Source organism: Anopheles ziemanni, chromosome 3 (assembly GCF_943734765.1).
Source record: "Anopheles ziemanni chromosome 3, idAnoZiCoDA_A2_x.2, whole genome shotgun sequence".
Lineage (NCBI taxonomy): Eukaryota > Metazoa > Arthropoda > Insecta > Diptera > Culicidae > Anopheles > Anopheles ziemanni.
This window is the reverse complement of record NC_080706.1, coordinates 58,276,707-58,348,795: the sequence shown is the minus strand read 5'-3', so window position 1 is coordinate 58,348,795 and position 72,089 is coordinate 58,276,707. Positions and strand designations below refer to the sequence as shown.

The 72,089-nt window shown below is 37.3% G+C and overlaps 4 protein-coding genes across 4 annotated transcripts; 2 read left to right on the top strand and 2 right to left on the bottom strand.

The window, feature by feature from the left end:
- The first annotated feature begins 12,690 nt into the window (after positions 1-12,690).
- Positions 12,691-60,640, top strand: LOC131285101 (protein kinase C-binding protein NELL1-like). The gene is made up of 14 exons (XM_058313959.1): positions 12,691-12,781; positions 39,789-39,902; positions 47,089-47,239; positions 47,737-48,028; positions 48,135-48,290; positions 48,371-48,593; positions 49,677-49,853; positions 53,207-53,377; positions 53,853-54,116; positions 54,178-54,343; positions 54,420-54,855; positions 54,922-55,173; positions 57,083-57,103; positions 59,771-60,640. The coding sequence occupies exons 1-14, from the start codon at positions 12,691-12,693 to the stop codon at positions 60,638-60,640; spliced, it is 3,384 nt and encodes a 1,127-aa protein (XP_058169942.1).
- Positions 60,641-65,654: 5,014 nt separating this feature from the next.
- On the bottom strand, positions 65,655-67,674 carry LOC131288322 (polyglutamylase complex subunit TTLL1). The gene is made up of 5 exons (XM_058317445.1): positions 67,622-67,674; positions 66,569-67,141; positions 66,294-66,495; positions 65,882-66,222; positions 65,655-65,796 (listed from the first exon to the last, which is right to left on the bottom strand). Exons 1-5 carry the CDS (start codon positions 67,672-67,674, stop codon positions 65,655-65,657), a joined length of 1,311 nt encoding a protein of 436 aa, XP_058173428.1.
- Positions 67,675-68,470: 796 nt separating this feature from the next.
- Positions 68,471-69,144, bottom strand: LOC131287779 (cytochrome b-c1 complex subunit 8). Its single transcript, XM_058316863.1, has 3 exons — positions 69,077-69,144; positions 68,701-68,888; positions 68,471-68,623 (listed from the first exon to the last, which is right to left on the bottom strand). The coding sequence occupies exons 2-3, from the start codon at positions 68,852-68,854 to the stop codon at positions 68,529-68,531; spliced, it is 249 nt and encodes an 82-aa protein (XP_058172846.1). The 5' UTR covers positions 68,855-68,888; positions 69,077-69,144; the 3' UTR covers positions 68,471-68,528.
- A 1,275-nt stretch (positions 69,145-70,419) lies between these two features.
- LOC131287553 (large ribosomal subunit protein uL23m) lies at positions 70,420-71,108 on the top strand. The gene is made up of 2 exons (XM_058316611.1): positions 70,420-70,775; positions 70,838-71,108. The coding sequence occupies exons 1-2, from the start codon at positions 70,482-70,484 to the stop codon at positions 70,997-70,999; spliced, it is 456 nt and encodes a 151-aa protein (XP_058172594.1). The 5' UTR covers positions 70,420-70,481; the 3' UTR covers positions 71,000-71,108.
- Positions 71,109-72,089: the final 981 nt, after the last annotated feature.

Here is a 72,089-nt window from a genome sequence, read left to right as displayed (position 1 = left end):
AAATTACTTAAAATTTTCATATTGGTTCCAACATCAACCTGTTGGTATATCTTAAATTGAACATAGAAGGAATGGAGCAAAACCCCGTTGTCAGAAAAATCAATATCAAGCGTTTGTCCTCTATACTATCTGGTATATTTTATTTTTTTAATAAAACACGTTTTACCAGGCATTGGATCCATTTTTCGGCTGTATGTTTTATTACATTCTCGATCAAACTGACATACTTTAGTTTAATGATTGAAAGTCGTAATCATTTTTTTACATCGTAGAGAATGTGTATGAATCGCCAGATTGGGAACATGTGCGCGCCTTATTTACATTTCTCTCAACGACTCTTTGCTGTTCCCAAACGAAGAGAAATGACACCGCAAAGGATTGTAAATGTAACAATAAAAGCCAGGCTAAAAATTGTGAAAAATGAGTTGATATTATTTATACGACCTTAGCATAAAACGTATGTTTGAAGAAGGTGATTTTACCTAGTTCTTTTTCAGATGTTCATGTTTGAAATATTGATTCGTAGTTTGCAAGTTTTAATGCTACGTAACATTGAAATTTTATGAACGCCGTAACATCTGAAATCTTCTTACAAAATAAATGTTGAAGAGCCCGGTTATTTATAAAATAATTACATTTAAATAAAACTGTTGCGTTAAAAAAAACTATGTGCATATTAGATATTCATCCCATAAACGAACCTCATATTTAATTTAAGTTTGTGTAGGATGGTGAGTTGCTGATTTTAAGTCCTTTGAATCGAATCTGCCATCAATGATTGTTTGATGTTTTAAATAACGTTTCATATACCGTCCGTGGAATACGGAGCTTTAAACAATCAAATGCAGCAATGGAAAAGTAGCAATGTAAGCAATCAACACCATTCAGCTGGCTTTCCACCCGACTTGAAAACAGCTCATTTGGAAAAAGGGACGAGCTGAGCCGTACATTTTCCGTCCCGTATTGCTGCTAAAGCAGGGGTTGGGAAAGTCCGGCCCGGGGGCCAAATCTGGAACGCCAACTGATTTCATCCGGCCCGTAAGAAAATTTTAGTGCTTCATACAAAACATCCAACTAAAAATTCATCCAACTTTAATTTCTTCACAAAACTGAAGGTTAAAATTGTTGAACGAGGTATTCCTGTAAAAAAATCAAAATTTAACGAAAATATATTGTCTTTTATCACTTTTTATATAACTTTACTATTTAAAATGTTAACACTCCAATCAAAAGGGTACTACTTTGAAAACATTGAATCATCGTTTAAGGCATCCGGCCCGCGCTTTCAGTTTCGTTTTAATCATCTGGTCCTTTTAGGAAATGTATGCCGACCCCTGTGCTAGAGCATAAGGATCGTTATGCTTCACTTCCCATGTTCTCACCCGCACGTCCAAACTGGCTCTGGCAGCCGCCCTTGTCGCCCGCGCCGGTTATCGGAAGTGCTACCAGAAGGCATCTGTGCGTAACGCTGCTTTGGCACAACATTAACGCTAGGATGATAAACGAATCCTTGGGTAATTTGCACCCCGATATATGAGAAAAGGCGCAGTTTGGAAAACAAATAACGACAAGACACGTATCATCTCTATCTTCATTACAATCATTACACAGTATAGGCTACTTAGGCTCGAAAAAGGGACCTTGAGGAGCTTCACTTTCACTTTGTTTCTACTGCCAAACATGTGTTGTTCACACACAGTTCATAAAAGGATACAATTACATTGGCAAAGCATTTGTCAGCATAGCAGCCTAGGACGGTCGGTAGCACGGATGGCTTTTCTCGAGGGATTTTCCCGGAGATGAAACCTCCGGCTGGTTTGTTAACAATTTATAAATCATGAAATCGTCTGGTGGCAAGGTGTATATTGAATGCTAACGTTGACGAAAGAAACTAAATGAAACAGCAGACGAACGAAGCAAAGAATATTTTATTACTAAGGTTTTCGTTTGTAACACAGTGCACACTAGCCACAAGGGAGATCTATCTGCTATGTTCCCGTGCAGCTGTCTCATGTGTTTTCCTATGTACATGTGCTCCCAATAATTTACAATTGAAACTGAACACAATTAATTCAATTGCTTTGCATGAGGTGCAATTGATTTTGTGAAATTAATCAATAATTATACGACCTTCAATGCGTTTTTTTGGAATCAGCTATGCAGCACGAACATTTTACTTTGAACATTTTAACTCCAGAAGCTATTTATGTCCTGGAAATCGACGTCCTCTCCAACTTGATCTTTTTTGCTCTTGCCCAAACTAGGTCCGAAATGCCTCATTTCAACTGTATAAAATGATGTATTATACATTATTTGATATATGTAGTTTAAATGAGGCTTTCAAATACCTCTTGAACAATAGATTATCTTCTTTAGATAATCAGTTAGAAAGAGTCAAATCAACTTGTACCAAATCTACGAAATGCAGTGCTCTGTGTCTATGATAAATTATCGTTCATAAGACGTTTTGCAGAATGATAAAAGTAAAATAACCAACCGACGTGGTTGTGGTAAGGTAAAAGTGTAGTTGTAGTTTGGGTTTGTAAATTAACATTTTATCAACTCGTAAACTTTACTTGGTCCTACGAAAATATTTTTGTCGTATGTCACAGAAACCAACCAAGTGCTTAGGTCTCTAACTGCTTCGTGAACTGCAAACGGTGCCAAAAAGGAATGATGAAAGGCAATGTTTCCCTTGAAGAGTAAGAATATTTAAAACAAACAGATTGTATGTGTGAGACATAAGATGCAGCGGTGTCCTATGTCCTGCCTTTCGGGGAAGAAATGTTGGGAAAAGTGCGTATCTTTCGATACAACGGGTTGAAACCGGACCGCGTACAAAGTCATTGCAACCGGTAAGTTCCGGTAGGAAGGAAGGGAATAGAAAATTGATCCTTTTTCGGCACGTGGCCAACACTGCAATGATCGTACCATTCAGTGCAAGACAGATGTTGCGCAAAGGGCTTCCTTCTTCGGTAAACTGCTGCTAGATTAATTTATTATATGGGAAAGAAACTTCAATTCTTTTCTATTAATAATATTGTTCTGCTTCTGCCATTCACTTTTGACATTGAGACTACTGAAGTCCACCATTAAAGATCGAATTTCACCACACGTTGATAAGGCATCCTTTTATTTCTATTATTAACTTCATCAGCTCGTAACATGTGTGTAGTTAGTACGTATTCCAACGAAGTTTTTAACGATTCATGAATATTATCGTTTAATTAGCTATACGCACAAACGATAAATGGGGATTGAAAAACTGCCTTATACATTTTCAAACTATTTCCCCTCCAAAAATTGATTAGGAGCAGTTTTGAGCATAGCTGTTATGGTACAGTTCTGTAGGCGAAAACCGTCTCCACATTCATTAACACTTACACTGAACGTTGCACAATTTGAAAACGTGCTGAACCTTTGACCGAAACGGTAACTCTATCCATCACAGGCGCACATACGTCCGGTCATCGCTTTCGAGGATTAATTTTATTTTTGTCTCCGGATATTTAGTCGTGCGAATCGGCTGTTTGCTGAATGGCTGAAATTGGTACCTGATCGTACTTAGTTTGCTCAATGATGTGTGAAATCGTCCAAATAAAAAAAAATACCGCAGTTGGCGCTTCGATATCGAGTATCGGCGGAAGGCCAAGCGAATGAGGATTCTTCAAAATTGCAAAAGTATGCACCATTTGGTATCGGAGTAGTTTCTTGCATAATAATATTTATTTGGTTGGCTGACCTGTTAAAAGCTGATTCCGGTTTTGCGGTTTCCAATTGCAATTTGAATTAACTTCGAAAGAATCAAAATTGCGAGGGTTGTAGATTTTTTGGGTTGCCGTCCATGTTTGGTATACGCGATCGTGCAGCATATATGGGCAGAAATGATTTAAGTATTGGAGAGGTTTCTCTGGGATTGTAGTGTATAACAAGTATCGCAAGATATATCTCCATGTTTCTCTCAGTTAAATTAAATATAAAAAGCTCCATAATTCTTAGTTTCAATTATCTACGATTCAATTATCATAAAAATTAAAATAACAGACCAACACAATTTATCACCTCATTTACACTACCGCAACTAAACCGAGTTGGAGAATAAAGCGATAGTAACCGGAAAACTTGTGTACATTCAGGATGGGTTACAACGATCGAGTAAATTGGGGATAGAATATGCTCGATTTTCTAGTGAAACACTATTGTCTAGGGAGCGTTTTACGGGGAAAACGCCTGGAAACTGTCTTGTTGATTAGTCATAGTATAAGCTACCGTCCCAAGGGAAAATATACAGACGCCAAGGGGAAAGTCATACAAAGTTTCCATCAAATACTTTGATACAACATACGGCACATGCAGAGCCACTCACTTGACAACGTAGTTCATCATCAATGCGAGTAATACGAGAACTATTCAATTCCCAGTCTTAACAGTGAAATTTGATAATACATTGAGACATTTTACTTCCCTTGACTACGAGGGCGTATACGCTAGCATCTTATTCAGTTACCAATGATTTCATCGTAACTGTGATCGCAATAAAAACGAGAGACCGGCCTCCGTTTCCCTCAAATTATTTTAAGTGGATGGAAACGAGTCGACAGTTGTCCTGAGTAAATGTGAGAAAGCAATTGCATAAAGATTGCCCTTGAACGTGTTTTCATTTCTTATTGGGGACAGACAGGGCAAGTGAATCGGAAATGATTTGGATACGTATTTTACAATATTCTAGTTATCATCAATGATACTTGGTAGCGTCGACGATGTTTTCCTCACTGTGAGTTTAGATACGCACTAGGAATGGTCATATTATAAAAAGTTAGCTTATGGTCAAGTGTTGGAATATCGATCTGATCTAAACACAATTTTAAAAAGAAAGCTAAGCTGATGAGAAAAACGCATTTATTCACACATTGATTTGTCTTTATAAGTTTGTGAAACGAAGTATCATTGTTTAAATAGAAAAAAGAAATTACTGAATACAGAATCAACAAAAAACTAGCATAATCATGCAAACTGTGCATTGTGCGATGTGTTCATATTCATTTGGTCTTACATCCACTCATATTGTGGAAAATGATCAAATGTAACAGACAGCGTGATACCGATTGTTATAATATGCATAAAATATCGCATGGAGGACATACTTTAATTGCACAAATATTACAAAAAAACTTTCTTCGTAGACAAAAGTTTAGCCCATTGATGGTACAAACCGATTCGCCGCGCATAAAACATATTGAATTTTTATTTGTCCAGGACGAAATGAACGATATATGATAATAAATTAGTCTTTGCTAGTATAATGTTATTATTTGGTTCTGCTATGGAAAATTTGCCAACGAACACAACATTAACACAATAAACAAAAACTCTAGTATACACTACCATACACTCCGCTAGGAGAAAAACCTAACATTAAAAAAAGTCATTGAACCCCCGAAACTCACAAATATATCATTTACATAGACCGATATGGATATTTTACGTACTAGACCTAGTGACCCCGTATGAAGCCAATTGATGATGAATAAGTTAAAGTTGATAGCATTTAGTGTTCTATCATATTCATTTGGCCGCGTCGGGCATTACCAGCGAACTTGCTCTGAACACCCCAACATGATGAAGCGAGAAATAATATTCTAAGTTGCAGGCAGGTGTGATCTCACTTCTTTTTCAGCTACATTTACTGCTTCACGAAGGCTTTTTTGTGGATTTCACCGGTACCTGTTGGGGTGGTAAGCGGTATGTAAATTCACGAATACAGGGAAAAACGATTACAGCCATCTAACCATCTTCAAGTCCGTTAACTGGTTACATCAAACTGCCCGTTCGTCGGCCTGTATTCGTTTACACAAGTGCACTCGATGGTCACCTGGAGCGACCACGCACCCTTTTGAAAGCATCGCCACATAGAACGTGCAGACCGACATTCAGTTTAGCCGGCGAAAGACAACCAATACATTATGTATCCCTTTTTATGAAAAACTATATATGTATGTGGATTGCTCATGCTCAAACACAGTAGAATTGGATTTAGAAATCCATGAATTGCTGGTGCTGCTACCAACAATTTGCTCAAATAACCATCTGGACCTCAGACCGCAACCTTGCGACATTGCAACCCCAGAATGTAACCAACGGCAACGAATGACTTACAAACAAAACAAGTGAACGGTTCGCAGCGTATGTTTGAAGCCTTGCACACACAATAATCAACTAAAAATTCTTTTCACATACCCAAAAGTTATATGAATATCAAAACCATAATTAAACGATGAATTCAAAAGAGATCCAATTTTTTGATAGAAAAGAATTGAAGATATATGTATATTTTTTTTTAACATAGTGTTTGTTTATTCCACCTATTGTGTCTTTTGCATTCGTTTCTATCTGCATGACAAATCACCATTTTTCTTTACTTGAAGCAGCACAACGTGATTGAAATAAGAAATTAAAATCATGTACGTATTCAACAATTACTTGAATATGTTAATTGAGAAATGCTGGAAAATTGCTTGCACAATCTTTGTATTCTTGCTTTGGCATTCTTTCTTTGCCTTCCCTGTTCAAACAGCAATCGGAAAAGGAAATGGAAGACATGACCAAAGACAATTCTTTACGCGTATAAAAGATTTTACGCTAAATTTGAAAGTCTTTAGCCAGAATCCTATATAGAACAATTATTGTACCTACACTCACATAATGCAATATAGTTAATATTGACTTGTTTAGGCGATAACTGTAATGCATGCTGTAATGCTTATAAGTTGTCAAGTCCGTGTAAACTATATACATACATATAAGTATTTTATGCTTGTCCTGTGCTAATTGTAAAAATGATTTATCTCTATAATAATAAGTGAAATTTTGAGACATAACAAAAAATAATGAGCTCTATTGGTTGAACATTGTGTTCTACTGTTGGTTTTAAATTTTCAGAATAAAAATAATCACACTTTATGAAAAAAATGCTCAAAAACATAGCTTATTTAACAAAAACAGGAAATTGTTTTGAAATTTAATTCATACAAAGAAGTTTATATTTGAATACAGTTGTTCTGAGCCATTTTCCGATCATGCATTTATTTGTTATTTGTTTGATTCTCTCACAAAAGTCATTATATAAAACGCCGAACTCAGAGTTAATAAATGATGTGCAAATTGTTGAAAAAGCCACTTCGGCTAATGCAGTGGTGTTAACTCTTTTTGGCTCGAGGGACGGAACGAAAAATGACACCCGTTTTCGGGTAATTTTCCTTTCGACTCTGTTTACTACTGGACAATATGTAAATGCACGCTATTCGGAATTTATCAACATTTATCTCGCATCGTTAATATTTTTAATTTCTTTACAGAGGTTACGAGTCAGAGATTTACGAATCGTCGATCATTCTGTGATTACAAGATCACAAGTATGTTTGGCATTCCTGGTCTAGTGTTTCTGCTCGTATCATCTACTCGATGAATTCTCGTTTCTAGAACGTCAATCCAATGAACAGATTCATTTCAAGTTCATTTAGGACTTTGGATTCACGAACAATAGGTTTAAATACCCGGGGCCCGGTTGATTTGCCTCAGTACGGATCACAAGTGTACTAGAAAGAAACAGTTTTAGGCTCCGGCTAAGTTCTTGTTTCTTTCATACAACGACAAACCGCGGGTTGCTTCATCGTGATGCATGAGCCTCATCTTCTTAGCTAGTGCTATTCCGTTTGACTACACCGCTGTCCACACTGTGATCGAATTTTTATCGAAACTCGTTCAGAGTTGTACGAATGTTACGTGAGTTCACTGCGTGTCCGTTCCTATAGTAGTCCAGCTAACTTTTGGTGAATAGAGCGGCCGTGTATGTGAAAAATGTGTAAATCATGCGGCTTATGTTATGCCCCATGCATCAGATGCTCTATTCAACTGTGAATTGTGATGAAATCGTGTGTTAAAAGTATGCTAACCGTAGTGAGATGAATCACCACAAGTCATCATATTTTTCATTATCTGCACCTCTTCCGTATGAAACACATGAAAACTGAAGCTTTCAGAGATAAGGTACTAGGTCAATCTCGTGTTTTAAGTTTTGTGGCAGTGACCAGTGGGGGAAAACTAGTTGAAAAAACATCGGAATCTAGCAAGCAACATCGTACGATGGGGTTGCTTACGGCAATCCGATCTGTTCGGTTCCTTCGTAAAATGCTGATTGCAGATGCATGTGAGAATGTTGGTGTGAATTGTTGGGGAAAATGAGCCCCATCGTATTTTTCATGAGTCCTTTGAAAGAGATACAAACTTTGAAACAGATAGATAGATCGATACAAAAGGTATGAAAAGGGAAAAACAAATAAATAATTTTCCGAGAGAGAGAGTATTTGCGAGAGATAGGCAAGTCAAAAGAACAACGGAGAAACGAAAATAGGGAGAGAAAGAGATAAGGAAAGAGATAAAGAGATAGAGGGCGATAGAGAGAGAAAGAGAGAGAGAGAGAGAAAGAGAGCGAGAGAACAAGAGATAGAAAGAGAAATATAAAGTGACAGAAGAACAAAGATTAAAAACAGTGAAATAAGAGGTAATGTTGCAGTTGCGGTGCAGTGTATGGTGTGCAAAATGCTTACTGACCGGAAATGAAATGTTTAGAATTTGCTAAAAAATTGGAAAGAATTCTGTTGGGTATAAGCTCGAAGCACCAGTTGAAACGCTGTGTTATAATATAATATATAATTAATAAGTGAGCACTGAGAATGAGCCGATCGAATACAAGCCTTGTAGCAGCTGATATTGTACACCATCTAACGTGCATATAGAATCTAGTTTCTTACAGTAGCAATATATAAAGAAAACAAGTGAACCGTAGTGAGTGAAGAAGAACCAAATGGAGTGTACGTTAAAGAGCGAGTGGTCCACTAGGCCACGCGGAATAAAAGTTGTAAGAGAAACATGGGCTACCGTGTATATATGATGTTGTATGTACACATGTACACGTTGTGTTTGTTCCAAGTGATGAGAGGTAACGTCCTAGGTAGACTTTTTGTAGTTATGTAAAAATACGGGACATTCAAGTGTAGTATTTCGAGTCCGTGAATTCATTACTCAACATTCAGTTCACGGGTTCGTGACCTGGACCGACATGGACAAGTGAATTGAAAATGAAAACTTTAATAAAGTAAAACGATCATACCGATGTTTACAAGAATATTCAAATGGTAATTTACAGAATGAAATTTGAGCAGACCTGCACAATGATTGAATGTATAAAAAGCCGATTGCTGAATTTATTGAGTATTGTTTGTCTCGAAATTGGAAGATTTGGCAATAGGTAAGTTCTTTGGAAACATACCACTTTAGGGTTTGTTGATATCGATCCTGAACGGTGGGTTAGATCATTTATTCATTTGTTGGATTGAAAATAACGTGTGTGAGTCCGGTTGAAGCAGTATGCGGATAGTCCTCGTTCAATTTCTGTGGAACACTCAGCTAGGTATACCTAGCTTATAAGCACCCCATGTGATGATGGTGCTGGAGAAGGAAGGATTGCAATATATGGCATAATTGATTTTTGGGTGCCCGACTCGAATTGTGGCCTTCCAATTTTTGCCCTCCGAAACTAGTTTAAAACTATCCTAGGTGGAAGTTTCAGGTGGCAACAGCTATGCACTAACCGATGTGTTATCAAAGTCAATATCAAAACAGGTGGTGAAATATAAAAGGGATAAGCGTGAATTCGTTAATTGAATTATAGCTAAACGATTGTGATACAATAGGTGTTTCATGTATATGTGAAGGATACCCTTCAACAGGAAGTAGTGTTAAAAATGAGTTTTAGTAGTGTTTTGATGTCATAAGTAGGTCACCATAGTGCACGGCTGATGAGTGGAGCGGGTTTCTTGACCATTTGCAGTTTCATATAGTTGCTCAAAGTATTGATAAACGTCAAACGCTTGAACAAGCGGTTCGATAAACTGACAGGCCTCCGGATGCCGACAACGTGGTAAAATCTACTAAACACGACAAAAGAAAAAAGTTTCCATCGGTGTGGAAAACCTCACAACAGCAGTGGTTCGAGAGAACTGTTCGAGAGAAAATTCCATAGAAAATGCATGTTGCGAGCATAAGAATTTTGAGAGTGACAATGAGTTCCTGAAAAAGGATAATTAAGTATATTTTGTCCATTTAATCATTTTCTTTTGCATAGGCATTGGAAAATAATTGTAAATCATGACAAATAGTTAAGATATTTAATAATCAATAATGCATGGGGAAGAATGACGACAAGCATGCTTTTTTAAATGTTCTTAAGTTGCCGGTTTGCGAAACGGTCAAATGACCGCCGCCTGTTCCTGGGTTTGTTCGAGCAGAGGTCATCGAAACGGCAAAACTCCCACGAAGCTCCGTGAGTGTCTACCGGTACGATGAGTGTCCAGGCTTTCGGTCACTCGAACGGACTACACATCGCTCAGTTGTCGCCGGAACGTGGTCTGTGGTGGTTGTGCCGTTCTAGCAACTTAGCGCGATTATCGTTGCCCGTTTGGGAGAAAAATTTAATTGCAAAACGGATTACCGAGGCGTTTCAAACTAGTTCATTGTGGTTTATCAACGCTCAGTTGTCATCAAAACTCTGGAAGTTGAACCGTTGCATCAGTGTATTGTACCTACCGTTCTATGCAAATCGGAAAAGGCAAGCAGGTTACTTCTACGAAACTTCCAGTATGATATTCGGTATTGATTTCCGGTTTTCCGACGTCCAAACCGACAACTATTGATCATCGTTCAGTGAAAGTGAAAATTGGGTGTTAGAATCAATTCGAAAACGTGCTACCCGTAGGAACCTACATAAATAAGTGGTTGCCAAATTTTCAACTTCGCCGATGATATCGAAGTGTGAATAAGAAAAATCAATTGTTAGCGGTGTTCGATTAAACAGTGTGCCCACTAGAACATGCGGATAGGTCCCTTTTTTGCGCACGGGTTAATGTTTTTGTAAATGGATCCAAAAATAATCGCGATCGTGGAATCCTTGCTTTAGCCATTATATAAGGAAATAGTTTTAGTGCTTATCCGTCACTCGCCACATTAACTAGTTTTTGATTTTTAAAAAACATTCAAAATAGTGCAGGAGTTTAGTGAAAACCCTTAACCGGAACATATAAGAGTTAAAGCAGTACATGAAGCACAGATGATTGATATAAATGTTTTTCATGTCATAAGTTCATGGACGTTTTCCCTTTGCACTTACTAGTTAAATTACGATTTTTGTGGAATTCGGTTTCAAATAAATAGAAATTTTGCATCTAAATTGTACTAGAAAATTTAGAAGCTATTTTCTAAGTTGCATATTTTTAGTGAGAAACAAATGGAAAAGCTCACTGTAGTCTAGATAAAATATTTCTGGATATATCACGCACTTGTGAGACATTTTGCGTCATTGAAGATACAAACAGTTGTATTTGTGCATAATAAAAAAAACCCTGCACCTGTTATAATTGTCTCATCAGTGGTCAGAATATTTTACACTAATACCAACCAAATATGCAAAACTAAAAACATAAAAATCCAACGAAGAAGGCTAATCTTGTGCTTTAACTTTGAGCAAGAACTGGTTTAACTGGATGCGATCTTGCTTAACAGAGTGGTCTGAAAGAGTGTTTCGCACAAATTATCAAGCTATAGTTTTACACCAGAATGTAAGTCACAGTACCTGTCACCCAAAGAATTTCAAAATAAAACGGAGCTGCTCATGCTCCACAGGACTGATGAAACGAACGGCGATTTTTCGAGTCGCATCTTTGCTCGGAACTCGAACTTGATGTTAGCAAAGAACACAGCTGTAAGAAGAACGAAGATGCATGCAACATATACAAAACATATTTTTGCAAGTGTCATTCCGATTGGATCGAAGTTGGTCACGATTGAATTCAGGATCTGCGATAGCCGCATCGTTTTGAGTAAGAAAAGGATGGGGCGTGTGAACGAGGAAAAGCAAGAAGCAAGAGTTGTCCCCCGATCCGCGAGAAAAAGGATCGCAAAATTCGGCAACCTACTTTGAATGTGATTTTTTGTGTAAAATTTGTGTGGCAATGCTGCGTGCCATCGTATTAGGTATACAGTTTTAGTTTTACTCTGTTTCGCGTGTGCAAAGGTGGTACACGGGTTGAAGGATGCGTTTGCTCATTGCGTTCCATTGATGAGTGTAAATAGTGATACAACTTAGTCTGAATTTTTCAGAACGAAATTTCTAGCCGTCACTCGAAGCTGGAAGCATGCTTATTACAGTGTGATGTTTTTGAGTGTCTATTAATGAATCAATGAATAAATAATCAAAAAGACAAAATTGGTATTTGGATTAATTTGCTAGTTGAAGTTGTCAAGCGAAAGTACCAGTGTATGTATTTCGCCGATCGGTTGGGCCATAATTGGGTCGTGAAAGCACACATATAGATCCAATTCATTATTGCCCGAGAATCAGATTCCTTTGGTGTAGCCTCTGTTGGACCCGTCTACTGTTTCGAATGATTGGTACTACCGGTTCAGTAGGAAACGATAGTGGCTCGAACGAAACGCAACCAAAGCAAAAGCGCGACACGACCGCAGGTCGACAGTAACTTACAACGCACCGTTGAACTGTGATGGTGCTCGACGTGCAGAATTTTTATCGTAAGGAGCCCGACCGGCTGAGGCAGCCGCGACTCGTGTAGCTCTGCCATGACCAAGCATCTCTGGAATTGCGATACATCCTGGCGATGTGTCCAGGCATTGGCGGTGATCCTGACCATCCTGCTGTTGCCCGGTTCAGGTAAGTTTCCGGTTGTCTGTTGCTTCCATTTCCACGAACGCCAATTTGGCGGTGATTTAATTTGTGGTAGCGTTTCGGCTATAAATCACCGTTGGTCCGCCAACAAAATCTGCAATTCAAACAGCGAACCGACCGTGCGCTTTGGCGCTATTTCGAAATGCGAATTTAACAAAGGGAGAAAATAAAAAAGATGTATGGTGCGTTGATAGACGTTAGCGATTTTCGAAACATTTAAAGTTTATTTTTTTTTGTTTTTTTTTGAGATCGTGTTGATACATCCGCTCCCAAGGGTGATCCATCCAACAGGTGGCAACCTTATGTATAACTCCCAGTTTTCGTTCATGAAATGGATTTAGCATTTTTGAACTTATTTGTAAAAGCCGTATAGTAGAATCTGAATTATGTTGGAATCAAACAAAAGGCAAACTTTCATAGAATCAATTTTTGACATTGTATTAGTTATTTCGTATACAAGTATTCAAACGCAGACCGCCGGTCTTCGTAAGCCCGTAAGGGTTTAAATTAATGCTTTTTGGACGTTTCGGCGTGTCTGTACCGGAATTGTATATGCATACAACATAGCATCAGCCTTCGTTCGTTTGCTCGCGTCGCAGACAAGGATTTATATGTGTGGCACAGGATATGTGTTGGTGCTTGAAATGTGACCACGTGTTTATGAAAATCGCGATTCGCGATTGTCGCACAGAACTCTGCCTGCCCATGCGATCGTCCAGAATATCAAGAACACTTTGGACAGAAACGAAGCGAATCATAAATAAGAAAGAGCGAAGAACGCCGGTTAGGATTTTCTTTACTTTCAACTTTCGCGGTAAAACCGTCAGATTCTTTCGCAGTCGGTACGTTTAACGAAACGAAACAGCATCCAGGAGCCAGTCATTGGTACGTCATACGCTCAATAAACCAGAAGCCTAGAAAGAAGTGAGCGAAGGACAAAACATAGGCATTTTTGTGCTGTGGATCCGTGAGGGCACGCGCGATAGGGAGGGGTAAAGGGGCAGACAGAAGGGGCCGCGAAGAAACCCAACTCGTGGAAACCAGAACACGTGATGTGATGCGCTTGTTTCCTTCTTCGCTTTCGTATCTTTTCGGCTTTGGTCGGGTTTCTGCAGCGTTGATAGCACGCGAAAAGAATTTGCCAAAGGGCGCGACGACAAAGGGAAGACTACGACAAAATAAAAAAACTCATAAGGAAACACAGCCTAACAAAAAAAAATTTAAAAAGAGTTGAATATAAAATCGCGGTGGTCATTGGTAAAGAAAAGTGACTGCATGTGAAAGTGAGAAAGAATCGTGCAATACGAGAGAAGATCAAAGTGAGAGAGGCAATCAACGAAAGAGTGTGAGAGGTTGAAAGAAAGAGAGAGCAACAGAGATGCAAGCTGTAAGAAAGGAAGAGCGAATGGAAGACAGAGCTGGGAAGAAAAAGATAGAGAATGCAATATATAATGAAAGAAATTGCGATAGAGATGGAAAGCGAAATTAAGAGTAGGATAAAAAAATCCGCACACGCGAAAGCCAATGTAAAATAAAAGTCGGTAAAGGACTGTTGCGAAAAAACTTAGGTCTCCAGAAGGCGTCTACTTACTTCCTATGTTATCGCAGGCTAACGGGCCTTATACAGATGAATCCTGAATATAATACTCAGCGGTTGCAAAGTAGACCAGCTTAAAAGAAGTGATGAAAAGTAAATGGTAAAAGAAAATTGGATCGATTTTTGAAGTAGATTTCAGGGCCGCATACTCATAAATTCAGGGCTGCATGAGGCAACCCCTATCATAAAAACCCATCTCTAAGCCTTACTTGGGTTTGAAAAAGAAATTGAATGGATAAAAATAGAGAAAAGCATGGGGAAAGCAAGGAAAATTATGCTGACACGCAGCGAAACTGCTTCCGCCAATGCCGCAACATTGCTCCAACCCCAAGAAGAAGGCAACCCTATCCGGAAGCACTCGACAAACCGGGACTAACACGCACACTTCGAGGGCATGGTGCCCGTGTGCCCTACGATACATTTCGGCTGCTTCCTCACCTGTCAGAATCACCCGTTGACATTAAAGTCGAGTGATTTGGTGTCTGGTGATTCGAACTCTAAGAATCAGACGTTGTCTGCCGATCGTCCGACACAATATGCTCCCCACTACCCTGAGGAAATTCTATTCGATTCCTGTAGTGCTTGTAGAACCCGGTTGTCCTTTTACACATTTACGTACCATCCGTATTGGCATAATTGATCATAGTTTGCGAATGTTTCTTCTTTGCTCATTACCGCAGTTGTTCAGTAGTGACATGTTTTAGCAATGGGCGCAATGCTTGTAGGAGTCCGTTGTGTTACGGAAGCTTCTGCACCAGAGGATCAAATATCCATTGGCAGCGGTCGTTTGTTTTCTGTGACTTTGTCAATACACTTGTTCCAATGTACGTTCGAATGTATGCATTCGGTTGAGAGCACTGCATTTTGTGTGCAAAACTCCGCCGGTATAAAAATCAGTTGAAAAAAAGGTTTGCTTAAGCAAGTTTATGGTTTTCAGCGCCAAGAGCGATGATAGGGTCTTGTGGTGGTTTTGTTTATCGTTTTCATATTTTTGCATACATCTTTGGGACTGGATGTAGCGTTGCTGACATTTTAACGTCAGCTCAAATTGTAAACAGAATTAATACGTCTCGCTACTTCGAGGCGCGTTTTCATCCTCGCTTTAAAGTATTTTTTGCAATGTGAAGCAAAAAAACCTTCGGTCGATAATATGGCAAAGCAAACGAATCAAACTGTTCGCTGGTGGTAGAGCTAGCATCAAACAAAATGCTAAAAAGAATTGAAGCGTCCAACTGTTAACAAGGCGAGGTCGGCAATGTCATAACAAATTTATGCTCTCATAGCCACACCGCCACACACTTTCACGTCTCCCGGCGCACTCCTAACGCAATGGTAACCAAGTGGCGTGTTCTATAAACGGAAAGACTACAGTGACAAATGAAAGATTGTATCGGACGGATCTGCCTGTATCCCAAATTGTGTATGTGTGTGTCTGTTTGTTTTTTTTTGGCAGGCTGCTGTCTAGCATTGTCTAGCAGCGGAAATGAATTACTTGTCATCGAGTCGAGCACTAGTTGCAAATTCGCGGCCGTGGCGCTTCTTTTCCCTTTCTTTAAAATTTGACGATGTGTGGACGATATAGAATAAGAAAAATTGGCCACAGCAAGCAGATTTATTGGAACGATCCACCAACAAACCAAACCACGCGGTAGTACCGTTGCCACACGATGTCGGGACTCTGTTTTTTCGTTTTCTTCCGCCACAGCTTTATTCGATCGTCTCCAGCGGGAACCTGCGTCGCTGCTAGTGGATCTCGTCCCTGCTCCCATCCTCCCCACCCCACTTGTTCACCCCTCCCCTTTCCCTCGGCGGGCCCATCCTGCTGAGGAACGTCAAGATTTACTGTCGCGCCGCGATTTAATGTTTCATTTCATTAGGCACGTTGGCGACTCTCCGCCCAAGACGGCGACAGTAACGGCATCTAGAATGATGCCGGGAGTCTGCCGAGCGCCCACCTACGTTTCAGCGGTGGTGCAAAATGATAGCATCGAACGTGGGAAAAATGAACTACGTGTACGGGGCTGATGCGTGGTGCAAAAATTTATGTGTACTCTGCTGAGCGCCGTTCGTGGCTTTATCATTTAAAACGAAATATCCGTTTTGAAAAGAAAAGAATGATGCAAATCGACCACGGTAATAAAGAAAATGTCACAATTGAGAGATAGAGCAGTGAGACACTCAAAAACAAAAGTTCTTACCGTTAACGTTGTATTGAAAAATCTTATGAAAGTACTAATGTCCCCATCAAACCAACGGTATTCGAACCCGTTAGTTTCAAAGCCAACACGTTACTATCTACTTCTTCACAAATTATGTGTCCCATAGAAAGTGCGTGCCAACCATGAATCAACAGCATGAGTAGCAGTGGATAGGTTGGAACTTCACTTCATTTAAGAATGGATACAGCGAAGGAATATATACCACTTTTGCGTATTTTACCATTTCAGGTTCTTCTTTGTAAGTGACAAAAAACAGGCAACCTTAAAATTTATTTCGCTGTGCTGGGAGCTGTCGAATAGATAAAGTGGTCACAATCGCTAAATCTTTTTAACTGGCCGCGCGGGCCAATGGGCTAATGAATATTCGATTGATTTGAATTGATCAACTTAAACCATCGTCTCGGCGCACAATCCTTCGATAGCTGTAAGGTAGCAGAAGCTGTGGCTACGCTGAAGCTCGACAGAGTGCTTTGAGCCAAACGATTGGCCGTTGGCGTCGTACTATGCTAATCGGTCAAATCGTTATCCCCGCCTATTGTTTCGAGTAGACCGCTTACAAATGCTTCTGGCCATAGAGGATTCACCCAAGCAAGATACTATCACTTACGATCGTGTAAAATCTTCTTGATCCGATCTAGCCAATCAGAGGCAGGTATGATTGTTGGTTTTATCGTAGATAGTTGACATACAAAACTAACCAATATTTCAAAAGGATGTATTAAGAAATGGGCTTGAAATGAAAATTAATATTTTTTTGACAACATTTTCAATATGTTTATTTTCCTTTAACAAACTGAAAAATATGTTCATAAGTTTGTAGCATATTATTATAATAAAACGTTGTTTAAGTTATAATTAAACTTGTTACTGTTTTGAAAACCAACCAAACAACAAAAATCTTTTTATATAATGCCTTGGGCTCTGAGGCGGTTCGAAGTTTGATTTTATCAATCTTATATCAATTCTTACTCAATATTTAGAGTAGAACAATTATATAATTTTACTTCAGCCATTCAAATCCGTGTAAAATATAAGTTTAAACACGTACCTCGTTTTACGCAGGATTTTAAAGACTAACTATGTTTATTCAAAATGTTATGCAGCTTTTTCAAATGTATGGCAAAATCTAACAGGATATATCAAAACGCATTGCTTGTATTAAGTTTAAGCTTTGCAACGCATTACTTAAATCCTATGCTTGATATAATCCAAAATTATGTTGTTTTGATGCAAATACAGACTAATTTCCTATTGTTACTCTTCATCTCTGATTATATACGGGGCCATCCTTTCATTATTTCGTTATGGTTCTTAGCAAGAATTGTTATAGGTTGCATTAAAATTATCCAATATTGACCGGCTACTATATGATGTCGATCATTGATGAAAATTGATCAATTCTATAGAATTTTTTTAACTATAAATCTTACAAACTTGGCCCTTGAAGGTTCGGGGCCCCCCGCGGCCTCTCAGTTCGCGCACCGTTAAATTTACCACTGCTTGGGCTACATTTAGTATACCAAAATTTGGCAATTTAATCAATGATGAATGAATTTCGCATATGTTATAGTTTTAATCAAGTATTCACATTTTTCGACCCTTTTGAATCCCTTTGAAATATAACTAAACCGGCCTTTTGTACCCTTCTTTATTTATAAGCTCATGGGTCCCCCAAAGCCAAGCGGCCTCGAATACATCAATTTCATTATTATAATTTTTATATAATCGATTCCGACGATTTGGTGAAGTGAATAGAAATGATGTGCTGGTTAACGTAAACGTAAAATTCGCCTTACTGTTTGCGGATCAAAGGATGATTTGATGATCACTCCTTGGACTGTTTGAATTAATTTGGTAAACCGCTTTTCTACTAGTGTGCCTTGAGAGGTTTTATCAAACTACACCAAACGAAGCGGCTTTTTGTTTGGATCGGAACTGTCTCCTTTCTTTTTTTCAACATCCTATCATTAGTTGCCGAACAGAATGGATTTCATTGTTACAACTTTTCACTGGAACGTTCGTCCCTAGTTCACAGAGAGTACTTTTTGCTTTAGTTTCATCTATTATGTTTCAGATACTTCCGGTTTCTTTGGAATGCCACAAACAAGGATTTTTGTGGGAGTGGCGTAGCTGTCGTGAAAAACGTTTGAGTTGAGTGACGCAATCAAACGCAATCGAACGGTTTCAAACGGTCACTTGATCTAGGGGCTGCCATCGAACACAATCCTGTGTGAAGGGGACCGAATACTCGCGGCACGAAACGTTCGGTGCTACCGCAGCAATTTTTCACCCTCGAACGCTTGCATGCCGGGGGTATCAGGGTAAAACCCTGACGGGATTGATTATTCGGAGGCGTTGATTGGGGGACGAAACTGTTCAACCGCGTCATCAAGTTGCAGCCGCCCATACACTTTAATATTACATGGCAATGTGGGAAATGTAGGGCTTGTGCGATCTGTCGGCGGTATTGATTGGATTTTGTACTAAAGTGTAACCTGCCTTCCATCAACACGTCCATTCTTTGGTTGGTAATTGTTTTCATCACTGATTTTGCGAGATCGATGAGTAGTGTTTAAAATGCTCAACTGTGGAAAACAAATTATTAAACGATTAACTATGGAAAAATAGTTTCATTTTATGGTATTTATGATGTTATGTTATAATGATGTATTTGTATGTACAGTTTGTTCCATATGTTCCATATTGTATCCTCCAAAGTAATTTGCTATTTTTGCAAGCATTTCCCAAAGCACGATGTTTATTAGTCGAATTTCGTTTTAATGGAATACAATCTGCCTTTGCGGTACATATATTAAACGTCATTTTAATCCTTCCTGTTGCCAATACTGGGGGGTCCGCGACAGCCGAGCTGTAGCGCCGGTTAGAAAATCGGCCCATGTGCGCCGGGGTTCACCAACTCGACGGCGTGGGTTCGAATCCCAACCGAGACCGGACCCTCCCCTGTACGAGAGGACTGACTATCCACGTACAGCAGGGAAATAAGTCTCGTAAGCCCTTAACGGGCAGGCATGACCAAAGAGGTCGTTACGCCAAGAAGAAGAAGAAGTTGCCAATACTGCTAATACCGCATTTTTTTTTTCAAATGCATTTGTTCCCAAAAACACCTTCTTATGATGCGAGAATGATTGATAGTATATAGTACAGTCACAGGCAGTGCTCAATTCACTTTTTTTTAACAAACTATTTATTTTAAATAGCAAACGTAATAACAAAAGGACCTTAAAGTTTAGTATCACAAGAAAAGTGTAGATTTATTCGTTTATATATAAAGAACTGTTACTCGTTGCGCAGTGCTCATTCCTCGGGGCACTGAAAAACGGAGACACTGAAATGTGAACTGACAACCTGAAACTTCATTCCTGATGCACTGCTGAAGCAGGTCCCAGGTGGTAATAACGGTGGAACTTGTGTTCCAGAGTATCACATTCAACACAAAATATACACTACGATGAAGTTATACGTCCCATGCGCATCAGCAGCAACCCATGTGGATCCTTGCCATTCGCAACAAGGTATATTGAGGTGTTATCCGATGACAATTTTGTGGAGTGGATGTTTTTCTACACAATTTTCCAATTCAGTTTTGGCGAATGTTCCTGGATTTTCGCGGTTAGCCGTCCCACTAGCGTCTTGACTCCACCACATAGCAGTTGGTCAACAAGGCTATGGTTGTCTCAGCTGGGATGTGGAGGTTGAGTCCCCCACGGTTTCGAGGCACCGCTAGCTGTTGGGCAGGGATCCGTTTCCCGCCGGAGCCGTTCCAGAGAAGGGATCCAATCAGGCTAATAACAAACTACCTATGTTCATTGCGCGCGAAGAAGAACATTGAACAGAATGACCTTCTGCAGTATTTTTAGGTCTCTCACTTGATGGAGACACACCAGTCGTCGAAAGCTTTGTATCACCGCATCCCAGATGTGTCCTATGGCCTCACAAATATAGTTGGAGAACAGAATCTCAAGTAACCGAATCCATGAGATATGGATCTTGTTGGTAACAGTGATGTGACCGATATCCAGAGCAATAGTCTTACTCCCAACGTTCAACCTTGCCCCCAAGCATATGCCAAACGCTTCTATCGCATCTCTAACCCTCCCGATTTTAGAAAGAGTTGTAGTCACGACTATGATGTCGTCAGCATATGTCAGGTCGTCATACACTAGGTCGTCCTGATCGCAGCAAAAACATTGTACAAGGGTTGTTCTATCTGTCGGATTGCTGGAAATAATAGGAGAAAGAGAGCTGACCATTTACCATCAAACGGGATGAGGAAAGCTCTCCAATTGTTCTCAAAAGACTCACCAGCTGCGAATTGAAATCCAGAGATGTCATGGGTTTCCATAGATAATCTCTATCGACGCGATCAAAGGCCTGTGAGAAATCCAAGGAAACGAGCTTCCCACTTAACTTCTTCCTCCTTAAATCCAGAATTCTCTCCTTAATCAAGGGAACAGCTTGAACTATATTTTTCCTTGTTACACACTTTTGACGTGGGCATGCCGTTCAAATTAAAAATTAGCAGCTATTTGAGCCTTACGATCGGGTTGGGTCATGCTTACCGCCTAGCGCCTACTAGACTTTTTTCCTTAGTGTACGTGGATAGCCTGTCCTCTCGTACAGGGGAGGTTTTGGTCTTGGTTGAGATTCCAACACATAATCGGCGCTACCGCTTAGCAGTCGCGGACCCCCTACCTCCTCTAAATTAAAAAGGAATAAAATAAAGGATAGATTAGCACGTACGCCAAGTATAATTTGGGGTATAAGTCGGTCAATACTAGACAAAGCATCTAAAAATGTGTTATGCAATAAACAATTCCGATAATTTACATTCACCGGTTTGCTCGCATATAATTGAAATGTTAATAATTCCATGCTGATTAAATTTATAGACTTCATTGAATTAAATCAGTATGTGTGAGAGAAATGTGTGGTAGTACAATCTCTACAATAATTTGTACCATTTGTGAGCATCGAGGTAAAACAAAAAACGATTCCTACCCATTGATGGAGAAAATTGAATACTCCAATCAATAAATAAGTGCGGAATCGTCGTTTTTCCCCATCGAAAAATTCTGTAACTCTGTTGTAGGCCTTGGCAGTCAGCGAATCAGACGAACTGGCGAGTAAATGGCCACGCAAAACTCAGAGAAAATGAGGCGCATAATATATACATATATAAATAAATGTATATAAAAAATATACCAATACATGTGCATCTTTTCAGGTAAATCGAGGGGAGGGACAGGCTCGAAAAGGCAGAGCAACTCTGCCGTGTCACATCCTGTCACACTTAAAACAATATAAAATCCGGCGAAGTGGCTTCATCTCCATAATGTCTGGTTTTAAAGATGGCTCAGAATATGAAGAGTTGAAACGAAACAGTACCAAAGTATCGGCAGCAGTGTGCAGACCATCGAAAAGGCCACCGGCTGAACGACTCACCCAAGGCTCTACACAACAGCCCACGGCTCACAACAGCTAGCATCAGCTGTTTAGTTAATTGAGAAAAAATCGTAAAACTTGCCCTGGTGAGTTCGTTTCGGTGGCACGATTTTTTACCGATCGCAGTCTTGCTTATATTGGACTCTTTTGAAAGCGGTTATGTTACATAGCGCAGACTTCTTATCTCGTTCACGGGAGATGAGTAGTCTGAAAGACGTGCCGCATTACGGACCGACTAATCCTGCTCGAAGATATTCATTAAATGAGACTTGGAAACGGGCTGGAATATTTGAATAAAGTGTAAGGGGATAAGGTATAATCTTTTGAGAGTATAGACAAAAAACGAAGGAAATAGATATAAAAGCAGAGGAAGAGAAGTATAAACTCAAGAAACCCGAAAATAATTACCTCTCTTTCTGCTTTGATTTTCGGTAATATTTCTTAAATTTGGCGCCAGATTTTTTAGATTGGAGACGATTCATGCAACTAATTAAAAGGTGAACGAAATTAAGCAGTATTTATTTATTATATTTTGTAAAGCGCCAAAAAGATTTCCGGAACAAATCGTGTCTGTGCGCATAGATGAATATCAAAACTTGTTTTTGTTGTAAATTCAAATATTTTTTTACATAGGTCCTTATCTTCACATCTATCGAATGATGCCACTTTGTCTGCATCGCTAAGGAATTTCATTATCAAAAAAAAAAGAGGAAACACAGCCGTACATTTCTCGTGATCTAGATTGAAGATTTTGGATTTCACAAGTATGCTAATGAGCTATCCCACCCAACGTAGTCGAATTCCATTTTGGATCAACAAGAAAGAGGTTTGTTAAGTTATCGGCAGCAAGGAAGAATGTCCCATCATGAATTTCCTGTGCTGCATGTGGTAAACCGCTGCGCGACGGTGGGCGTTTGGATAATGTTGCGAAATTCGTAAAAACTGTTGTGAGAAAATATTTAAACCAAGCATGTTTCATGAGGAAAACAACGCTCTCTTTGCATATCATCTTTTAATAAATCATGTCGCATAATGTTGGTTTTTGAAACTCTTTTGCAAAAATAGTCAAATTAAAACATATGTTACATACATTATACATATGTGGGACATATTTTTTCCTCAGCGATTCCTATTTCTCAATTGTCTGAAATATTATTAAAAACATGCTAGGAAAGAAGAGTGTTTACTTTATTTCTTGGCTGCAGCCTCAATCTGCATTTTCTAGTTTTTGCGCAAATCTGCTCATCTTATGTATGTAGACTGAAAACTTGTAAACGTCCTGTGCGGTGAATTTCACCGACGAACGAAACAAACAGTTAACAATGTTACTGAACCGTATTGGAAATGCAACACACCCATATTAAAACATCTTCTTTGCCATTCAATACTGATTGTTTATCTTCTTCTTGTTGGTGTAAGGACCGTCTTGGCCTTGAGCCCTTGACGGGGGGGCCCGTTAAGGGCTTTTAACTTTGCGTATATGGATAGTCTGTCCTCTCGTACAGGGGAGTGTCCGGTCTCGGTTGGGATTCGAACCCATGCCGTGGAGGGCCAACGCTAATGGGCCACCGGCTCAACCGCAAACCTGTCGCGGACCCCTCCAGTTCACCTAAAAGGTGTTTATTGCTGGTGGGACAACGGCAACGGAACAATCGAAGGCGCATTAATAAGAGCGAAAATAGCGGAAAATTTTCGTCTCCAAAAGTATCGTCATCAGCATTATCGACCTTAAGTCACGCTATAAAATAGCACCATATTGTCGCATTTTTTTTTTAATTTAGCACATACACATAAAAAAGGTCGCAAATTGCACGTGGACAAAGGTCTTTCTTCTTTCACTGCCGCAACGATACGGTACTAGCAAGTGTTATTTCACGCCTGATACGTGTTCTACCTACCAATCCGTAATATCGTATCCGCATCAAAGCCGTCTAGGGTGTAGTGCGGTATTAGCTCCAGTTCTTCGTGGATGTTGTTGTTTATTTTTGTGAAGAAAGGTCTGATTTCTTTTCATCATAATTCTACGCTACTACAAGACCTAAGGACATTCAAGGCTGTAGAATGATTGCGTACATTGCAGTTAAAACAAAGTAGTTCAATAAACGTTCTTTTTGGTTCTGTATTTATTCCTTTCAGTTGTTTTATTCCACTGACTTCATGAATTTATAATAATTGCGTACGATTCCATAATTAGTTATCAGTTTTGTTAATAAAATATCATTGCCATTACAATATACAGTAAGTCCCCGCAGTACGCCGTACTCGATATACGCGAATTCGCAATACGCAATTTGTTTTACAAATGACAGCTCATAGAGTTTACCGTTGTTGCTTAAGTTGTAATTAATCAATTTTGCATTGTTTTGGTAGAATGAACTTTTTAATACGCAGTTTTAAACAGTCGTTTAAAGGTCATGACTGCAACGGCCTGAATTACACACGATCTGACACGCTGGTTCTTGTTTCATTAAGCTGTATAATCTTGAAGCGACAATCTTGAAAGGATAATCTTGAGGCAATTAATATGGCATCAAATGATAAAAGTCGCGTAAAGAAGTGCTATAACAATTACACAAAAGGTAGAAGATGTTCGAACAAGGAAAAAGTTATGGAGCAGTAGCCCGGCAAATAAAACCACCACAGTCAACAGTGCGGACCATCATCCAAAGCCAATATAATCTGGGTGACTTCTGCGAACGGAGTTTCAATGGCTACTCAGAAACATAATAGAAGAAATGGAACACTTATTTGTGATTTGGGAGGGTCCGGTCTCGGTTGGGATTCGAACCCACGCCGTCGAGGTGATGAGCCCCGGCGCTCATGGGCCGATTTTCTAACCGGTGCTACCGCTCGGCTGTCGCGGACCTCCCTATCTATCGACTCCTTCTATCTATCAATCTTAAAACTAGATCATGTAATTGCAACTGGCTGCTTATTCGATCCACACCAGCAAGCTCCAGAACATGATTGGTAGGGGTCCTCCAGTGAAGGTTTACCATCATTTTTAGTATCTTGTTTGTTCTGATTTGCATCTTCTTTTTGTGTGTACTCGCACACTTACGACCACACTGGAGATGCATAAAGTAGCTTTGGAAGTATTATTGTTTTATATATCAGTATTTTGTTTTTAAAGTATAAATCATAGGCTGTTCCTACACTGATCATCTCATTGGGATGACGTGATAATTCCGTTTAATAATGCCGACCAATCATATATCAAAACTTTCAAACTAATGAAATTCACAAAATGTTATTATGAACCCACTTTATCAAAAGTAAACATACGGTAACCATAAATTGAGATTTTATTGGTCTATTTTCAGTCATCCTTCTTTTTGACACGCTCGCGTGATGTGTGATGAATTGAAATTTTTTTTATTGTTCCAATACTAGGATTAGATTGGACAGACAACGCAAGAAAAAAAATCACAGTCTGTCGGTTCTGTCACGATATTTATTGTTAGCCGTGGTCAGTGTGTTGTAAAATAGTAGGTTAAGTCAAATGCGTGTTGTTATACCGAATAAGTTGCTTCTTTTTATTACTCGACATGTTAGTTCAGAATTGTGGTGCTATACTAGAAACTATTTAAAACGGGTTTCAGCCCTAACAGGTCCATTTAATGTTGTTTCAGTAGTGGAGTTCCTACAAAATATAGATCACGAATCATCCGACATTTCTTACGCCACTTCTTCACGACCGTTCTGCTGTTGTTAACATTTACAATAGCCTCGACTTAAAGGATCAAATCCCTTTCCACATGCTGAAGCTATTGGTATGCTAATTAACATACACTGTGTGTGCCAAGCAATAAAATGGTAATGAATCTTTCAAATTCCAGTTCGAGGGGCAACATGGTGTAGAACTATAACTTCTTTTAATTTTTTTACTTTCCTTAGTCACTCAGATGAAAATAATTCTAATGTATATCTATGATACTTATTACAATATTCTGTTAATTTATAAATATATATTACTATATAATAGTGCAGTGTAGTTTAACGGAAAAGATAGTCGTGAGTATAAAACTGTTCGTTTTTTTAAAATAAAACTGAAAGCAAAATGACTGCCATCACAGCTGCATTATTGACAGGATCATTATTAGAAGGATGATAAATTTGCTCATATTTCTTAGTCTTACGATGAAGTGTTTCCTATTGAGAAATGTTTGTTCAGATTATGTATTTCAAAGGAGAGAATTATTGCTAATTCAAACCGTGGGTTCGTTTCCGACGCATCATTCCATACGCACATCATGTGTCCAAGCCCCAGAGGGCTATATTCCAATATGATTGATGTAGTTATTTTGTTGGCCACCTCTTTCACACGTGTTTACGTGTGTTTCGAATGTGTCCATTTGTGTGACGAGTCTCACATTAACGACGGTAAACGAAGGCATATGCCAAGTCCACTCTTCATAAGAAAGCCTGTTGTCGTTGCTTTGGATTTTGCTGCGATACTACAATGCAAGCAACTCTTAAACTATCTCTTCAGTGGCGACTCAACCATAAGTATCTGGTACCATTCGGGTGCGGTTTGAGGCTCCGCACATTTCTCCGACTTTCATTGCAAGAGATGACGGTTAATAATTGTAAAACTATCTCTTGGTTTGAAGAAGTGAACAAACAAAGCGTGTGCAAACACAATGGTCTTGTCTGATTTCGAACGTGATGCTGCCTTATGCAGGTGAATAATTACTGCAGATTTAGATGGAATAAAGTATCTTGAAAATAAACGTTAATGCTATGCAGTAGTCAAGAGTACTGTTGACCGCTCTATGCCTGTCGGAGAAAACAATCCAGACTTTCTCTTACTTATTCGAGAGCATCATTTTATTGCTCTTGAATTGGTGACATTTCGAAACGTAGCCAGACAAATAAAAGACCATACTGCGACAACTTCTAGACGTAAGTGGTTTATTGTAGAAAGTTGTGTAGTAAGACTATCCAATAAGAAAATTTGTTGAACGATTGTATCATTTTAACTTAATTTCCTTTAACTTTAACAGTTTAATCTTCAAAGTGGATTACTTGTTTGCTTACAATCAATTAGCAGATTTAACCATTGAAAGTAAAGAATGAATATACCACCTTTTTAACATACAGTGTCAATAAATATCGTGGTTTTGTGAAAAGGTCAATAAAGTTATGTTAAATAAATCTTTTTGTACCTTTTTATATAATAGATGTTTACCGGTTTTGTAGAGTTCATATTTTGTTATTCTATTGTTTACGTACGCTGAGTTTATTTGGTGGAATTTGTTCGCGCCATTAGCGTGTTTTGCTGGCTGATCAAGCAAAAATACCTCCTTGACCAGTTTTTGAATTGGTCTTCGTTCCAGTGACTGGTCTCTATGGTGCACCCTTTTTTTTGTTACATTTTCATATGCTTCGTTTATTCTTTTCTTCGCAGGACACGTATGTGCATGGGTGCATACTTCTTTTCTATACAGAAATCCTTCGCGCATTGCTTACATACATTTCTCATCAGCTTAACGCGTGCAATCTTGTCGGTGCAATCTGTCATTGTATGACAAGTCGTTCGTTAGTTTCCCTCATTGCAGGTGATCGAGAGGAGTGGTGTGTTTTGGGAATACTCTCTGTCGGATAAATCATTTGAAATGATTGAGCAGTTTATTTGAAGGTGCTCAAAGAATGGTACCACCTCCTTACAGTAACGTAGTGTACACGATATAGATCGTGTTATGATTGGGTGTTGAGTGAATACCGACATTTATTATCATTAATAAAAACGCACCCGTCTGTTTTTTTAGTTTGTGTTGTCGAAGTGTGCAACTGACTAAGTGTTCTAGGGTATCGAGCTATTGAGATCGAAAACTTAGGTACTACCCGTATTGCTGGAAACAAATTTACATAAATGATATTTTCCATAGCGTAGACATGCAAGAGCTCCAACTGTGGGCATGATTTTAATGGATTGCTTCGCAAAACAAGTCTTGAGAGGACAGTCTGGCGCCGGACGTTGAATTTCCTGTTTGAGGTTTAGCAGTTGCATCGTATTCAATGCAGTGGTACTTACACTCATATCGAGTTGGCGTGATCAGATTGACGATTATGAAGTTATCAATAAGCTAATGTCATGCACAATCCTAAGAGGAATTTTGTGTTAGAGGTGAACTTGTATGGAAGGTGTCTCATGAAAAATGAAGTTGTGCACCAATAACAACGTCGGAAAGTCAATGTTTTATACGATTCCTATCGGCATCCACGCGTTATTATCGCAAGTGATTACTTGATAAATCGATCATCGAGTTTAACCATCTGGAAGCTTTGAGTTCCATGACAATGCAGTTATTAGTGATCGTTCTATATAAGTGTAGGCACGTTCCGTTCAGATCTAACTTCCAGATGTTGAGCTTTGGAAATCTGTATTAGTTGAATGTATATGACGAAATAAAGTCATTGTTGCAATCTATACCATTAAACAGATTTAATTGTTCTTCTAATGTACTGTAGATTAAATTTTACTGGCCGAATCAAAGTATAATTAGCATATTGTAGCCTTCATTATTATTTTATCTTATATATGCGAACATACAAACCAACTTTCAACCAATCTGTTCAACATTACCTTTGAATCCATGTTTTTGAATTCTTGTTTACTCAAGACTCGACGAAATATATTTTTAAAGGTTCAAAGAAAACGCAATGCTAACCCATACCGAATTTTCTTGGGCGCTCCTTAATGGGGAATAGTCACGTGATAAATGACCATAAATCTTGCCTAATTTTATTTGTCTACCGATAGCGAAAGAAGCAGCAATATCTCACATCGGAGGTTTTAGCTAATGTTTTCTCAAAGGCAGGTTACATTTAGACTCACAAACTGTGAATGATGAGGTCACTTGGAGTTCATATATATTTGATAAAAAAGAAACTTAGGGGCTAAGGTTAAAGTGAAGTAGAAGCATACATATTCCCAGCTGCGTGTAGGGCTGTACATAATAGCTTATTCAATGTTCTCTGAATTCAATTATCCATACCCTGCAACAGGCAGCATGTGTCATTTCTTCGATACTTCGTTCATCGTAATGGTCACGGTGAGTTGACTAACGCCGCAAAGCCCTATGAGTAGGGAAGGAAAATAAAATTATTGTTAGCAAATAAAAGAGAAATTTATCCATACCATCTGGAACATTTGAAACCGGTCTTTCCGATAAATTTGGTAACGGTATCATTCATTCAAGCAGGTGCTGGTCGCTAAGCGGGAATGGCTATAATGCAGCCCATAATGTAACTGGTACGAACGATGGTCAGTATCAATGATTCTGGAAAACTATTGATGAGTCTCCTGAGACCGAAAGTTTCTACTGAACGAAATCCCACCTCGGTCATTAATGAACATCACCACCGTTTTACTACCCCTAGAGGATTGAGAGAAGAATTTTAATTAACAATATCATTCAATAAGGGTGTCGATAAATTCAACGTTTTATTACCTGACCACAGTGTCTGCTCTTCCGAGTTGTCGTTTCATCTATGTTGTGGGCACGCTTTTTCCCATGGATAGATACAGCAACTGAACAGAAATGTACCGATGTGATGTTGATTGATTCTTTCTTCTATAGGTGTGGCATTTTACGATGTTTGAAGATAGTTTAGCGAGCTAAAATAAAATACAGTTGTAATCCATTTTTCTCCCTCTTCATCGAGATTCATGGGGTTTTATGTTTAACATATTCCTCCACTGGCATTTGACCTTTTTCCATTAAATTTAATATAGTACTGCTTCTAACATCAATAGGCAGACAATAAAATATTTCTTTAAGCCATTCGGGTTTATTTTGATTATGATATTGAAATAATCATGCAAATATCTTCCCTTGGTTCTGACGAGCAGAAAGATACCCAACACGTATTTCAGTTTATCACCTTGTTTTTTATGTCATTCGAGAATAAAAAAGTTTTGGTGCGAATTTATTTCATTTCTCTCAAAATAACATTATCCATACCGAATATATATATGTCTTATGTTCCCGTGCTAAAACAGGTTTTACCAGTTCCATAATAGTTTAATTTTTGCGAAAATTTGTTTTTTATTTCAATTATAGTTTAACTAGTTACCGTTAGTCTATATATTCTTCGTTGAATATATAAAAAATTGAATAATCGTGGTTGATGAAATATGTATTGAGGAACTACGAGGTATTGAGGAATTATTTATTTATTTTTTATAGTTGCTCCATTATCTCACCTTTCCTTTAGTGTTTGAGCCTTTTCAAAGCCCAACTTGGTGAGAACTCCTGCTGTGCAATAAATTTATCGAGGTTTTTCCTGAGAAGATCGGGCGTTAATGAGGGGTTGGCGGTTAAGAATCGAATTCAAATTAGCTACCCACACAGCGAGAGAACCATCTCTTTTAACTGCTCTCTGTAATACCGCCTTAAAGCGTTCGAAGAATGGTTCGAACGTATGAATATATATATTTATGAAATGTATGTATGTAACGGTAAGAACTGCATTTGTAAACAACTTACGTACCGTTCAAATTCTATACATTTCAAATTCATTATGTAAATCACTAGTGTTCATAAAACATGATAGCTACAGTATCCGAAATGTTTTTTTTAAAGCACAGGTGTGCCTTTACACGAGCTGCAAGTATTTTTTTAATACTCTCTAAAAAAAGGAAATATATAAATTACCGACAGTCGCTTCTTCTTTGTCAGTTCTTCGTCAGTTTACCGGAAAAAAACTAAGTGGTGGTGGCTGCGGATAGCTCACACAGAAGATGGTCTTTTCAACCAAATTAATTGGTACAGTGACAAAAAACCAAGCGAAGAATACAGGCGGTCACAGCATCAGCTTTCCCACCATAGCTTCTTCAACAGCATTTTTCTCCATCCTCCTTTGCATAAGTTTACGATGCGTCAGGCTCACCGATGGCATCCGATGGAATTCTTATCTCTACTGCCTTTCGGACGTTATTTTATGGCGCTACACTTTACCGTCGGCAACTTGTGAGGACAACTGTTGGGTTTGACCAGGCAGAAACAGCATATAACTGAGTGATAAAATACTCCAACCGCAACGAAACGGCCCGATTTACCGGAGTCTACGGGGTCCACATTGATACATCGCTGGTTTCTGCTGGCTGCGTAACGGCATAGGATAGAAATCCGAAGGTGTCCACTGTCCACTGGTGACAATCAGGCGAAGAAATACGATACGATCACGAATTAGCACCCTTGTGTGCCTTTTTATTTTCCGCCGAGCTAACAATATGTTCTCGCGCCCTTCTAGGCCATATGGTAAGAAAAAGACTTACACACGACAAACATGCGCGTGGATGTTACCCATTTAATGACGGACACCTGCTGAGGTTGGTGACAACACTATGTAAAAGATTGACTTATGTCGTTTTATAAACTCCTGTTTGCTTTACTATTGAACAGAGAATATAATTGATTAACAACTTAAAAGCTTTATCAACTATGCAGTAAGCGTTCTCAAAACATTTTATAAAAAGATTGATACTTTATGGTGGAACTACCATGTATGTTACGAATCAAAGTGTTCGTTTTTTTTGTTTCAAACTTTTTATAACAACAACCTTTCCTTTTGTTTATTATATTATATGACTTATAATTATTTAACTCCACACTGACCTTTTTCTACCATAGCAATTATTTTAAATAACGCTTTGTTGGGTGACCCTGCATATCATAAACCTGCAAGATATGAATGTTAGATATAATGAAACTTTCTAATAAATTTGCCAACCTTGCCAAGTGTCGTATATTCGACTTTTACCTGGTATTGTTGAAATCTGCTAATTTTATCTAAAAAACTACCAATTTAAATAGGTTTCCTCAGTATAACAAAGAGTACCGATGCATCAAAATTTAAAAAAATCGGGACATAAAATTGCTTTTCATTTCCGTAGTAACTATCCCGTACCTGATATGATAAAAAACACACAGTAACGTAACGTAAACGAACTTACGAACATTTTCTTAAGCAAATTGAACAGTTTTAAGCAATCACATGGACTAACTGTGTATAAATTTGTTTGCTGATTGCTTGACAATCAACTCCAAAACCATGAGAAAGGTTAACACCACGCTAAACTTTTAGACACATATACAAAAACCACTTATATTTTATACAAATGTTGCAGTAAAGTCGTTAAAAAATGAAGGGGTTTTCAAAATACTCAAACACATAACTTTGCTATGTAGATCACGGTAAAACCATCCTTGATCAACCAGATTCCAAATAATCACATTAATAGTGACCATCATTCACGGATTAATATTCTTTTCCTTGGTTACTATGCTTCAATTCGAACCAGTACGATTATATAACATTGAGAAAAGCCTGTTTATTTTTTCCTTGTTATTGAATTGCCGCAATATTTTAAGATTGTTTTTATTATACAATAGTAAATGCTATATGGATTGGCATAATCATACAGGCAGCAAGCACTGCTTAAAATGATGGTTAAAGGGTACAGTCATTTTGTTGATTTGACCTTTTCATTTTCGGTTATGTAATATTAACGGACTATATAGGATTAACGTAAAGTTTTGTAGCTACTGACAACGTGCTGGGTATGTTTTGCGATATAGGCTTTCATTAACATAGTGTATTTTAAGTTGTATTCTCTTTTGTAGAAACAATAAAATTTCAATTTTAATCCTAAATTGACATGTAGAGCTTCACGAAGGGTCTTGAATTTGTAGTTGCTCTTATCGCTATACTTAAACGATATCGGTTTACTTCTTCTTCTTCTTCTTCTTCTTGGCGTAACGACCTCTTGGTCATGCCTGCCCGTTAAGGGTTTACGAGACTTGTTTCCCTGTTGTACATGGATAGTCAGTCCTCTCGTACAGGGGAGGGTCCGGTCTCGGTTGGGATTCGAACCCACGCCGTCGAGGTGGTGAGCCCCGGCGCTCATGGGCCGATTTTCTAACCGGCGCTACCGCTCGGCTGTCGCGGACCCCATTCGGTTTATTTAAAAAAAAAAACAAAAATCAAAACGGCTGCGAAGGTATTGACAATCATCAGCAAAAGTCCATATTTACCTTGATAAACACAATCTTTATGTAGTTTGTTACATTTATTGTAAAATTTTAAAAAATCAAACATGTTTAATACATTAGGTTCAGATAATTTTTTTACGATTCACTCACTTTTGAAAAAAGCTATGCGATTTGAATTGCAACTGATCATTGGATTGACTGTATAAATACTTCAAGGTAAACCCTCACTAAGCCTATTAACTGTAGAAGTTACATTTATGAAATGTTCATTTAAAATGTGGTTCGATTTGTGTATACTTTAAAGATTCAAGTTAGTCTTCTTCTTTTTTTAATCTCACATACACTGAGACTGCTGGAATATCCAACTTCGCTATGGCTGATGTTAATTACCCGAACGTTTAATGAGCGATTCATAATTTCCAACTGCGCTTGTGTACTAGTTTGTTCACAAATGAGAAATTGATAGTTCATGCAATTAGTGCAAAACAAGCATGAGTGACAGGGAGAAATCACAAACCATCTCAGACAAAAAGCTGTTAGCGCAATGACCGCAAATTGAGAAGTACGCACCTGTCTACGTTATAAGGATATCTCTCTGCAAGGCTAATTGAAAAATGATTATCGTTATTTAATCATTCAAAATTACGGGGCGTGTTACTGAATAGTATATGTGGAATATGGTGTATCTCGGTTGTGGCACCATCTTTATTCGTGTGTCTTTTATGCACAATCCAGAATTGACCGCTTTACATCTGTTATGTTAAGTTTTTCCACATTAGTGAAAAACAAATTACATAAGTCATGGTATTTGTTTGCTCTTGAAAAATGGGATGAGGAAGTTTTTCAACAGAGAAATTTTAATCACAATCTTTTTAATCCATCACATCAAGGTAGTGACATAGTCTTTTTGTTGCCAACAGTATCTATTGAAAACATCCAAAGGTCCTGGTATTTTCAACCGGGAATGAAAACAATTTAATTTTGCTGTAGCAGATTTACTTATACAACCAGCGTAGTTATGTTATGCATTGTTATTTTGCGCAAAAATGGCATTATCACTAGCATTCCTTTCCTGTTTGTCTTCTTATTTGACCAAACGACATTATTTGTTCATGCCTACCTATTGAGAACTTTCTAAAATGTTTCCTCTGCGTATGTGGACGGCCAGTCCTCTCGTACAGTAGAGGTTCCCGTCTTGGTTGGGATTTGAACCCACAATGCGTGGTTTTCTCACAAATGTTAAATATCTGCATTAGGATTTAATGCAAACTACAATATCTCGTTTATAACATTTATTTTCTCTCTCTCCCCATACAAGTTGCGGTGCAAATTAATAGTTATATTATGCCCAGTAAAAGATGAGATAATTGCTCAAAAGCGAGAAAAGACACATCGTTGCAAGATAAAGAAAATTAATTTCATCTGAAAATTCCGTTAGCGTTAGCATGTTGTTGAAACTGCTTGGGATGGTTTTTATAACATGGACTTAATTTTCAGTATGTTAAATTCATCCTAAACATATCAAAATAAATATATGAAGTTTGATTTTTAATGAACAACATTATTATGATCCATATAAATTATGCATTTCGTTTTTATGATTAATTGTTATATTATTAGTTTGTTCAAAATAAAAAATATTAGAAAAATGAATATAGTTAATTTGAACTTCCGAATCTTCCAGTTATATGGAAGCTTAAGACGAGGAGGAATTCAAAAACCAATGCAATAAATTATTGCTAATTTTATTGCGTGCTGCTGGGATCCGCTAATCCTAGCAATAATAAAGCTAGTCAGGTTTTTCTATCACGGCTAATTGAGGCACAATCATCCTTGGCGGTCCGTCTCCATCTGAGAGTGAATATAATGAATATTTTATTTTTGTTTATCAATCACACAACGGTTATTATCTCATGCCTCCAACTGTCTCCAAGTGTAGTTTGCAAGAACGCTGTAAAATATAACATGTGCAACAAAGCTCTTCAGCAGAATCAGAGGGTTTGTGGTGGTTATAAAATGGTTTATTTTTCAAAATGGTAAGTTTTCTGAAGACGACGGGGGGAAAGTTAACAGGAGAATCGAACGATAGGTTTCACATAACCTGTTTTCTGGTTTGGTGACTTGCTATCAAAGAAACCGAACGAAAAAGGCATAATGGAGTGACGTAGACTGTGCGGAAGTCGTACCATTTGGAATCATTATTGTACAAAATCATATGGGTATACTTTTTATGTTATTACATCTCTCATCGTAATTAAAGCTTTCACTAAATGTGATTTATAAGGAATCAATTTTGTAATACAATTTTCATTGTATATAAAATGTTACAAAACTTAGAAAATTCTCTCCTTTTCAAATTAAAAAAAAACAATCAATTCAATCGCCGTACGATTAATGTCTTAATGTTACCTTTCCCAGCTAGTTTCAACACTAATTAGAATGGTTTGCCATTACATCTTGGTAGACCTGTTTATTCCGGAAGATCGATGTTCCATCTCATTCCTCTTCTTCTATAGTTTTCTCTTGAAGACACATACCATTACTCAGTCAACACTATGAAACGGAGGCAGCAGGGTTCAAATGTATTAACATGATCAGGACTGCTTCAATGTTACTTAATTACCCAATCAAAACTCAAGTACTTTCTAAACACGTAATCAAGTACCTTGATAGACACGTCGTAAACCTCACGCACAGCGAGACAAAGAACGATCGATAATAAGCCGCAGAACTACACTGTTACTTTAGATTTAAATTGAGTGATGAACTTCGTACTTCATACTTTTTTATATGCACTATATGAACGCAATGTGAAAAGTATATGTTGATATTGTAATCCAAAATATTCAGGATTGTGTCTTTGTGGAAAAAGTATGAGTTTTTTTTAGTGCTATTACAAGTGTTAGTTTTCAATTTCATTAACACTTACTTACTTACAGTAGAAGCGCTCTTAGGAGTACATTTCAAAGTAAGACAAACCAGTTTTCAATCAGAAATCTATTTAAACACTTTGTGACCCAGTAAGCGTCGATTCACGCACGGCTTTTATAATCCGTCAAGAATCGAGTCTTTTATAACCCTCGTCTTTATCGTCATAACCAGTTGGTGTATTGAGGCTACATCAGGCTGCCGGATCATCGAATATAAGCATTCGCTCGTTTCTTGCTCGCTTATGTAACAACCTAGCGTGAGGTCAAGAGAACAAATCTTAAAGCTTAATAGATTCCATAAGCTGATCATATTTTTCATTCCATACCGTGTTCTCCAGTACTTCCTATACCATGTTTGCGTGGTACCCCTTAGGCTAGGTAAGATGATCAATGTCATATCATGAGGTTATAATTGAATGCAATTGCAACATATATCAAGAGAAACATCATACACACCCGTGCATTGGTGTAAAATTTAACATGCATGTGTGCTGAACCTATCTCGCTGAAGTGCGATAAGTGTACTTTCAAAATATTTTTTTTAACAGTATTCCAATTTTGGTGGTTCGAGTTTACAGCAGTGGTTTCAATTACGTCTAGCGACAAAATTGTTCAACAAACAGAAGCTAGCGAATCGGGCACTGCTGGTATTGATATTCTATTTAGTTAGTAAGCCTCTCAGCTGTAAAATTGTTCTTTGCTCTTTACAAAGTACGCCCATTCGAAGAAGGCATGATTAATTTCAATCAGCATATAAACGACTGCAGACGCCATCTAAAATTCGTTCTGAATTCGCTACTATTTTCCATACCACAGCAAAAGAAGACGACGTTCCCCCAGCCAAGTAAACAATTCTAACAGATTCCGATGAGGCTGGATCATGGCCACCGTGCAGTGTCGGGTAGATTGGACGCTGTTGCCAAGCGGAACTAAGTCTTAAACAGCACCATCTTCTATAGCGGAAACTACGAACTAGCTCTATCATCCGGCTCAGTATCGGAAGCTGGCGCCCCCTGGGCGACCATAAACAGATTTATTGTAGTGTTGGAAGTTTTTCCCATTCTTTTATCTTGCTTTCTCTTATAACTTCTTCAAACTGAATGCGGCGCCCTTCTCTGGTTACCGCCTTGCAGTCTGGTCAAGAGATTTGATATCTGGTACATCCAAAAACTGTTGACAAGTTCTAATGTAAGTGTATAAGTGGAGAAAGTTCAGTTTTGGACTATGTTGAAAAGTCGGCAGACTGAAAGTAGGAACTGTGTTTTCAAAGTATTGATGTCTGTTGAGAGTATCGTTTGTAATTTTTTCTCTCTTTCGTTTCAATGCTTTTTTTATGAAAAGTTGAAAAACTCGACCAAAATGGTACTTGTCCAAAATGGTATTTATAAACAGTTTTAGCGAACAGATAAGCGAGCTCTTAACTCGTTTGGAAGAAGAAACTAGAAATAAAACCAACTATCATTACGTAGGGCTTAATTCTAAATTGTCTCTTATGAACAAACAGTTTAAACATGTAAAGAACCTGCGATATCCTGCATAATTAAATGATTCTTAGCAAATCACTGTTTCATGTTCCGTTCTGTGGGTTTCTCAGGGGAAGTGCGATACGACAATCGTAATGTTGCTATGCCGTTTCGGCGTTTGAGTGTTTGTTGGAAACGCAAAGACAGAAAGCTATCAAAAACCACAACTTTAACCTATGAATGTGGCATAAATCAACTAACTAAGGACCTTCCCGAAGTGAAGTGCTGGGATATCATCATAATCATGACCATCATCATCGGTGACTGGAATTAGACCATGGCTGTTTCTCTGCCGCGACTACGGGACCGACCATAACGACGACATGATTTTCGTTTTTTTTTTATGATACTCATAATTCTTTCCATTTTTTCTGCACCGATCTAGTGTCATACAACACCCCTTCAAGCAGAATTTCAAACTATGTGGAAAGATTTGTCTGTGCATGTTGCGCATTTCTGTATCTTTAGAGTGTGTGATACGAAATAACATTGTTTACCACTGAATTTTAATTTAGTATTGTTCTATTAGTTCGAATAAAAAACTAAGCAAAAATAAAATTTATCTGCAAAGCTAATTGAGGGTATATGGCTCAAAATACTTAATAGGTGCAATAAATAAGAAAATATTGTTGTATGTACACCACAGCACATTGCTAAAACACAACAGATTTTGAATGACACAAGGCAAGTAACGCCATATGCTCCAATCATTAGAGCATGTATCGAAAATGTCTATTACTGAAAACAATCTGTTTAGCCTACAGTTCTTTGAGACTGTAGACAGCACATTGAAGGCCAATGAACTGTCGGATTTAACTACACACTCACACATAAAACAGTCTTGAAGGCAGTACATCGCAGGAATGTCTTAAAGAATGTCGCTAAGAAATGATGGTGCACAGTGCCGGCTGCGTGCCCTTGTTTTACCTCGACCGTAAAAATCTCACTAGCTTTGAGGCGCCAGGCAATACGTAAGGCGTGATGTCCTCTATCATGTATGTAGACAAGTTGACAAATTGGTGTGTTTGGTATTTGAATCAAACAATTGACCATTCAGATAGTTAATCAGCATATTTGCAAAAGCTGTATTTGAGGCGCGAATACCAGGAAGAATATTTATCATTTCAATCCGCGTAGAAAGAGCTACATAAAGGAAAAAATAAACAAACAAAATATTCCTCCCTCTGCATACTCTGTGACATCATGATACACATAACTCTTACCGACTGATTTTGTATGGGAAGCATATCAAATGTCATCAATTTTCGACGCCAATAAACCTGTACCAAGCGTAAAAGCTAAAGGTGAGATAGAATAGACATTAACGGCGCGTGGATTTGGCTAAGCGCGTGAGTTTAAACGATTCATTGAGAAAAAACGTACATACAGTGTATTAAGTCCATGGATTGATTAGGTAAACATTTTTTACATCGAATTACAAAGACATTTTTAATCGAATTTATTTTTACTGGCGATAATTTTTATTTCAAACATTTACTTGCCCCATACTTTTCCAGTCATTTGCTTAATTGAAAATTATTACCTACCTAGGAGGTTTCGTTCACAAAACTTATTTCTGATTATAGAAACAATATTTTTCTAATAAAAATAGTTTTGACAAAACACCACAATCCGATTTTTTCAATCTGTATTTCAGAAAGTGCAACGAGTGTTTTTTTGAAAACGAATAAATTGTATCTAGCACAGGTTATGAACAAATTCCGGCTCCATTTTAATGTATATTTTAACTTCACCCATAATAGGTCGTAGCACACAAATACATTACGAGCGTTCGAACTTGCAATCTAGCTCCTTGTGACAGCTTCAATTAAAATAGTGTATACGGAATGGAAGCTAACCCCATTCGCTGTATACAGGCATGCTTTCCTGTTTGGCGTATTCACACACTTCAACATTTCAGCGTACAATTTGCGGCTGTGGAGTGGTTACACCGCCAGTAACTGTAGTCATTGGTGATTGCACCAGTGATTTAAAAAAAGCTATAAATTTACCAATTCTATACAATATTGAAATAGCGCGAGACTGACCTTGCATGAAATTGCCTTGTTAGGTAGTGATATTCATAATTTTAATTAAAGTGGCCCTTCAAAAATCTAACCGTAAATTATTAGCAGCAATAAGATATTTGATTTAAAAACAGCATACTCTTTGCAATTTAGTTTTCATACTAATCACGAATACTTGAAATATAAAACAACTAATCTTGCCTCTCTTTTTTTCTTTTTAACCTTCCTAGATGGTGCACTGGACCCCGGCATCGATCTGCTAGAAGCACTAAATCTACATTCAAACTTATCCCAATACCCAGGAGTAGAGATTTTCCCATCGACAAGAATTTTTCGTTTGACAGGTAAGTTTCAAGCTTATACATATTTCCACTTACTGGATGAATTTAGTAGCAGAAAAGTTTAAAGAAATGAAACTACTTGCTCAGTTCTTTTTTTTTAAACTTATTTTAACAAATATTTTTTCATCCAGTCTATATCTAAAGGTTTATCAGACTTTCATGTTAGGGGGTTCCTATGTCGCAGCTGTAGCGCGTGGAAACCCCACGCCAAAAGTGTAGGATCGAATTTTGAGTCTTAACACCCTCCGGTATTACGAACAACTGACCGACCACTGATCTATAATATACCGTCTATCGGTCACAGTAGAAACTCTCTTCGGAGAGTGGCCATGTCCCACTAGAGATTTCGTGCTACAAAAAATAAAAACAGATCAGTCCTGGATTTTAATTAAAGCAAGCTCTGTTTACTTATAATATATTACGAATTATTGCTACTAATAGTCTCGGTACAATAATAACTAAAAAAATTTAACTTCCTTTTAAAGTCTTCATTCAATTTTTTAACGACAAACTTTTTCGTATATGTACGACATAAACAAGAAGATAAATCACAAACTATCGAAATTAGATAGAACATCTTTATCAACGTATTCCTTCTACTTGGCTACTAAATCAAGTATCATATCGGAGTGTCATTCAATGGATCGCCCGTTTAGGTTCTACGATTAAATAAACAGCCCCCAAACCGTATGAGGCTGGATGGTTTATGTATCCATGTTATATATTGGTTGGAACATTTCTGCTAGCCGAGCTATTGGGGAAGTAGTCTAGACGATAGTGCCGCGTTTGTGCGTTTTTGCGTTATCGTCTAGACTACGTCTAGTTTGCCGTTTGTCGGGAATGGTGGTTGAAGTCAGTATTATTTTTTCCTGGACTACAACCATTTTCCAGGCTCGTAATGTTGACTTAGTATTGTGTTTCCGGCAGCAGACATGATGGTATGTTTGCTGTAGAATATAACAGGTGAATGGAGAGACATGGACGACTCTGAGAACAGGGTATAATAAAATTATCAGAATATTCTGTGAAATTCGCCTGGTTTGACATAATACATAATTATTACACATTGCATATCATTACCTAAGCATCATACACCATTTGGAGTATTGTGCGTAAATGTTTTTAGACGTTTTTGTAAACAACTTCATTATGATTTGGTGACACATTACCACATCACATGAAATATACAATAAAAAACGATGAGAGAAACCTATATGGCTCATACATTTCAGGTGTTACTGAGAATAGACGTACCCGACCCTATAACATTTGTATATTTTTCATTGGATGCTATGTCAGTTCTCGATGTATCTGAAAAATGTTATTGATGAGTTGGGGATGGAATTGATAAATTCAAGGCGCTTAGTACAAAACTTTATTCAGAGATTTTTTTATATTGAAGCTTTCAAGGCTTTGCAATTAGGAGTCGTCATAAGAATGCTATCAACTATAACCTTGACCATTTTTGAGTTGGTTTAACAATTTACCAGTGGTCCTTCGTAGCACTAGTTAGAAGCAGGTAATACTATACCATTAAACTTGCAAAGGTTTTTGTCCCACAGTGAAAAGAAACGGCAGATTATTTTTATTGGTTTTTAACGCACACTTCGACCCATAAATTCCAGCAGGGTTCGTTTTGCACTCTGAACACCGATCTTACGTTCATTTGAACTTCATTTGATTACTGAACTAAGTGAGGTTTTAAAAATATTCAACCTTTTAACACGTTGACTGCCATGGCTATCATTTTTGATAGCCAGCTGTCATTAGTTCTAAAAAGTTTTTGTCCGATAAATACATGAACATGTAATTTAAAAATTATAGTAATATTTAATATCAATTCTCTGGGAAGCTAAGTTTTTGTTTAGCCTTCAAAAACCGTCGGTTTATTGAATGTTATAAACAAATTTGATTAGAAAAGATTGTTCTAAAAAAGTGTGCTAAAAAGGCTTGGCAGTCAACGTGTTAAACCTTTATTATTTTACTATTTTTACACACCACCTTCACTGGTATATGAAAATTTTACATACACCATACACCAACTCTTTATGCATAGGCCTAAATGAAGTACATTCCTATTTCTGACGGCTTTCGATTTCTTTATCTATGATTTTCTATAGTCTTCTATCCCAATCTTCAGTATAAAAATATGTATGAAGTACGCAAGAATATGATTAATTTAAATTCTAACAACACACCATACATCGTTTTCTTCCATGGTATATAATGTAAACTATTTTAATTAGCTGAGAACAGATGTCAAAATGAAGCCTTGAAACTAACTTTTTAGACCAAAACGGTAATAAGTTTGTAAATATAATAATTCTCAAATACCTATTATTCGAACACCAATAAAAAGTTGTTCAAGCAATTTAGTTCATTTGTTTCGCAGTAATGATTACCGTTCCTGGTATAGTTTACTTCTGTGCCTTCTGATGAAACATCGCTGACATCGGTCAGGAGATGCGCGCTGTTGTTGAATTTGTTGTTATTCATATATCAACTTGTTGACAGTTATGACCGATTTCGGTCCATTACCAAAATGAGCGGCATACACATCGCTGTCTATGAAACGAGAATTGAAACATATGGGGGACCGGTGAAATTCCAAAACCGAAAATTTGCTATCAACCAGACAAACATATTTAACACGGAGAGGTGGTTGCTTTTAAAGTAATGGTGTAGATTAGGAAAAAATATGAAAAAAATATTGCAAAAGTGTTGAACAGATGCTAATCAAAATCTTTTTTTTAAGTTTTATAATACAAATGTTTTGGAAACGGTTTTATTAAAAAAAGGATAAAAACGTTCAGTCACGGATCATTGCTGGAGTGGTATAATCTAGTGATGAAAATAACAATTTTTTTTTTAAGAATTTGAATCAGAGTGAACAATCGTCACGAGGTTCACTCTTTTGCGAATTGAAACGTGTAACATGAGTTATTAGTCGTCACAGAGATTCTCTTGACAGGGATTCGAGTCCCAAAAGAATGAATCAGTGAGTAAAAGTTGCGAGTAGTCTCAACTTGGGATTCGAATCTCTATGACGACTAGCTACTCTTTTACTCACACATTCACTCCTTTGGGAATCGAATCCCTTGAAAGATTCAAATCAAAGAGGAGTAAAAAACACTATCCGTTAAGATTTAAATCAATCATTTAATAGTAAGATTCGACTCAATCACTTTTTCTTACTGAGTACGCACATCACTAGTATGATCCACACGGGAATGATGAACTACCAGTCACGCTTATGGTTGGCATTCACAATTGACTCAAATTGGGTAATCTTTTATACATTCTCCCCTTTTTATTGGTCATCCACTTCATTGCACTGGATGAGAACCATCCTTTGTGGAAAGATGTATACACTAACTACCACACTTTTGGTTTTTTTATATTTGTTTTTTTTCTGCTTCGACGCTATGACATAAAAACAGTCTTACTTACTTTGTTCAATAATACGATAAAAAGAAAAAAAGTTATAACGATTATTGCGTTTATTTCGTATACAGCGTTTTACTAGTTTTGTCCACCAAACGTCTGTGAATGACTGTGTTTTGGACAAAGGTGTTTGGTTGGCCTTACGGACACATTACATGTGGTGTCAGTTTGATTGCGGATTTTCAACAAGTGAGACGATGCTTTGGTTTTCTTGAACAATCCATACATAGCACAGCACTAGGAAATGGAGCGTTCGTCGAACAAAGTAGTGGCAGTTGTTGCTATTTTAACAGTATTAACTGTGATAAATGTTCGTGGCTACCAGAGCTATAATATTCTTTACATAAGTTCTGTTGCGTCTCCGAGCCATTTTCTTTGGTGAGTGGTTTTTAAACTACTTTAGACTAGTGTAATAATATTGAAAACTTATTCGCTTTAGGAGTGAGCAGTTATCGAAAATAATAGCCAGAACTGGGCACAACGTAACTCTGTTGAACATCTTTAAAGAAGGAAGACAGGAGAATCTACACTTTATGAAACTCAACGAAGTCGACGAGTTTCTTGCATTGGATGACCCAATTGACTATCTGGAACTGCACCGGTTGTCACTACCCGAGCTGCATGCTTCTTTTGTGGATCTGGAAATTACAGTTTGCCACCTTGCGCTCACATCAAATCAGTTCTTGCGGTTGATGGGCTATCCAGAAAACTTCAAATTCGATTTGATCATCCACGACCATGTAGCCGGCCCGTGCTTGTTGCTTCTAATGGAACGATTTAATCATCCTCCGTTAATAATGGCCTCTGCTTCAGATGTGCTACAGAGCACGGAACACTTCTTTGGCTCTCCAATGTTCCCAGGATTAATTCCTAATCAATTAACCGATTTGTCAATAACTATGGGATATATTGAGCGAGTATACAACTTTATCATTACATTCCTTGAATCGATGTCCAGAAAATACAACATAAATCCTCGGATCGATCAACTCGTCAAAAGCTATTATCCCAGCATGTCATCAGTATCGCATCTGGAGATGAAAACTGCTGTGGTCCTTTTAAATTCGATTGCCATTCTTTCACCTCCAGAACCAAAACTGTGGCGAGTGATCAATGTTGGTGGACTGCATATCGAAACACGAAGGCCTCGTGAAGGCAAAGCTTATCTTATGGGCCTATCACAAAATGCAAGTTTTGAAAAGTATGTATACGTGTCATTCGGCAGCAACATTCAAATTATAAGTGTAGAAACCCCTTTTACCCAGTCCTTAATCACTGTCGCCCGACAATTACCATACGTCATGTTTCTTTGGAAAACCAATCAACTGGATGGCGTTGTTCCGGAAAATGTTTTCACTGCGGATTGGTTCCCTCAAAACGACATTCTCAGCAGTGGAAACATTGATGCTTTTGTGACACATGGTGGACTGCTGAGTGTGCAGGAAGGAGCATGGTACGGAATACCTATGCTGGGAATACCAAACTATGGAGATCAATATCAAAATATACGCCGAATTGTGCGGCTGGGTGCAGGAAAACGATTGAATCTAGAAGATGTAAGCCCGCAAGCATTCAAAGAACTCTTAGTGGAATTAATCCATGAAGAAAGGTTAGTTCATAAATTAAATAAAAATAGAGTTAATACTAACCAAAAAAACAAAACAGACTAACCAAAAAAAGATGAAAGAATAAAAGAGAGTTTCTGTACGTGATCTTTTCTAGGTACCGACGTTCTGCCCGCATCCTGTCACAAATTATTCGTGACGTTCAAGTGCCACCACAAAAAAAAGCTTTATGGACAATCGAGTGGGTAATAAGGAATCAAAAAAACACCGAAAGCGTAATGGGAGGTTTTGCAGAAGTTCCATTTATTGTAAAATATTCGTTTGAAATTGTTTTTACCATACTCTTAGCAATAGGCCTAATTGTCGGTATGTTATATTTGTTTATATGCATTGGCTTCCGATATTGTAGGCGTAGCTTTAAGAAAAAGACAAAACATGAATAAAACCAATTCTTCGTGACAGGATAATTGATATATTGGTTGTTTGTGCAAACGGCACCATCTGTCGCTGCGGTGTTAGTGCACAATTTGTCATTCACAATGTAATGATAAACTGCATATGGTACAGAACAATACTCTTCGTTGAATGTGCTTTGGTGCCGGATGCATTGTTAATAGAAAAGCATAACTCATTGCAGTCCGACAACCTGGGACTAAATAAATCATATTCTGTTTAATTTCCTGAAATTGACATTCCGTAAAGCTGCGTATTTGACTACTGTTGAACGAACCCCGCATATTGACTCTATTGCCTCAGATACCAGTAGATGGAACAGTTTTGTGACCATAAACACAGATTACAGTGGCGCAAGGAAGCCTTTACCTATGCAAGACAGTCGACTTAATCAACGTAACAATAAAAAGCTAAATGTAGGATCACTCCTAATGGGGCAAGCAACCGTAGTGGTGCTTTTCGATTAAGATAATACCGCTTCCACCAAACCATTTATCACTGTCATCTAGTACTGATTTGCATATTGCATGCACTCGGACCGTTTTGTTGACAGTTGGCACCAACTGAATCGCAATGCCTTTGACCAAAGAATGACTCGGACAAGCTAAATCTCCTGCCGATGCCAGGAGGCCACTGGTAATAGTGCTGCAATAATGACTTCGGAAGCGAATGTCCTTACCTATTTTCTGATACGGCCGGGTAACATTCCAATCGTCAATTCTGTATGCTACTTGGAAAAGTTGCGCAACTTACACAGATAATCCAAAGTGGATTCCTACATACCAAAATCGATAGAAAACATAGTAAACCAACATTTAAGTTCCACACACATAATTAAGTGGAAGCATCGTAGAATTAAAAACAAAATATTGATGAAATAATTCGAAATATTCAGAAAAGTAGCGATAATAGATTTTGGAGAATCTATCAAAACTGCTACATTAAACCAATTTTAATCATTCCTTTTGGCAACGGCGTTGCTTGGACAACAGTTAATCTAAATATTTTTTGCTCAAAAAACCTATGCCGGATCTGAATATGATCTGTGATGTACCGTTATTTCCGACTGCAATGTTAGCAATTTTATTGTTACAACATGTCACGTTTCTCAATACCAAAGTAAGAAAATAAATAATTCCAAAAAAACGCCTTCAGCCTAGGGCAATATGAAACAATTTCCCTTGCCTACAGGCAATAGCAATCACAGTTCATGGCGTACAAATCAACACTTTCTCTACTTTGGCTCCAAAAGTTCCAAATGGAATAATTGTAAGCCTCGAAAAATGCGACAAATTGCGACAAAATTAGCTAACGCGGGTTATACGGATGATATCTGTAAGTGTACGATCTACCTACTAATAAATAATATTGCGTGTGTAATGTTATTTTTGGTCGGCTTTTTCGTACACTTATCTTTACATTGACTGACGAGACTAATTTAGTATCTGATGAGGATGTTGACCGACATAAAGTACAATATGTAGGTTGTTTCTTGTGACTCGCACACATATGGTTAATTCGTGACCATTTGTGTACTTTTGCTTATGTTTGTTTACTAACCTCTGATAATTTCACTCTAAATCATACCATATGTCCTTTGGGCGTTATGTGTTCTCCGCACAGCTCCACTGGCTTTACCTTTCAAAGAACAGATAGCTATTTTACACGATTCCAGATAAACTCGTTTGGCAACGCTTAAATATAATATGAAATATTCTTCTTTTCAGGATCCAATCGAAATCTTGTTCTTCCGGCTGCGGCTTTTCACCGGGCAGTGGAAGAGATAAAAAAATCATCAGAATTTACATTTTCTGCTGTAGTAAAGCAAGAAGAATCTAACATTGGGACCATAGTATCCTTTTCCAACGGAAACAATAGGTAGGTTTCAATTTTGTTCATACTTTCCTCTTTCTTTCCTTTTCTTTCACTATTTTTTTTTTGCTATCATTCCATTTCCGACATTCCCAAACTCCTGATCCACAAAGTACATTACCTAGACACAATCCATGGTTTACGTTTACACGTTTATCTTTAATGTTAAATAATTTTCAATTCAATAGAATGCACCCTCTAGCTACTAGCGAACTACATAGTTTTTGGTGTATTTTGATAGACACAATTTGAATTGTTTTTTTCAATTCGGTACTTTTTGTAAAAACAGGCACACTTATCGATGATAAAAAAACTTAAAATCCTTCGGCGTTCTAATCATCCCTTGAATGTCCCTTTTACTACAAATATTCTGTTTCCATCCAATCCTCTCGTATCTTCCGTTTTTTGTCCTTGTTGTTGCTCTATTTTTTTCTGTCTACTATTCTTCTTCTTTTTTCTCTAATCCTAATCGAAACATTGTAATAATTAATATTAATGTTAAGGTATTTAGAATTACAATCAAGTGGAAGACGTGACGAAATACGTTTTCATTACACACACATAACAGCAGCGGGTGAAACGGATATAAAAGTGGAAACGTTTCCGTATCGACTTGCGGACGATACCGAGCACAAGGTGTCACTAACGGTCAGCGGCACCGAAATGCAACTTTTCATCGACTGCCATCCACTGTATAAGCGAGTGACGAAGTTTTTACCAGATAGAAATTTTAGTGCTTCCAATATGCAATTATTCGTCGGACAAAGTAACTCTAATAGTCATTATTTATTTAAGGTAAACATTGAAACACACGCAAATGGATATAACTATATCCAGACACTACATCTCATCCGAACATATACTAATAATTTTTTTCACTCTATATTGTCGCTGCAACTAGGGTGAGCTAAAAGATGTTCGTCTTATCACCAGCTCTTACGGTTATTTATCACAATGTGAGTTAATGGATGCACAATGTCCTACTTGTGGACAATTTTTAGAATTAGAGAACGCTTTATTAGAATTAAAACAAACGATGTCGCTGTTAACAAAAAGGGTAAGTATTGTCGTAGTTGCTGCAAAACCGCATTTAGGAAAGTTGGCATTAAACATTGTTTTTTCGTTTCCAATTTGCAGCTAGTGGAGGCGGAGAAGCGTGTCTCATATATTGAAGAATGTGATTGTAAAAAATCATGTTTAATAAATGGTACAACTAAAAATGACGGAGAAGTCTGGAATGTAGGTTGCAGTCGATGTGAGTGCAAACAAGGCGAAGTTAAGTGTGGTCCAAGACCATGTCCTGCAGTTAAATGTAAACATCCAGTATTAAAAGAGGGCGAGTGTTGCCCCGTATGTTTAAGTAAGTATTTTTTTAAGCAAATAATCTATTTTGAAACTACAAGGAATACCCTCTAAATGTTCTAGTATTCTCTCATAACAGGCATTTGCGATTGATTTTTTTGTGAAAACAGTTTTAGATCGATTGTCGCTCATGACGTGGTAGATATACTGTGTAACATACTGTATACTATCATTTATCCCCTAAGAACCAAAGAACCAGTTTTTGTATATCCAGGCCTTTCAAATATTTTTTTTTTACTTTTTTTTAATTTAATTTAATTTATTTAATTTGTTTGATGGAGTAAGAATAAAACTGTTTCATGACATTTTATGTCTGGATATTTTTATTAAAAACCCTGGCCTGTTCAACGTTCAAACACGTTTATAATAAAATGAATGTTGAAAGTGTTGAAAACAGTTGTTTTACATCTATATGTATGTCGATTGAGAGTATCTACAACTGGTGACCTTTTCACAGTCATTTAAAAGAAGAAAATAAAATCTGTTCTCCGTCAGCCGCTTGTAATACAGCATATACCCCCGGCAGTGCTTTGTGAATGCATATTAGTATGATATCGAACGTTGAATAGATATACGTGTCATCAAGGTTTGCTTTTCAATGAGTTGTTTTTAACGACACATCAATGGTTCACGCCGAGCCTGAACAGCACTGTTTTTCAATAAATTCTGACTAACTTAACGGATTGGTGATAGGCAAGTCATAAATTTGAAACGATCATGTCTCATTCTTGCAAGATCAACGCAATAAAAACTCAGTTGACAAGAAATTTACTTTGTGATTGAGATATATATATATATATATATATATATATATATATATATATATATATATATATATATATATATATAATATATAATATATAGAGTATATATATATAAAAGATCACACACAGACATTTTATAAATCAATTTTCATTTTGTCTGGTTCAATTCAATTTGTTTTTTACATCACTCGGAAGTCTGAACCAGTTTCCTGAACCCTTAAAATTAATTATTTCTTTGGATCTAACAACTGCGTTCATGTATTGGTTGGAAATACACTATATTATTTGTCTTTTATTGCTTATTCCTTTACTTACAGAGAGCTGTTACATAACAAAAAAGGATTTTGAACACGGTGAAATCCAAATATTAGGCTGTAGAAACTGTTCGTGTGTAGACGGTAATATGCACTGTGAATTCCTACAATGTCCAGAGTTGAAGTGTCCACCAGAACAACAGATGTCGGTGACTGATGAATGCTGTAAATTTTGTCAAGGTATTTCATCGTTCCCATTAGGTGAATCGTCCCAGGACGATCAGTCCGAGGGATACTATAAAAATCAGCCAAAACAACAGCAGCAACAAGAGCAATCGATGCAACAGGATGATCAGTACCATGAGAAAAGGCTAGAGCATGCGCAGGAATCATCGCAACTGCGTCAGTACGAGTCGGGCTTGGAAATGAGTTCCACTAAGCCATCCACGCACAATAATAGCACTAAACCCGATAGCAGGAAACATGTTGACGAAACAATTGAAACAAGTTTGAACTCCGACGGAGCTCCATTCGTTGATCATAAACGACATCATGCAAGAAAACATCAACAACATCCAGCTGGAGAAAAAATCGCCAATCGGCGGCATGAAGCAAACAAGAAATTGGAGGAAGATACAAGCAGCATTAATGATCGCACTCTTTCAATGATTATTGTTGCCAAAGATCGCTCTAATTCCCAGATACATTTTGTGGAAGAGCAAGGTGAACAAGTACTACCGAAAGATTTTGTCTTCAACTTGGTTGGTGATGAGAATATCGAAGAATTGGAGAAACAGGATAACATCAAGCGAAACCCAACTTTTTCAAGAGAAACCGACGCTTTTCGATGACCGTAATTGTTGAATACGTTAAAGAACGAATCTTGGTTTACATTTGACTGCCGATATTCTGTTATTCAAGCCAATCTTCGGTGGCACTAATTTTCGTTCACGACATAAATTAATGAAATTTAAATCCATTTTCATCTCTAATGTCACCATCATTGATCATCAGCGAGCTGAGTGATGATTATTTTAAAATGAATTCAATGTGATCGATTGCGAACTCCATGAAAAAGAGGCCTGATACATAGATTAATATAATAATCGCAATCATCAATTTCTATCACTACGATGGGAATCGTTAATCGTACATAATGAGAATGCTTTCATAACCCAACGACAAATCAGGAAGCACAACTGTACTTGGACGGATTGTATCTAACAAGAACATGAAGAGAAATGTTTGAATCTGTTTGAATTTCGATGGAAAACTAACGTACAAATGATCATTTTTTACCTATAACCGTAATTAAAGTGCTCTAATACTCTTCTACTCATCTCTTTCCTGCTTGTCTTAATTTCAACATGCTTTATGATCAAAATTTTACTATATTAACAACTAACTCAACAAGACTTTTTTCTCCTTTCTTTCCATGTCTGGCTTCTTGTCTCCTTCTTTAAAACTATTCTGCCTCTGGATTGCGGGAAAAACATTTAAATTCGGATTTTGATATGACTGGTCAAAAAATGTACTAATATGAACTACTATCAAAATTACGTCCTTCTTTCGTGTCCTCTCCAACACCCTTAAATATGAAAATTATTCAAAATATGGCTTCATTTTGCCTCCTCACCATATGTTTATAATATAAACCATACCATAAAACATCTAAGGCGTGGACTATTGCTCAAAAGGTCATGCATGTCACACTAACGCTACGTGTCTTAATCTTAACACCAAGTACACGTGTACCTGTCGTTCGGGCTTCCACGGAGATGGGTATTTTTGTTCCGGTAAGTAGAGATCTTAACATCTAACATATTATTCGCCATTCATGCAAACGCGCATTCCCATCGTACGTATAACAAAAACATTTTATCCAGGTTCGAGAGGTTCAATGCTTATTTTGAATAAACTTTTTGTCTAGTGATTTACTAAAATCTTTGAAATAGGTACGGCCAATTCGGTCATTTGATTAGATAACTTATGCTAAACCTTTTGTCTTATCTTATAAAATAGGAAACAGCTAGAAAATCTCATGTAAAAATATATATATTTATACACATTCATAAATTTAAAAACGCATTCATATTGTTATTTATAGAATTTAGCTAGATTCACGTTCATTGAACAAACATAACCACATATAACATACAACTGTTTTTTTAATTTTTTCATTGCGCCCGTTCCGGTCAGATGTGATTTATCACATATACATACACAACTATGGAAGTTCCTTTTTAACATGCATATTTTAATTCGCTCATCTCAAACTAGAAAATAATGTATATTGGACATCCTGCTTAACTTGTTGATATTCACTACATTAAGCAATCTTACATTTTTAATTTTATTACTAGCAAAAATACATCGTTACAATTTATCAGCATTTATTAATCGGTTTTTGTTCATGGTTTATTAACACGTAAACAACAGCATTTTCTCATTGAAAAAGTATATGGCGGAGACATTTTCTCATTGAAAAGTATATGCGCCGTAAACTATACATTTGTTTCCATTGAATCAAAATGTACACTCAGCCATTTAGATTTCAATGATCTGTTAGTGCCACCCATTTGTTAAAATTTATCATGTTTTTAACATCACAACACTTGATGAATCGATTTTCATACACAACGCTATCCTTTTCATTTTCGACAGCTCATTACCATTGCAATGCTTTATTTGTATGTACCTTGCATTTATGAAGACTCGCAATTATGAACACGATTGAGATATTGGCAGCTATCCAACAATACGGAAATATCGCTTATAACATCATAATCACGCATTTTATTCACTAAGGGCATGGACGAAAGCAATTGGATTTATTTGATAAATCGTTGCGGCGACGTTATGATTTTGATTGTGATTTTTGATATTGGACATACATAACAAATTAAATTTTAATCATTTTTGAAGCTGTCCATATAAATGATTTGGATTATTTACGAATTCGAAAAAAAAATTTGTCCCATTAGCAACAATTGCGCGATGCAACCATATTTACCAATAATGTCCGCATTCCCTCTCATACACATTAATAAGTTAATCCCGCTACCCCGTTTTCAAGGTTCGTTAGACCTTGATTCAGTGGTGCGGTTCATATGCTAAAATTGGAAACGTTTTGGATTTGTTTTTTTTTTCATGATCTGTCATCAGAACATGAGTGTGTGAAGCATATTTAAAACAGTTGGTTTGTCCCATGATTTTTGCTGTGCCTGTATCGTTCGACACTCTTTCTCACCATCGCCTGATCGAAGAAAAATGAGGAGGAAAACATTTTCTGGCAACGTTGCAGATAATTGAATTAATTTTAATATCACCCAATTGAATTACATTGTAAACGTGGAAAGTAGTAAGAGTATTATGAAATAACATACATTTCATAAAGCGTGATGGTTGATCAAGGGGGTTCTGTGTCTCCTCTGTGGCATTATTGTAATGTTTGAACAGAGCCCTGCAAACAAAAACTGTTCAAAACGAAGCTTGTTGTTGCTACATTGCTGTGTAATGGCCCTTTAAATAACTGCTACCATGAATTACTTTAACTTCATAAGAATCTTCAATAAATAAATTCAATAATTTAGATAATCCACCTAGGCGAAAAGATACTACATCTAGGCGGCCACATAAGCGACCGCATGGTGGTAGTGGCGGCAACGGTGGTAGGAGGCAGCATCACAAGAATTCTACTCACAGAAACAGAAACGGAAAGAAAAAGAAGCACGAACAGGCAGTGCAATTACAAGTTGCAGAAGGTGAAATAATTTGTGTTTTTGTTTGTTTGAATAAGTTTATTTAATTTTTCACATACATTACCACAGCTAGTTTTGACACTTATGAATGCGTTTTTCTTTAACAAATCACAAATTAGCATAAACAACACACATACAATGCTAACGAATTAGATAAGTTACAAAACGTACATTCTATGCTATCATTTAATTTAATGATATTTATACAAATTGTATATTCACTAGCAATACCCACAACACAAAACAAATGATGGCTTATGTAACAGATAGAATTAAGGCTCAAATCAGTTTACCATGGTAATACTCATTTATAAAAGATAAAATAGCAATGAAAAGTACTAACAAAAGGAAGATTGTTGGGCTTGGATCGAAATGGCGTTTGTGTGATTGACTTCATCGAAATTCTAGTTCCCCGTTCTTTTTTTTTAATAATTTTTTTTTCCGTTTCCGGTTTGTGACCTACAAACACTTCTGCTAGACGTGGACGAGTGTGCTCAACAAGGTGGTCTTAATGGTAATCACTGTCATTTGATGAATACGCGTTGTGTGAATACTTTTGGATCATACGTGTGCGAGTGTTTGCCTGGCTATCGCCGACAGAACAAATTTAGTTGCGTTGAGGTGGACGAATGCAAATCGGGAGAGCACAGATGCCACGAGTATGCAGACTGTACCAACACGCTAGGATCTTACAATTGCACGTGCAAGAAAGGATACACTGGCGATGGACATGACTGCAAGCGTAAGTGAAGAGATAATCCCAATTTCTAGAAACAATTTGTAAATTTTATTTCTTTTCTTAGCTATCTGCAATCAAACTTGTTTGAACGGTGGAGAATGCCGAGCTCCAGGGATTTGCTCCTGCCGTCCCGGGTATGTGGGGGACTCGTGTGAACGAGATCTGGATGAGTGTGCGACCGGTCTCCATCGTTGTAAGGAGACAACAGACTGTGTTAACATGCCAGGCTGGTCAGTATGCTAGAATCCCAACAGGAAGGCAATAATGCAAATAAATCTTAATTTTTTTTTGTTCGACCCACCTTAGGTACTTCTGCAAGTGTAAGCCTGGTTTTGAAACCAAAGGCAGAGAGTGTGTAGATATAGATGAGTGCGCTCTGAACACCCACAGCTGTCATCAGTCTGCTTTGTGTGTTAATACAGAAGGTCACTTTGAATGTCAATGTCCGCCCGACAGTGGTCCAGAATGTAGGTTAAGCTGCATGTTTGAGGATCGCGAATTAAAGGACGGCGAGAGGGTTTCTCCAAACAACGCTCCGTGCAAGGAGTGCACTTGCTCCAAAGGAGTAGTCAGTTGTGTCGAACCATCGTGCAATTGTTCTACTTGGCGGCCCGGTGTCATGAGTGAGCTGTGTTGTCCTCAGTGTGACCCGAAGCAATCCTGCCAGCATCAGGAATTAAACCAGGTTACATTTCGCAGTGGAGAACAGTGGATCTACCAATGTCAGACGTGTGAATGTTTGGTAAGTGGGTAAATATTCCAATAAGTCAGCAATCCATTGATATCTGTACCATTGTTTTCTTTTCAGTACGGAGAATTTGACTGCTGGAAACTTGAATGTCCACCACTCTCTTGTGATAATCCTGTGCCGGCCGGACCGGCTGGTTGTTGTCCCCGATGCCCTGATGATATATGTGGGTTCCAGAACGTTACCAATATATCGCCCTCTACCACAGCGCTTGCAGGCGTGGGCAGCTCTTGCTTGTACGAGAAGCATATCTACGCATCTGGACAGACATTCAAGTATCCGTCCAGAGACTGCACCACCTGCTCCTGTAAGGTGAGTATTTTTTTATTTCCAACCTGCGTTCCGCACCTTGCACCTTGAGAAACATAGCAGCAGCAATAAGGGATATTGTGGTTCATATTTATTTTTTTTTTATTTTGTTAAACGGTGAAAGCTCTACTTCGAAGCGTCTTTCAGATTGGCTTTCTATATCATCTCCAAGGGACTTGAATCTTTTTAAATATAAGTATAAAAATTTAAAGATTGGGATTTCATTGGTATTGAAATCAAGGCAAAGGGACAATTTAAGGTTTCTTCACATTACAAAACCTTGCTTTTTTGTAAACTTTCTTGTTTAACAGTTTAAGAATGCAGTTGACATAATATACTTACGATAAATATAAACTAATAATATTTCTTGTACATTATATGATTCATTCTTGTCGTTTTTGCTGCGTGACTTTTTAATTTGAATGTTTTTAATTGTTGGGCATTTTGTTTCATGTCTACATCTATGTCATGTCTATATCAAGAGTGATGTGAAGAGGGTAATGGTTTTTAGATAAACTATTTCACTGTCCGCAATGGTATTTGAAAAAATTGCAAGTTAATGTAAAAGGGTACAACTAAACAGTATTAGCCATGGGAGATTGCATTTGACACTTAGGAAAAAAGTTGCACAAATGTTGCTAACAGCAACACATTATTATTACCAAAATGTGTCTCATTTTTTTTCGAAACCACAACTTACAAGGAGCCCTATGTTACTCTTCTCCAGGCAGCTTGTTTCGCTTAATGTTTTTTTTTTTATGATATGCATTTGTTTTATCTGGATGCATTTCTTGCTTGCATGAATTATAGCGAGCTTTTATATCCAACGCATTCATTAGAAACCATGCGTAACCTTAACTAAAATAAAAATATGGTTAAACATATGTTTTTAACGATCCAATGTACTTTGAACCGCTAGTACAAAGGATCGATTGTAAAATTATAGTTAACAACACGTTTTACATCAATCATTGACACTTCTAAAGAGATGTGAGAGTGAATTACTTTATTTTTCTATCCTCAATATCATGAATATATACACAAACATTATATTACACATTCTCACAGCTATCATAACACAACATTAAACATCACGTCTAGGCAAAATTCAACGACTAAAAATAACTCTACTCAAGAACCTACTTGATTCTGCTAATTTTAATTGAAATGTATCATATTCTCTCAAACGTATTAGCATCTTTGCTACAATACCCCTTAGTACATGCAAGTGTAAGCTAGATACCGTGAAGAAGCCAAAGTATGATCTTTACTCCATTTTTTTCTTTGTTTTAACTTCTTAAACTCTCAGATATTGTTGACTGTTGTGTTTGCTGAACCGGGTTGAGGGTATCTTTCAATTTTAATAATCAAATTACATATAAAGCTGAACTATTTGATTCATCCTTTTTATCTCTTCGAGTATATTGTGTGTTAGTTAGCATGCGTGCCGTTCAAATATAGCATATGAACATGTGCATGTACTGAATAAAAAAATATATGAGTTAAGTGTATCAAAAATTAACTTGTGACCAACCCATAACTTTTTTGTAGGTTAAAATTTGTTTACTAACGACAAACAAGCCTAAGTGCAAATTCCTTATTTTGTTTGAACATAACGTTTGCTCCATTATATTTGGGTAAGGTTAAAATATGTTAAATCATTAAACATTGGCATGATAGCATATGTAACCTAGCGACGGATCAGGTCAAGAAATTGATCAGTGGCTATATCAATCATACCATTGAATTTGTTTTAAAATATACTATGTGTTCGTTTTTTTTATAGCTGCTACATTTACATTTACTACATCTTCACTACCATATGTTTTACTAATTATAAACATTATAATAAAAATAACCTGCATAACTGAACTAATTTAACACTGCAACCTGCGAACAAATTACATTCCAGGTCCCCTACTGTGCCCAACTGGTGAGCAATTCCGCGTGTTGTGTGCATCGGTAAAAATTCACTCTTTAACTACACTAACATTCGAGTTAATTGTATGGTTTTGGTTTTTATCTTGGTTTTAAATTAAAAAAAACATAACTGTCTTCAGTTCTGGTGTTTAAAACATGAGTTTCTAGTTTTTAAGTTTTGCTTTTTTGTTAAACATTTGAATATTCTTTACTTAGTTTTCATTTTGTACGCTTTCTTTCTTTTGCTTCACATTTTCCGTTCCTGTTTCAATGATATCCTTAATAGAGTAAAGTAGTGTTTGTCTTGGAAACATGCAATGCAATAATCTCGTTTACGATAAAAGTAAAAATTGTGCAAATTTTACCATAAAAGACTCGATTATGTTAAAAACTAAGACCCATGTCATAATAAAATCGAAGGGAGAATTCATTATAAATCATGTAAGACAAGCCGAAATGCAGCAAGAGAATACTATCTTATTCAATTTACTATGGAACTTGTTATTTGTGTTAACCATTTAATTATCAATCCATATTTAGAATGTTCATAAAACCTGTGTGTTTTGAATGATACATTTTATTCCATCTCAACAGGTGGCTTAGACTTCGTTAAGTTTACTTATTCATCCCTTCAGTTAGGCACTTTTACATGAGAAATACGGGCAAAATTTTTATTTTGATGATGATGATGATGATTTTGATCATGCAACAGATCATTTGCATTGCTTAAATCATGTCACGAGACAATTCGGGATACAAACACGAATTCTTTGTTGCAATAAACACTTGTTCATCCGTACTCTAATTTAATATCAAAAATCACTTTAATCTTCACAATTGATGGAGTGTACATAAGATTTTGAACTTTCTTTATGTAATACCTTATGGATGAAAAATTATCGGAAAACCTACATCAAAAACTGAAATGTGTTTATATTTTATTTTAAAAATTTTTTAACGTTGTGTTTGTTTATATTAAGTTAAACAAAAACATCACGCACCAATCACGTTTCTTGTTAGAGCAACATAGGCCAGTGAAATTATAAAATACGTTCCATGTTCTAGATTATTTCTTTTCTTTTTTATTCACACAACTGTTTCTGGGCACATTAAAAATCACATTTCTTTAATGTTTGAATCTTTCATACTAGTAAACATTTATTTTAATTCATTGAAGTACATGTCTCATGTCGACAAGAATATCCTCAATTCTTGTCGTAATTTTATGTTATTTTCGAACATCGTTATCACACGTTTTTCTATTTCAACACTTGCATCACTTGGAATTTTTAGTTATAGTGCTAAGTCCTTCCACGCACAACATCAATCTCAAATTATCAATTTGAGCATATATTTTCATCTATAAATTTGTGTTCGTCCGATTAGAATAACTTTTAAAAACAAACTTAAAAAATATCTTTTTAGGCAAATTTTTTTTCACTTCACAACAACAGTTTATTGTTCTACTGTTGATTTCTTCAAATTTGATACCCTCTATGTTTCTATCTTTAAAAATATAGTTAAGGATAAATTTGTAACTTTTCATATATTACTATATTTTGAATTCTGTTCTTTTTTCTTCTTCATTTCAGTTTTGAAAATCGCACCTATATTTGATTTTAAGTATTATAAAGTAGCAATAAAAAAATTCTATTAGTATATTAGAATCGTTATTTCGATAAGATTGCATGCTCTTTTTTATTTCTGTTCCCACGCATGAATAAATCTATTCGCTTTTGTAAAAATAAATCTGTTTAGTACCGATCAGTCGAACCTAGCGCAAGGCAATAAAGGCGTATTTCGAATATAAGTTCACACAATCGATTAGCATCATTATGAAATCATAAATACATTTAAAATGTTGTCAAAACCAGTTTCTATTGCTTTGTTAGTAATGTGGTGAAAAGAGGAAATTACCAAGTTCAGAAAATTATGTAAACTGCATTATTGCGATTGATCTTAAAGGATAGCGTACTCTCAAATGCATTTCATGCAACATATAGTGAAGGTGCACTCATAAAAGACGTTAATCTGTTGCATTGCAAAGTACGTCATTTTGCCAAAGAGATAAAATAATTCTATGCAGCTTTGAAAGTTTTTAAGGAATCTTTTAAGGATTCTACACCCTTACCAATCAAAGCGTAGAACACAATCTAGTTTATAGAAAAATAGATAGTATAAGCATCAACATTGCATCGTAGTTGAATAATATTTTAATTCAATCTCTTATTTTTCCTCCTTTCCATTGTCACACCGATGTGTGTACAACGTTTGCTGTGCGCTCCACTACACAACACAAAATCAACAAAACATGCACGCACCTGCGCTTCAAAACACCACCAATTCCGATAATAACACTCGTACACAACGCTACTTTGAAATAACAATACCGGCAACATTACTACGTATACTACCTGCAAATCAACTATCAACAAACAATCACATACACACCAAAACGAAACAACATGTGCAAAAATGCAAAATATGGCGCTAAACGCACCTTTTTAAATTTTTCTTTGATATTAAATAATCCCAACGATATCAAACATCTCAAACCTGTCCACAATCCTTTGTTCTAAAACAATCCACACAATCTCTTGCAAAACGGATGGCAACGGAAACATCAATGTTCACCAACTTCGCCCCATCAACGATGCCAAAAATGCTACTCTATTATCAGAACGGGAAAATCACCTGTCGTTACAACGATAATTGTACTGATGCTGACAATAGCGGTCCACTTCGAGTGGTGCAAGACTATGATGCGAACGATCAGCTTCAGTTTATCGTTGCTAGTTATAAACCATCGCAAACAACGACCGCAAAGATGGTCGCCCGGCAGCACCAACAACATCACCTTTACCATCTCGATGAAACCGGAGCAGAAGGTTCTGCTACGCAGGCTATCACCAGCGCCAGCAGCACTCGAATTGGCCGGAGTAGTAAATCTATATCATCCGGAATGCAGGAAACAAGTCCTATCGGAACATTTGGCACAAATATTCGTCAAGCTCCAGGATCACCAGCAGCACCAGCAAGAGCAGCGGAGTTTAAGGGTACAATCAGCGGTGCCTCACTTGAGGAAAGCAACAGTAGTCTTCAACAAAATGCTACTTCTACCATGTCTGCAAAATCGGTTGGAGCGGATGAAGCGATGGTCACTCCAACAACACCAACAGTTAACAGTGGCACCACCGATCGAGCTGATTTTATGTTTCCTAGCAGTTTGCCTGCTCTACAAGAATCGGCTTCACTCTCGAGCACAAAAGGTTCCGCAAAGCAGAAACAACAACTCAGTCCCGTTGCGGTTGCCGCTGACCCGGAGGCTCCGGATCATAGCGTGCATGGCAGAACAAATAATTTGCGAGAAGAGAGCTCATTTGCAACACAACGATCTTCAACGCCAATAGCAGTCATGTCGAGAACACTAACTGCAGTTACGAAAACACGACTTAAACGATCACTTTTGCAGGTGTTGCCATCGAGCACCGTAGACTATGCTAGTGTAGCCTCAAGCAAACGCAGAGAAAAACGCAGTGAAAGAGGTTAAATCATAACGACAATGTGTTAATTGAAAAATGTATTTTAATTGTTTACTTAAGAACGTATTATTGCAGTGTGTAGGAAATCAAGCATAACCCGCAACTGTCCCAGAACTCGTTTCTAATTGTCGCTAGAGCCAAAATGGAAAATCAAATAATTACAACGATAAAGCAAAACATCCAGGAAAAACATAATGCAGTCGGCAACTGTAACACCACCACTTTTTAATGTCATTCTATCGAACGCACATTTATCAGTTATGGAACGAATGAATAGAATTCTTTTTATGTAAGTGTAGTTACACAATGTTTTACTTTACATGATAAAAAGATGTGTGAAGAGTAAAAGTTTTAACGCGCGCTTTTACCTTTTCAACATACAATGTGGTATTCTCTCTAACGATCGGAAAGCCTTACCTGTTCATCGATCATATAACATACTGTATATCTTATGGCGTCTAAAGAAACAGTTTTAAAATGCCATCTTGGTACCGCACGAGAGATGGCATGACTGGTTCCATTCAAAATACGTTTCTATTCCGTACCATCGCATAGACTCTGTATATCAAACTTTTTACTGAATGATGGTAGAAGCATCTTCCACAAGTTTTAACCATTTCTTCTGATAGCAAATCAAATCGTTATAAAATTATATGCAAATACTTACACTTTTCACATCTGGCAATTTAAAACCGCAGTCAATGAAATCGCATTCAAATTTACGCTGCATACCTGATTGCGAAGAACTCCGTTGCTAAATGTAAAAATAACACTGTTAAAATCAGACAACTCCACCCTATAACCAGATAAGAGAAATGATCTACAAGTCACAAGTATTTTACATTCCTAACACAATGATGTGCACCTATTCTAAATCAAATAGCCCTGCGAAACACCTTCATTAATTGGCCAGTGCCCGCTAGACAGCTCGAAATATCGTCCTAAAAACGTGCCACGCGCGAACAAACGTGTTACTTTTTTGTATGTGGGTGAAACATAAGTAGAACGTTTTCAAGCAATCGTGCTACCATACATAACTGCTCGATGTTTGTTTTTCGTAGGACGTTTTTTAGAACGATTTGCTCGAAATCGCTCAAAAGTGGGTGCAAAGCAGAAAAGCTATATCAGCCCATATAAATGACGTAAACAAAACTGAATTAAGGAAATATGGAAATCGAAAGCTTGGATGTAATGCTTTAGCACGATGGTACTAAAATACATCATAACCAATCTATACATTGGCCGATTAAATCAAATGAAGATATTGTTATATACTATTGTTAAGTTAACATTAGGATAGGAGGCGATACAGAATTTAATGTCCATGTTTTTAAATAATAATTTTGTTCAACGATTTCAAGCATAAATTAGTTAGTTCTATTGCCAATACCAAGATTAAACGATTTACAGCGTTTCAAACCAACATCGAGAAATCACATAATGCACGAAACAAAAACGAACTTTAAAACAACAAACAGCGAAAATTGAATGCGGGGAATCTGTTAAATTTGCCACGAATTGCTTGATTCTAGTCATTAATGGAAGGCATGATCAACCGAAAATCCTTAATTATTTATTTCATCATCCCATAACTATTTGAATGACTCAGTTGTAATGTATTCATTCTAATTGATATCTACTCAAATATGGTTGTTTTTCATTAAAAAGTAATTTAAGCTCATTCATGGTTGCATTTAAGCTTAATCAAAACATATTAACTTTAAATGCAACCATAAATAAGCTCACATTACTTCTATTGCATACGGTTTGAATGATTTGAAACAAAATCCTTTCACTTAGGCATAAGACATCATACTCTATATCATTTGTTGCAGATAGTACTAAAAAATTAAGTTAAATATCGATCATGATTTTTGTATTTAAAACACTCATCAAAAGATCTTTATTTTTAGCTGCAGTGAAGTCTGTTTCATGATTCACGCTAATCGTAGAAACGCAATTTTCTTTAATTAAGGTTTTCAGAAAATCAGTCGAACATTCAAAAATATAAAATCAAAACACACACCAAACAATACATAAATTGTAATTTATGGATATGAAATATGAATTTTATTTTCTCAGTTCCTATGAAAAAAAGAAGAAACTTCAATCATAGTAAGTTCCGATTGATATCTTCGCAACATGATAACACAGATTCATATGATGTGAAGCTAACACATTCAATGAACGAGCAACAATCGTATGCATTAAATACCAATTTAGTTGTTTTCTAGCTTTTTGAATCGTATGCAAAATCTAATGTGACTAATAATGCAGAAGATTTTCCTATTAAAATTTGTGTTTGTTTTGAGCTGACTGAATTGTCATGCCACTAATGCATACCGTTTGAAAGTGATATCTAAGGAACGCTTCAGTTGAGCGAAGAAAAATATTCGCTTTTCAACGACAACATTCTTTCGTTTTTTTAAGAATCCTTGAGGTAGTAAATAACGCCAACTAACAAAACAGTTCTGCAGAAGTATCAATTGAGCATAAACATACCTTAAGACTCGCCTAGTAGTATAGAATGTCGAATCTCTATTTCCAATCGTAACAATTAAGACTCAACAAATAGAGATTAGCAACAATATAATAGATTTGCCACCACAACATACGTTTATGAGTAATGATAAAACAGTATATAAGTGTATTGATCTATGTACACTGTACAAATATATTGTTTTAACATTATTTGATATAAAATTGATACAAAAGCATGTATCAAAGTACACTCATAAGGCTTGCTATAAATATAAATGCAACTTAGTGAGATGCTAATTATAATGATAATGTTCAATAGGATTCTTGGTCATTTATTTGCTCTCTTCGTCCTGTTAGACACCTGTTTGCTGTGTTTTATGTTTCCTGTTTCAATGTAAAAAATATTTCTTTGTATATAGCCCCATGCAAGAAATAAGCTAAGCTTTCATACAGAGGAAACTATTAGGCATTTTCCAGCTTATAGTGAAAAAACAACTAGAATAACTAAGGATCTCCTACACATACGGAATGTAATCCTTATGAGACGTGCAAGAGATCCTTATGTATATAGATAGTAAACAATACAAAATTAAATCTTTCAACCAATATATTTAAACTAAAGTTATTAGAAATTTGAAATAAATTGAGTGGAAGATGAATATAACTGTGCAACATGAAAAACAACGCACTAGGTGTGAAGGAGGAAGTATAAATAGCAAAACTAATAAAACAAAAGAAATAACCTAGATCTAGAAAAAATACAAAATTGCTTCACAACGAGTGAAAATATTATTCATGGGCAGCAAAAAAACAAGATAACGTCGGGGTAAGATTGTACTTAGTGAAATTAATTTAATGATATACGCAAAAATATTTTTATGGATTAAATATTGAATGTTGCCTTTAGTTGAAAAGAAACATCAGCAGAAACAAAATGATGCCCTTACTACGAACCCTGTTACGGACAAGACATATGACTTAAAACAACAAATTACAAGAAAAAACCAAATTGTATTTAAAAAGTTAAAAATATGTCAAAACTGTAAAATGAATAAGCAGACAAATCTTAGGGAAACCATTTTTCGCGTAATTTGTATAGCAGGTCTTTTATTTCATTGTGCTGTTTATATTTTAAACGAATACGTACATTTATTCTTTCTTTTAATAAACGTCAGTCAATTAATTTGAAAAACAAATAAACATTCTTTCTTAATTTTTTTTGCTATCATATGTGCGCGCGTGTGTGTGTGTGTATGTGAGTGAGAGAGAGAGAGAGAGGGGGAGAGAGAGAGAGAGAGAGAGAGAGAGAGAGAGAGAGAGAGAGAGAGAGAGAGAGAGAGAGAAATAGTTTATGTGCCGCTTTGATCTTGTTTCTGTTTTCAGGGTTTCTGCATTCGTCAAATTTCGTGGCATTGTACATAACGAAAGTCGTTTAATAGTCGTCCCAATATATTTGTCTAGATTTTTATGTTTATTATTTCTATATTTCGCCTTTCATTAATAATCTTATTTTCGTGTCAATGTTTAAAACGTTGTAATTTTCGTTACTAGAACATTATTAATGTCTATAGTTCCAAGCGATAATGTGCTTAACGAAAGTTTACATTTTGTTGAAAGCTATGTGCAATCGTTAGAAATTTCTCGAGATTCTCATATTACTATATTTTCGAATTGAATTTCAGTTACTGCTGGTTCCTACTAGGTTTGCATGTAGTAATAGAAAAGGGTAGTTATAAAAACTTTTACCTGAGCTTTTTTTATTGTAGTCAGACGCAGCAACTTTACCTAAACAGAGGAAAAATTAGGATTTGGGTGTTGACAAAGAATGAAATGACTTATTTTACCTAATAAGAAAGGCTAAACGAGTCGCAAATACACGTAAGAAAACTCTTGCACAATTAAAGTAGACGCTAAAAGTAGTATTAGAAACATGTTGAAGCATGGCGCAAATCAACTAATACAGACATGAGGATAAGTATGAATACTAAAGAGAGAGTTTGTGGTTAGGAAAATAAATTGGACGCACAAAAACTATTGAACAAAGGAAGGCATAAAATCGAAACTAGCGAATCAATTAAAAACCGCAACGGAAATAAGAATAATAGAGCTGCGTTGAGATAATGCAAGCATAATAGATATTATGCCTACGCAATTGGATGACTGCAACATTACAGAAACCTCGAAAAATGAATAGGCAAGCTATTCAGCAAATTAAAAACACTCTAACAAAAACAAAAATAGTTACGAGGAAACCCAAATCTATAGACTAATAAACTAATACAAAACAAAAAGTTGTTACTTATACAATTATTTTTTTGTGTTACTTGTACAATTTTTAACGGAAACAACATTACAATGCATACAATTCTTAATTTTTTTTTTTCAAAAAAGAAGAAAAAATATCCTGTTGTTTATTAATTTATATTTCAATGTCGTCTTTCGTACATCTACCATAATTTCACTCACAAAAACGAATGCGGTATTGACAAGCCTGTGGAAAACAACGAGCATAACTGCACTCTGCCCTATTTGTGCAATAATTCATTTCCACCGATTACTGTTAGATCGATGTTTACCGTTGCCACTATTTTGTAGATTATCGTCTTGAGCTGCAATTTCTTCATCAATTAATAAATCAAAATTTCCCAACATATCTGGACTAGGGATTTTATTCCAACGTACACTGCAAAATAAGCAAAGATGAATGGATTATATTTTGGCATAACTTTAGCTACTCATGGGCCCAATGAAGCTGATTTTATACTTACTCCGGCACACCATCAGGCGGTAGCACAATGTTAAGAATATTGTCGATTAACTTATATTTTAGTATTCGATCATTTGCTGTGGTCGAAGTCAGTGACGGCGAAGCATTCACCTCGACCAGCCACGGTTTCAATGTATTATCGATTATGATATCGTAACCGTAGCACTCGAAGCAGTGCCTATCACTTGCCATTACACTCGACACAGCCTTCAACGAGTGTACTATCAACCAAGTGATGGACCCAAATAGCTTGTCCGTTACTTCCTTGCCACGTGTTCCTTCAAGGTAAAGTCGCAGGTTTTGTACACTCCATTTGCCACCGTGATGATTATTGTACTCGCCCTAAGCACATTTAAGAATAAAAAACAAAATGTTAGAACCCAAGGTAAGCTTATGGACGATTGATAACCTACACCATGTTTCTGGACGCTCACGTTAGTCAGATGAACGTACATGTTGTCGAGTTCAGTGACACTGGTATCGTATTTCACTGTGCAGAACCGACAAAAACCCAGCCGAAACAGGTAAGCCTTTAGTGGACGAAATGATGTAACGAGCACATAGAGCCTAAGATCAAACTTCTTTCCTCCAATGAGAAGGGGATTTTCGATGTACCTGTGCGATGAACAAATTCATTTACGAAATTAATATAGAAATACGAAATTTTACAACCATTCTTTTCCCGTACCTCGAAATAACGTAGCTTTCCTTGCCAATCTGCGGATGGAATGAAGTTTTCGCTTCTCTCGACCAACGTTTTAATTTCGACAACTTATTAATCAAAAAGATGCCAGCTCCTTGAGATTTACCACATGGTTTCATGATCCACGTGCTCTGTGGATTTTTACGATATTCTTCGACGAACATGTTGTAATCCGCCGGCAGTACAAACGTGATCGGTATAAAATCCAAATATAGGTACTTTGAACCACCCGGGATGTTTGCTTCCGTTTTTTCTGCCAGCGGGTTGCTATCGCGCTCGAGATCCTTCCGATACCGCTTGATGTTCTTCACGAGTAGGTCCTTACGCGAAAGTTCATAATGGTTCGGGAAGTGATTAATCAGCTGATTATCGTGCATTCGATAGCCACTGTCCACGCTAAAGATGTTCCGACACGTTCCAGTCCCGGCCCAGTAGAAATTCCAGTCATCATCGGCCGTTACCTGCACCCAGCCTCGCTTTTCGAAGTTACTGATCAGTACCGACTTGTCGAGATCGGTGCAAAAGCAAATTTTCATCCGTTCGTGACCTGTGGCGAGCCTAGCGTGTTTTTAATTCAAACCCCAAACGAAACAGATGAATACAAATAAAGTAATATACTTTTAAACAAACCTCTTCTCATTTTGCGTGGTTGTTTGCTGCCGTTCATCTACTTTCTAACAACGCTGGCGCTGCACTAAAAATTGAAGCAGTGCTTTGTAGCGTAATAATTTGGGCCGAGACTACCGTCGTTCTGTTGCTTTCCACCCAGCTCCATCCGAACACTGACTTCTGTTTACTCACAGATCGATTTTGCTACCTCTGTTTGCTGATTTGATTTTCTTACTCGTGCAACGATTCATGCAAATCGTCGTAGGCCCAATCAGCAAGCCATGAAATTCGGTAAGTGGTATTCACCGAAACCATGCACAGACATGACCTCAAAATCGTCATCCTACTCTTACCACCCACAGTGGGCCAGTGTGAATCGATAAACGTCCTAATGCAACCTAACTTGCCCAAGACGACGGTGTGACTTACCTGCCGTACATAGTGGCAAGGTTCGTTGATACTCGCTTCGGTTCCGTTGACATCCCACCAGTTGTCACCAGTCCTCCGTTGCTCGAATGCTCCGAATGTAGAAACCAGCGGGAACGAGTGAATTTGTGCCACCATCAAATACAGTGTCCCGACAGCTGGACTAAACGCCCACTCGAATATTTCCAAACGGGAGTCACGCAACTTTGCATCACGCTCTTTTTTCATAGGAGGTACGCTGAATTGTACATCCTGAAGCGCCATTCAACGGAAATCAAAATGTCCTCCATTCTTGTGAATCGATAACGGCTGAATGGTCTATCGAAAGTCGTTCTGTTCTTCAACCAGAAGTCATGATTGACGATTAGCTTAAAGAGAACTATACGCACTAAACAGGTGGAGGTCGGGCAATGTCGTTGCCCCACATATGCAAATTGCCAATGGTCGATTTGGCGAACGCGATAAACAAGAATGAATGGTCCTACAGGGCGTACATGGCTACACTATACTATTAACATGAAAGCAAATTATTGAGCGTAGATACAGAACAAACAAATGGCGAGAGTTGCAACCAGCAACCCGGTGTCGGACGTTGCTATGGAAATGGATGGTGTTGCATTCGTCGTTGGTAGAGGTAACTGATTCAAATAAATGCATTTATAGCATGCGGAACGTGGCAAACTGTGTTCGGGTTTCAGTTACCATTTCCAATTTTTTTCAGTCTATCAGAAGATTTTCCAACGTAGCAAAACTGCATATTTGGAAACAATTCCTGAAAGTCCTGAACAATTTAAAGGATTTTCTCATCACTATACCAATGAGATGATGATGTAGTCATCAGTTTTAGTTAGGTTGTTGCCATTTTTATTACACTGCTACACTTTTGCAACATTTTAGTACGAACGTAAGCTTACGAATCATTCTCAAATTCGGCTGGGTTCTTGCGATTGATTTGGGTATGCAGGTTTTCGATATAGTTGTAGACCATGTATCCCATGATGAACGCTGGTGTTGTTTGGAAGGGGAAAAATTGAACGAGCATGTTAATAAGAACTTGACAAAATCAACAATTCCAAACTTACGCGGTGTGACGATGAAGATTTGCGAGCGAATTCGTCGCAACGTATTTGGTACGCCCTTGCTGATCACATTCGCAAAGGCGCGTTGCTCGAATGGAGAGATTTTGTGGGTAACTATTCCACGTACCTTTGCAAGCTCACCGAATCCGTGACCCATGATGGTTGACCGAAAGAGTTTTTGGCAAAATTACCTAAAAGAACAACATCATTACATAACAATGAAGGTTTGTGAACAACGCAACATCAGTCCAGAAGCACAGATGAAACAAGGAGGTAAGACAGTAGCCGGAAACAATCAGCTCTTCAATATCCAATATTTTTTACTCATTGAATTTCGCAAAAGTTGGTTAATTTCGTAACAAAAATATAACCCACAAACCTGCAAAACCTTGCTTGTAGCGATTCTGGCACGGACGAACAACTTGTCAAAAAGACGATTCATTCAAGGTTTCTAGATACGCGGTAAGGTATTATGCTTACTCGTCCTGTTTGTGTTAAAAGTTTGTTTGGAAACGAATTGTCAAAACCAGCGTTGTTCCCGCTAGGTGATTCGAGCAAATCCGAGTTCCGTTTCGGCGTCGCATCAGAGCGGATGGTTAGCAGTGCACGAGGGTTCCTGAAAGGGTTAGCTGAAAAGTAAGGTTATCTTAGGCACGGCCGCGTGGTGTCGCCGAGCTGGAGCTCAAGTCAGAGAAATCCTAGCCGACGCACATCTCGTGCTGTTTGAGTAATCAAGCGGATCACGAGTTTCGTGCGATCTGACAAACGGAAGGAAATATTCCTTTCGTTACGGCGGGTGAACAGCCGCATTTTGACTGCTCACTAGCGTGGTTGGCTAGCAGTGCTCCTGGCCGCATGGTGGCAGTCAAAAGGTGACGCCTACAGAAAATCGAAAACCACAGAAAATCAGGACATATGGCCTTTAGTTGCCAGTCCTTAACCTAAAGAGGTCTATGTCTCCAGGTTAGCTTGCGAAGGCCCAGGAAGCTGGATTCAATAGCCGTACTGGAGTAAATCCTCGACGAAGTGAAGAAGAAGAAGAAGAATTCGAGCAAATCGTACTAAAAAACGTCCTACGTGACACAAACATCGAGCAGTTTTGTTTGGTGTGTAGGACGAAGTAGAACGATTGCTCGAAAAACGTCCTACATTTGTTTCATGCCCATACACAAAAGTAACACGTTTGTTTGTGCGCAGGACGTTTTTAGTCCGATATTTCGAGCTGCCTAGCGGATTATTGTTGGATGGTGCCCAACTGTGCCACCTAGCTCCACTCACTAAGGTTGTCAGTGCTTCACCGCGTCAGCTTTTGACATGCTAAAATGTATGGGATTTGACAACTTTCGAAAAGCCTAGGCAGCTCGAAATATCGTTCTAAAAACGTCCTACACGCACAACAAACGTTCTACTTTTTTGTATGGGGGTGCAACAAATGCAGGCCGTTTTCGAGCAGTCGTGCTACTTCGTGCTACTTCCCATACAAAACTGCTCCATGTTTGTTTCATTTTATGTCGTTTTTAGAACGATTGCTCGAAATCGCCTAGCGGGTACAATTTCGAGCAATCGTTGTTCCGCGCGTAGGACGTTTTTAGAACGATATTTCGAGCTTCCTAGCGGGTAGAATGCCGGGTTTGACATTTGGGTAGCAAAACAATCTTTATGACACAACAGAACGCCTTGACGCCTTGTTTCTCCGGACCTTGGGTTTGTTATTCAATCGAATTTACCATAGCATGCTGTTACAAGAATAACAAAATATTGTTTTATATCTTGTTAGGTGCAAAATGTCTACTCGTTGGTATCCGATTTATCAGCTAGGCAATCCCCAGCTGCGAGTGTTTTTACCGAACTTTTGGCTCAAGCTTGTGCGCGCTGAACACGAGCAACCGGCAAATGTTGTGCAGTTTGCATGTTCAATGGAAATGACCAGACACGATGTGAAGAACTATCTTCAGAAAATATACAAAATACCAGTCGTCAACGTTCGCACACGCATTGCGCTTGGGAATACGAAGCGCGATATGGTTCTAGGATACATAACAAAAGAGGAGGATACCAAATATGCATACGTTACCCTGGTAAGAATCTAGCTTTCTATGCGGGTTTTTCGATTCTTCGTAATGGTTTATTCGCTTTCTAGCCCAATGATATGAAGTTCGAGTTTCCTGATATGTTCCCGACAGACGCTAAACAAAAGATTGAGGACGATAAAAAATCCTTGGATGACGCCAAAAAGAACCATAAGAAATTTCTAGATAAAAACAAAGACCGAGCAGGGACTCCTGGTTGGTTCTCTATTTAAAACAGATTGCATTTTCTGAAACAATAATTACGCTTGTACAAAGTTGTCCTCGTAATAAACACGTAATAAATAGTTCGATAGCAATGGGTGTTAATAATACTCTGCCTACTTGTTCTAAACACAGCTTAAAATACGGGTAGATCTTCTCCTAGTACGCCACGATTTATGGTAGTTTCACCATTTTATTCTAATATTTACACATTGATCCCGCCTTCATTCAATGAAGAGAAGCTTCAAAGAGGTGCAAGTTACAGTCAGGGTGAATATGCGATTTTTTCTCAAATTTAATTTTTTTTTTAGGGTGTGTGATGCCTAGAATGGTTGCTGATTGCTAAATAAAAATAGATTGCATGGTATAAAGTTCAACATATTCTTCGCAAACAACAAATCTTTATTAGTTGGAGCACAAAAGAATGTTTAAATTCAAATTCGAATTCTATTACGCGTTATTAATCATGATTCGTCGAAAAATTCTGCATTTTTCCATATCATTTATATTTGAGATCCGGATTCGGCACACGTATTAACTTCTTATACGTTTCGAAATCAATATTCAGCTCCTCTAGGTTTTTCCATGAACATTTGCAGCTAGAACATTGCCGCAAGTCATAAAGGAATACCACCTGTTACAGAATGAAGTATGCATTGAATTATGCGCCGAAAAAACTTATTCTTGGAGAAAATACTTACATTCTTATGCACTGAACATTCAAGATGGACCCTGCCAAAAAATAACATTCCACATCGAGTGCAATGGATGGTGGTTTTGCCGCGGTTACATTTACACGCCGCCAGTCGCTGTTCGTCTGCTATTCTGTTTTCCTCTGTTAGAATCGGCCCAGCTTGGACCAATGCCTTCACCTTTTTTGGAAAGTTACTTTTCTTCGCAGACATCTTGCTAAGCAAGATTCGTTATTGCTATAGCTTTCTTTGTTTTGCTAAAACTGACCACTGCAAGCGACGGCCTAGTCAATACTGAACCAGCAGCGGGCAACGTGCTTTACAAGACAATAGGCGACTGTGATTGAAAGGAAAGGTACCAGGAAAACGAATAACAGTTTTTCGTGTCGTCGATTCGTTCGAACCAGTC

Excerpts from the sequence above, each read along its gene's own strand:
- LOC131285101 (XM_058313959.1), top strand. The coding sequence starts at position 12,691 with ATGACCAAGCATCTCTGGAATTGCGATACATCCTGGCGATGTGTCCAG. Across the intron at positions 48,029-48,134 it reads ATAGTCATTATTTATTTAAG|GGTGAGCTAAAAGATGTTCG; the intron begins GTAAACATTGAA and ends CGCTGCAACTAG. Across the intron at positions 53,378-53,852 it reads GCAATTACAAGTTGCAGAAG|ACGTGGACGAGTGTGCTCAA; the intron begins GTGAAATAATTT and ends CACTTCTGCTAG.
- LOC131288322 (XM_058317445.1), bottom strand. The coding sequence starts at position 67,674 with ATGTCAACGGAACCGAAGCGAGTATCAACGAACCTTGCCACTATGTAC. Across the intron at positions 66,496-66,568 it reads GAAAGCTACGTTATTTCGAG|GTACATCGAAAATCCCCTTC; the intron begins GTACGGGAAAAG and ends TTCATCGCACAG. Across the intron at positions 65,797-65,881 it reads CCGCCTGATGGTGTGCCGGA|TGTACGTTGGAATAAAATCC; the intron begins GTAAGTATAAAA and ends CTTATTTTGCAG.
- LOC131287779 (XM_058316863.1), bottom strand. The coding sequence starts at position 68,854 with ATGGGTCACGGATTCGGTGAGCTTGCAAAGGTACGTGGAATAGTTACC. Across the intron at positions 68,624-68,700 it reads AATCTTCATCGTCACACCGC|CGTTCATCATGGGATACATG; the intron begins GTAAGTTTGGAA and ends AAACAACACCAG.
- LOC131287553 (XM_058316611.1), top strand. The coding sequence starts at position 70,482 with ATGTCTACTCGTTGGTATCCGATTTATCAGCTAGGCAATCCCCAGCTG. Across the intron at positions 70,776-70,837 it reads AATATGCATACGTTACCCTG|CCCAATGATATGAAGTTCGA; the intron begins GTAAGAATCTAG and ends TTCGCTTTCTAG.